The sequence below is a fragment of the Hordeum vulgare genome, chromosome 1H (genome assembly GCF_904849725.1).
Source record: "Hordeum vulgare subsp. vulgare chromosome 1H, MorexV3_pseudomolecules_assembly, whole genome shotgun sequence".
NCBI lineage: Eukaryota > Viridiplantae > Streptophyta > Magnoliopsida > Poales > Poaceae > Hordeum > Hordeum vulgare.
In genome coordinates this window covers 434,922,913-434,995,001 of record NC_058518.1, presented here as the reverse complement: position 1 = coordinate 434,995,001, position 72,089 = coordinate 434,922,913, and the positions used below count along the sequence as shown (strand labels likewise).

General features: G+C 45.2%; 2 protein-coding genes and 1 pseudogene across 3 annotated transcripts; 1 reads left to right on the top strand and 2 right to left on the bottom strand.

The window, feature by feature from the left end:
- Positions 1–60,672: 60,672 nt before the first annotated feature.
- LOC123443058 (dirigent protein 2-like) lies at positions 60,673–61,524 on the top strand. The gene has a single exon (XM_045119300.1). It carries the CDS (start codon positions 60,765–60,767, stop codon positions 61,341–61,343), a length of 579 nt encoding a protein of 192 aa, XP_044975235.1. The 5' UTR covers positions 60,673–60,764; the 3' UTR covers positions 61,344–61,524.
- LOC123443048 (dual specificity protein phosphatase PHS1-like) lies at positions 61,440–67,899 on the bottom strand. 2 transcript variants are annotated; one of them, XM_045119280.1, is made up of 11 exons: positions 67,588–67,899; positions 66,887–66,922; positions 66,592–66,770; positions 65,360–65,573; positions 64,951–65,124; positions 64,701–64,861; positions 63,572–64,601; positions 62,661–62,813; positions 62,349–62,576; positions 62,100–62,257; positions 61,440–61,992 (listed from the first exon to the last, which is right to left on the bottom strand). In XM_045119280.1, the coding sequence occupies exons 1-11, from the start codon at positions 67,657–67,659 to the stop codon at positions 61,623–61,625; spliced, it is 2,775 nt and encodes a 924-aa protein (XP_044975215.1). In that variant the 5' UTR covers positions 67,660–67,899; the 3' UTR covers positions 61,440–61,622. The 2 variants fall into 2 exon arrangements, with proteins under 2 accessions (XP_044975215.1, XP_044975224.1); XM_045119289.1 differs by lacking the exon at positions 66,887–66,922.
- Positions 67,900–71,990: 4,091 nt separating this feature from the next.
- Positions 71,991–72,089, bottom strand: part of LOC123400113 — a 1,151-nt pseudogene continuing 1,052 nt past the window's right edge.

Below are 72,089 nucleotides of genomic sequence, written 5' to 3'. Positions count from 1 at the left end.
ATTCTAGTAAAAATCACGATGAGTGAATGTCTCTCTCTCTCAAAAAGGTGTGCAGCAAGGATGATTGTGACACAACAAAAAGAAAAGACTCCTAAGATACAAGACGCTCCAAGGAAAACACATATCATGTGGTGAATAAAAATATAGCTCCAAGTAATGTTATCGATGGATTGAAGACGAAAGAGGGGATGCCTTCCCGGGGCATCCCCAAGCTTAGGCTTTTTGGTGTCCTTGAATTTGGCTCGGGATGCCCAAGCTTGAGCTCTTTCCACTCCTTATCTCTTTGTCGATGAGAACATCACCCAAAACTTGAAAACTTCACAACACAAAACTTAAACAGAAACTCGTGATAACATTAGCACAAGAAAACAAACTACCACCTCTTTTGGTACTGTAGAAAACTTGAATTCTATCTATATTGTTGTTGGGCTACTGTATTCTCACTTTTCCATGGATAGTACCCCCCCCCCCTGATACTAACCATAGTTTCCGCAAAATAAGCAACCAACTCAACAAAAACAGAATCTGTCAATAACAGACCAGTCTGTAGCAATCTGTATACTTCGTATACTTCTGGTACCTCAAAAAATATGAAGAATTACTAATGCCTGGGAAAAAGGCATATAAACCAGCAGAAAAAAGAATCAACTCAAAATCTCTTTCTGAATAAAAATGAAAAATCATCTCGTGAGCAAAAAGTTTCTGTCTTTTTCCAGCAGGATAAAACAACCATCACCAAGACTGGTCATAAAGGTTTTGCTTGGCTCAAACACAAAAAGAAACACAAAAAACACAATCACAACAGAATTATGATGGTGTGGACGCGACAAAACAGAAAGAAAAAAGATAAATTCATTAGGTTGCCTCCCAACAAGCGATATTGTTTAACGCCCTTAGCTAGGCATTGATAATTCAATGATGCTCACACAAAAGACAAGAATTGAAGCACAACGAGAGCATCATAAAGCATGTGAAGATCACATCTAAGTCTAACATACTTCCTATGCATAGGCATTTTATAGGAAAACAGATTGTCAAGACAACCAATAGTTACCATATGCAAGGAAGAAGAAAGAGACAATAGCAATCTCAACATAACGAGAGGTGATTTAGTGATATGAAAGTTTCTACCACCATATTTTCCTCTCTCATAATAATTACATGTGGGATCATATTCGAATTCAACAATCTAACTATCACATAGGATATTCTTTTCATGATCCACATGCATGCAAAGTTGACGCTCTTCAAAAATAGTGGGATTATCATCAACTAAAGTCATGACTTCTCCAAACCCACTTTCCATAATATTGCAAATATCATATTCATCATGAGGCTTAAACAAATTTTCAAGATCATAAGAAAAATCATCACCCCGCTCATGATCATTGCAACAAGTAGTGGACATAGCAAAACTAGCATCCCCAAGCTTAGGGTTTTGCATATTTTTAGCATGATTGTCACTAATAGAATTTCTAGTGAAACCATTGCAATCATGCTTTTCATCCAAGGAGCCCTCGTGAATCACTTCATAAATTTCTTCCTCACAATTTTCAGATTCACTCATCTCAAGCAAAACTCCATAAAGATAGTCAAGTGCACTCAACTCACTAGCAATTAGATCAACATAAATGGATCTCTTAAAGAGATTAGCAAGTGGATGAGGATCCATATCACTAGATTTTCAGCAAGCGAAGATGCAAGCATATTGAAGGCACATGGCACACAAGAGAACAGAAAGCAAGCGAGAGAAAAGGGCGAAAAAAAGGCAAACAAAAAAAGGCAAACAAAAAAGGCAACTGGCAAACAAAGTAAATGCAAGAGATGAGTTTGCGACACCTACTTGGATGAGTTCTTGACTTGATCTTCCTCCCCGGCAAGGGCGCCAGAAATTCTTCTGCTACGACAACAGACAATAGCGCCAGAAATTGATACGTTGACGGAGACTGGGCTTGCGTTGGTTTTTCCCTTGAAGAGGAAAGGGTGATGCAGCACATGAGCAGTAAGTATTTCCCTCAGTTTGAGAACCAAGGTATCGATCCAGAAGAAGGGTCTCGTCAAGTCCAGAGTACCTGCGCAAACACAAACAAGCTTGCACCCAACGCTTCAAAGGGGTTGTCAACCCCTTCAAGATTGTTTGCAAAGTGAGATCTGAAGGCGGAAAGTGCAACGAAGTAAAAAGTGTAAGGCTGAAAATATGGTGTGGAGTAGACCCGGGGGGCCATAGTGTTCACTAGAGGCTTCTCACAAAATAGCAAATATCACGGCGGTGAACAAATTACTGTCGAGCAATTGATAGAACCGCGCAAAGTCATGACGATATCTAAGGCAATGATCATACATATAGGCATCACGTCCGAGACAAGTAGACCGATACTTTCTGGATCTACAACTATTACTCTACACATCGACCGCTATCCAGCATGCATCTAGTGTATTGAGTTCATGACGAACAGAGTAACGCCTTAAGCAAGATGACATGATGTAGAGGGATAATCTCAAACCAATGATGAAAACCCCATCTTTTTACCCTTGATGGAAACAACACGATGCGTGCCTCGCTACCTCTTCTGTCACTGGGTGAGGTCAGCGCACGGTATGAACCCAAAACCAAGCACTTCTCCCATTGCAAGAATCATAGATCTAGTTGGCCAGACAAAACCCACAACTCGAAGAGAATTACAAGGATATGAAATCATGCATAAGAGAGATCAGAAGAAACTCAAATAAGATTCATAGATAATCTGATCATAAATCCACAATTCATAAGATCTCGACAAACACACCGTAAAAGAAGATTACATCGGATAGATCTCCATGAAGATCATGGAGAACTTTGTATTGAAGATCCAAGAGAGAGAAGAAGCCATCTAGTTACTAGCTAGGGACCCGTAGGTCTATGGTGAACTACTCACGCATCATCGGAGAGGTCATGGTGTTGATGAAGAAACCCTCCGTGTCCGAATCCCCCCTCCGGCAGGGCACCAGAACGTGCCCCAGATGGGATCTTGCAGAGACAGAAGCTTGCGGCGGCGGAAAAGTACTTTCGATGATCTCCTCATTTTTTTGGGATTTTTAGGGAATATATAGGCGCAAAACCTAGGGCAAAGGGGCCTCAGGGAGCCCACAAGCCAGGGGGCCGCGGCCTCCCCCCTGGCCGCACCATGAGGGCTTGTGGGGTCCCTAGGGATCCCCTGCCCTGTCCGGCTCTCCGATCTTTTTCCGTTCCAGAAAAAATCTTTTTGGCAGTTTCCTTCCGTTTGGACTCCGTCCAAAATCCTCCTCTGAAAGGGGTCAAAAACATGGAAAAAACAGGAACTGGCACTTGGCACTGAGTTAATAAGTTAGTCCCAAAAAATATATAAAAGGCATACAAAACATCCAAAGTTTGACAAGATAATAGCATGAGACCGTCGAAAATTATAGATACGTTGGAGACGTATCATCTTCCCGTCCCCGTCTTAACCACCGTCGATCGCCCGCACTGTCCCGTCGCGGGCACCACCTTGATGAGCCTCTTGTTCTTATCCTTTTTATAAATAAATAAAAATTATTTGTATGATTTAGATAGTTTTCTTACTTGTATGATTGTTTGTTATACATAGTGTCGTGGTCTTGATATTAGTCCCCGTCGGCCCTTCCGGGTTATGATTCAAATGTGGTATATTCTCTTCTATAACTATTTGTTGCATTTCGCGTTTGTGACAATTATGCCCATCAAGTTGACATAGATTTTTTTATCTAGGAGGTATGTGAACCGGAAATTGCAACCGACCCGCTTGTCGAGAAGTTAAATTTAGTTGAAAAAGAAAACAAGTATTTGAAAGAAAAATTGAAAATAATTGAAGAAGAGAAGATGAAATTGGAGTTTTATGTTGTCGATATCATCGATGATCACAAGATCAAGATGGATGCAATGCGCTTGAAGATTAGAAAGATTGGTAAATATGCAGTTAATAAAGAGGCTTGGTATCACTATGCTCTTGGATCAATTTTTACCTTAGTTGTGATCTTGATCGCATTTGTTGTTGCATTTAAATGTTTTAGCTAGATACTCTTGTATGTTGTTTTATGGGAATAAGTGTGTATGAACTTGTATTAATTTGGTCTTTTCAGCATTGTGTAATGAAGATGAACTGGCAATCGATGTACGATGACTGACGCTCTCCCAAGTTCATTAATGGCATGTAGAGTTTTCTGTGTGTGGCTGAGGCAAACCAGCGGGATGGTTTTATGTGCTGACCATGTGTTGTCTGTAAGAATGATAACACTTACTCTAAGTCAAGAGTCATTCATGTCCACCTGTTTATGTTTGGTTTCATGTCTAGCTATAATTGTTGGATCAAGCATGGAGAAAGAGGGGTTCTAATGGAAGAGAATGAAGAAGAAGAGGATGATGATAGTTATCCTGTGTTCACTAAATACGATGGTACTACAATGGGGGACGAAGCTGAAGAAGAGGTACTAGATGAGCCCGCTGATGATCTTGGTCAGGCCCTTGTTAATGCAAAGAGAAATTGCGCAAGTGAAAAGGAGAATTTTAAGTTGCAGCGCATGTTAGAGGATCACAAGAAATTGTTGTACCCAAATTGCGAAGATGACAAGAAGAAACTGGGTACCACACTGGAATTGATGCAATGGAAGGCGAAGAATGGTGTATCTAACAAGGGATTTTAAAAATTGCTGAAAATGTTAAAGAAGATGCTTCCAAAGGACAACGAATTGCCCGACATTATGTATGAAGCAAAGAAGGCTATCTGCACTCTAGGATTAGAGGTGAAGAAGATACATGAATTCCCTAATGACTGCATCCTCTACCGAGGTGAGGAATACGAGAATTTGAATGCATGCTAGGTATGCGGTGCGTTGCACTATAAGATTAGCCGCAATGACCCTGGTGATGATGTTGATGCCCAGCGCCACAGTAAGAGGATTCCTACCAAGGTGATGTGGTATGCTCCTATAATACCATGGTTGAAACGTTTGTTCCAAAACAAACAGCATGTCAAGTTGATGTGATGGCACAAAGAAGACTGTAAGAAAGACGGGAAGTTGAGAGTACCCGCCGATGGGTCGAAGTGGAGGAAAATCAATAGAAAGTGGGGGAGACTTTGCAGATGACGCAAGGAACATATGGTTTCGTTTAAGTGCAGATGGCTTTAATACTTTTGTGGAGCAGAGCAGCAATCATAGCACCTGGCTTGTGACTCTATGTATCTATAACCTTCCTCCTTGGTTGTGCAAGAAGAGGAGGTTCATTATGATGCCAGTGCTCATCCAAGGCCCCAAGCAACCCGGCAACGACATTGATGTGTCCTAAGGCCATTAGTTGAAGAACTTCTACAGTTGTGGGATATCAAAGGTGTATGTGTGTGGGATGAGCACAAACAGCAGGAATTTGACCTGCGAGCGTTGTTGTTTGTAACCATTAATGATTGGACTGCTCTTAGTAACCTTTCAGGACAGTCAAACAAGGGATACCATGCATGCACGCACTATTCATATGATACCAAAAGTATATATTTGGATAAATGTAATAAGAATTGTACTTCGGACATCGTCGATTTCTTCCTATCAAGCATCTCTTAAGAAAAGAAGGCAAGCATTTCCAAGGTGAGGCAGATCACCGAAAGAAGCCTGGCCACTACTGGTGATCATATACTTCATATGGTCAAGGATTTAAAAGTAATCCTTGTAAAGGGTCCTGGCGGACAATCTGTTCCGAATGACGCTGATGGACACGCACCCATGTGGAAGAACAAATCTATATTTTGGGGCATGTCCTATTGGAAAGTCCTGGAGGTCTGCTCTGCAATAGCCGTGATGCACGTGATGAAGAATCTTTGTCTGAACCTGCTAGGCTTCTTGGGCGTATATGGGAAGACAAAAGATACATTGGCGGCATGGGAGGAACGGCAACATATGCACGGAAAAGACGACATGCATCCAAAAAAGTATGAAGATCCTGCCGGCTACACTCTTACCAAAGAAGAGAAAGAAATCTTCTTTGAATGTGTTCTCGGTATGAAGGTCCCGTGTGGCTACTCATCGAATATAAAGGGAATAATAAATACAGCAGAGAAAAAAATTCAGAACCTAAAGTCTCATGATTGTCACGTGATTATGACGCAATTGCTTCTAGTTGTATTGAGGGGGCTTCTACCGAAAAACGTCTGATTAGCCATTGTGAAGCTATGTGCATTCCTAAATGCAATCTCTCAGAAGGTAATCGATCCAGAAATCCTACCAAGGTTACGGAATGATTAGGTGCAATGTCTTGTCAGTTTCGAGTTGGTGTTCCCACCATCCTTCTTCAATATCATGACACATGTCCTAGTTCTCCTAGTCGAAGAGATTGCCATTCTCAGCCCTGTATTTCTACAAAATATGTTCTCCTTTGATAGGTTCACGGGAGTCTTAAATAAATATGTTCATAACCGTGCTAGGCCAGAAGGAAGCATCTCCAAGGGCTATGAAACAGAGGAGGTCATTGAGTTTTGTGTTGACTTTATTCCTGATGTTAAGCCGATTGGTGTTCCTGAATCGCGACATTAGGGCAGACTGGGTGGAAAACGCACACTAGGAAAGGATTCAGTAATATGTAGGGACGGGAATTCTTGGACGCAAGCACACTGCACAGTTCTATAAAATTCCACCTTGGCGGCTCCGTATATCGAGGAACACATGGATATTGTACGCTCCAAGAACACGGAGCAGTGTGAGCCCTGGATCAAACGTACACACATGGCATCATTTGGCAGTTGTTTGCAAACACGTCTCATGCATGACGGCGTTGTTGGAGATGAGCTGTACTTGTTGGCCAAGTCACCATCTTCGACTATATTTACTATCAAAGGTTACGAGATAAATGGGAATACATTTTACACGATCGCCCAAGATAAAAAGAGCGCCAACCAAAACAATGGTGCCCGCTTTGATGTAGCAAACACCAATAGGCCAAAGGACACATATTATGGTTACATAAAGGGGATACGGGAACTTGACTATGGAAAAAAGTGAAGGTACCTTTGTTTTGGTGCAAATGGGTCAATCTGAAAGGAGGTCGGGTAAAGGAAGACCCGCGGTACGGAATGAAAACAGTGGATCTCAACAATCTTGGGTACACAGACAAACCATTCGTCCTAGCCAATGATGTGGCGTAGGTTTTATATGTGAAGGACATGTCTACCAAACCGAAAAAAAGAAAATATAAGGAAGCGAATACATCATAGTATCATACGATGAGCCAAAGCGCCACATAGTTCTTTCAGGAAAAAGAAACATTGTGGGAGTGGACGACGAGACAGACATGTCAGAAGATTATGAAAAGTTTCATGAAATTCCTCCCTTCACAGTGAAGGCTGGCCGAAGCATCCTATTAAATGATCAAGATTCTCCATGGTTACGGCGCAAAGGGACACATGCAAAGAAAAAGTTTTATACCCCAAGATCCCACTCTTGGATGTCACCGGCTTCACCATCATCACTTTCTTCTGTAGTGAGTTTCCAGACTTATTTGGAAAGTCCCACCTCGAACAAACCGTAGGGAACCTTTGTGTAAGAGTTAGGGTATATATATGTGTGTGTTTTGGCATTTTAAATGCGTAGAAACATTATGTAGGAGTTAATCAATGCAATTATGTGCAAACAAAATACTTTTCATGCATTTAATGATTTTTTTGACCTCAATGGCCCTCAAATTGAAAAGCACTACAAATGTACTCTGAAAAGGCCGAAACTTGGCATGGTATCATAATTTCACCCACATAGCATGTGCTAAAAATTTGATAGGGTTACGGCAAAAACTAGATGCACTTCGTGTACAAACTCGACAATCTATTTCGAAGTATCACGACTTCGGACCAAAACTCATGTCTTACAAAGGCATTTCATTTTTTTAAACTTATTTTAACTCCAGACTTCTGTGTGTTCAATATGCACCATTCAAAGTCATGTCATCAATTTTCAACCCTTTCTCACTTCATTTTCTATTTTTCATGCATTTAATGTTTTTTTAGCTATAAAACTTAAAGAGCTGAACAAAATCTGTTTTTGATTAAAACACCCATTTAAAATAACCTACAAATTACCAAATTCAATATAATGATAAAATACACTAATATTAAACAACATGAAAAAGAATCAATCAAATATATATTTTTAAAGTAAAGTTATTCACAAACTAGTGATTCACACAAATTTTAAAGAATTCAAATTTAAACTATTCAAATTTGAAAACTACTCGCACTAACAGAAAGTTTATAATTTTTGTGACCTAAAGCAAAAAGATTCACTCAAAAACTCTAAGTATTTGGATGTAAGTAGAAACAAAAGAAAATAAATAAAGCAAAAAAACAAAACAAAAAATGGCAAAAGACCTTTAGTCTCGGTTGCCACCACAAAACGGGACTACAAATTAAAAAATTTAACAAAAAATGCCCACCTACTAGTCCACCACGGCCTGCATAAGACTAGAAACCCAACTACTATTTGGGCCAGGACGCAGGCCCTCGGGGCAAGTAGGCCCAATAGGGCAGAGAGAGGTTCGTTAGGCCCATATGCCCACTTTAGAGAGGAGCTCGCGGTTGCACCCGCAGTGGGGTTTATAAACAGGTGTGACAGCCCGAGACCGACGTTCCAGAAGATTCCCCTTCTATTCCATTTCCGTCGTGTGACTTATTTTATTTGTCGTATCATGCGCATCATCTGCATTGCATCGACATCCCATTGCCGCCGGTTTCCGAAACTTGCATCCGCTATTAGTTACCGGGTCTCTACGTTCTTGTCGTAGTCCGTTCTGAGCCCGACCACACTCGCACGCGCCCGCGGCATCGTCAAAACCCTGTTTTTAAAAGTGCGCAAAACTTTCTCTGATTGAGTTGAAACTTGGTGTGCGGTCTTAATTAGTGGTAGCTAGGCCGCCTGTCAAATTTCGTCGCAATCGGAGTTCGTCTAGTACCCGAACGGTCGACCGTAGCGGCACCATATTCGGTCTAGCGTCGGACGTCTTTCGGTGTTTAAAAAAATCGTTGCCGCGCCGCCCGTTTTCCCTCCCGTCTCCGGTAAACTACTCTACACGGCCACTTACCCGTTCCCGCGTGCGGAATCATCCGATACCGACCGCACGGTTGGATCCGGGACTAAATTTCGCTAAACCTAGCCCCCCCCATTGTCTCTATAAAGACCCCCCCGTGCATTTTAGACAACCTCTCCCTAATCCCTCCTCGTTATCCGCGCACCGAAACCCTAACCCCACTCTCTCTCCCGCAGCCTCTCTCTCCCCAACCGTCATGGGCCCGCCGAGCCCAGATCGGGCCTGGGCAGGCCCATCCACCGCCGCCGGCTGCCCGAGCCAGCCTCCTGAGCGCTGCAGCCTCCCGAGCCCCGCGCCGCCGCCTCGCACGTGCGCCCGTCGCCAGCTGCGTGCGCCGCCGGCCAGCCCGACCGGCCTTCCTCTGCACGTGCCCCGCGCCATCGCCCCGCGGCATCTCGCCGCCCGCCGCCGGCTGTGGCCGTCCCGTGCTCGTCGCCTCGCCGGCCAATCTCCTTGTTCCGTCGCGAGCCTCAATCCGTCCAAATCCGCCAGTTCTGGTGGTCGTCGTCCCGTTCCCGGCCGGCCTCGCCCCATCCCCACCGTCTCCCGCACGCTGGTCTGCCATCACCCACTGGAGGTCCCCACCATGGTTCCTGCTCGGGAGGAGGACGAGCAGTTCCCCGACCGAGCCAGGCCGGATCTCCTCAACTGTTCGGCCCAAGCGCCAGGCCGAGGCCCCGCCGGCCCAGCTCCCCTTCCCACCAGGCCGGCCCCGAGGCCGAGGTGAGATCCCCTATCCTTCGCCCTGGGCTGCATTTTTTCTATGTTGCACCCAGTTCGGCCCATTAGTTAATTTAGATTATTTTCGGAATTATTTAAATTCCAGAAAAATAGACGATATTAATATGCCCGTATCTTTTTAACCGTAAATAGGTTCGAAACGTGTATTATATGTAAATTGTGTAGTTTTGCGCATAGATTACAAATTTATAACTTGCATAATTGTTTGATGTAGTTTGACGTGCCAAATGCATAGTTTTACGTGCTGTCCCAATAGGATTCGTCCCGTATTTATTTTCTCGTGTGTGTCTAGTTTGCTCGAGTGTCGTAGATAAATGTTCATGTTTTAGGAACCCTATTGCCATGTATTTTAGTGTGGTTGTTTGTATTTTTGCATGTAGGGTTTAGCCGCTAGTTTATTTTCTGCGTTTAGGACATAATCCCGCATATACGTGTGGCGTTGTTCTCATGTTGCAACCCCTCATGTTATATATGTTTTCGGGGAAGAAAAATCCATGGGATTTAATTGTGTATTTAGTTTTAGCTTTTGAGCAAGTTAGTGTGCGTGATATTTTGCCATGTTGCCCTCTTGTCTATTTTGTGGGATTTAATCCGTGCTTCGTTTGAGTTAGTTGTCAACTAGAGATTTGCCCTTGGATATGTATGCTAGCCTCCGGTGATTTTGGTTGCAATAGAAATCCATGTCTAGGTGTGGTTTGGTTGTTCTTTACTTGCTAGGAAATAGTGTTGTTTTAGAGATGCTGAAATATTTCAAAGTCTGGAATCTGTTATATTTAGTTGTTGTCTTTGCATGAGCTTATCTTGTGATCTGTAGCTCTTTTGAGGTTGGTGCAATGGAGTTAATTGTAGACTTTGGGATTCTCTAGCATATGCTGTGAACTTTCATGCCATTTGGAGTCCTGTAGCTATTGGTTTTGCTGCTGTCAATATGCCTTCAGATCGAAAACTGCAGTTTCTTAAACTGTTATTTTCACTAAGTCTGAAAGTGTGTGTGAGAAGCCATTTTGTGACTTCTTTTCCTAGTGCTCCATGCTTCCATGCTAGGTGTTGTTAGTTGTATGTTGTAGTGCTTATTTCCCTCTATCGTCTCATGCCTTGGTTGAGCATATTGGGATTTTGTAGCCCGTACTTGTGGGGTGTAGAAAATGCTATGTGGCTGATTTTGGCAGATTGTAGTGATTTCTTGTTTTGCTCGTAGTTGTTGATCCGTAGCTTCGTTTGATCGTGTCCTATATGAAACTTGCTTAGAATCTCGTGTAGTTTCATTTTGTCTTGCTGGTTGTGTGTTTTGAGATGTAGTGGATACCATTTGCACACATCTTGCATTCATGCCATCATATCTTGTGGTGCTTGTATCTTTTGATCCGTAGCTCCGTTGGAGATGTTCTCTATGTGTAAATTGCTTGTAACAACGCGTAGAATCACGTGAACCTATTTGTTTTGTTGTTTAACAACTAATTAAATGTGTTAGTTCAGATCTGGACAGAATTGTAAATTAACATGTGAGGTCATCTCGGAGATGCTATATGTCATTTCCGACCTCATTTAAAATGCCTAGATAGGTAGATTAATTGCGCTTCACCTCTTGCCATGTTTAATAACATTTAATATTGTCGTGTACCTATTTGGGATAGAACTAAATAACTCGTATGTGGAGTTTCGTCAATATGCAACTCGTTGCATATTGAACTTCACTTAATGTGTAGTATTTGGTTGTTGTGGTTTGTCATGCTGTGACTTGCATGTGTTCAATTGCTCATGCATCATATGTGTTGCGCATCGTGTGGTGAATATCATGTGATGATTCTTGTTTCCGGTTTCCTTCGTCTCGATAAAGTTCCGCAAGCGTGTCAGAAGTGAGGACTCGTTCGACTACATCGGTTTGTCTGCTTCACGGAGTCATTCTTCTTCCAGGCGGGATCTCAGGCAAGATGACCATATCCCCAGATACCATTACTATCATTGCCATGCTAGTTATTTAGATGCTATCGATTATGTCGCATTGCCTACCACATGTTAATCATCAGCCTCTCAACAATGCCATGGAAACCTTCAACCTGTTCGACCTAGCAAACCACTGATTGGCTATGTTACCGCTTGCTTATCCATGTGTTAGCGTTGCTAGTTGCATGTGCAGTTGATTTTATGTGCTAACATGGGTTCCTTGTTATATCACCCTATAAAATGCTATTTAATTTAATGCACCTATGTACTTGGTAAAAGGTGGAAGGCTTGGCCTTTCTAGCCTCGTGTTTTGTTCCACCTTTGCCCCCTTAGTTTCGGCTACCGGTGTTATGTTCCATAATTGAGCGCTCCTAACACGATCGGGGTTGTTACGGGGGACCCCTTGATAATTCGTTTTAGATTAAAGCTGGTCTGGCAAGGCCCAACATTGGTACTACATTTGCCCAACATAATAATTCTGTTAATACTGAAATGCATAGGGAGTTAGCGCTACCCGAGTAGTAATTCTACATAATACAGGGGGCAGTGCTGATGGTGCTGGTCCAAAACAGAGCACTGTGCGGGGCCAACCCAGGGAAACTTGGGTGATTTCTATCAAGCCACCGTACGCGTCGCTCATCTTTCGTGTCCTGAGAACGAGATACGCAGCTCCTATCGGGATCGTCGACACGCCGGGTGGCCTTGCTGGATTAGTTTTACCTTTGATGAGATATCTTGTGCATCGGGATTCCGGTGATGCTTTGGGTAATCTCAGAGTTGAGGTTTTCCACTAAGGAATCCGACGAGATCGCGAGTCTCGTGATCGAGGATTTCTATGCGGCTTGTGGTAATTTGTGATGGACTAGTTGGAGCACCCCTGCAGGGTTAAATCTTTTCGGAAAGACGTGCCCGCGGTTATGTGGCAACGTGGAAACTTTGTTTAACACTGGTTCTAGATAACTTGAAGTAACTTAATTAAAATATGCCAACCGTGTGCGTAACCGTGACTGTCTCTTTCGTGAGTTCCTTCTCCGATCGAGGACACGGTGGGGTTATGTCTAACGTAGGTAGGTGTTCAGGATCATTCATTTGATCTTCAGTAGTCACGTCCGTCGTGCGTAGATCTTCCCCCCTCTTATTCCTTGTACTCGTAAGTTTAGCCACCAAATATATGCTTAGCCGCTGCCGCAACCTCACCACTTAATCTTACCTCACCCACTAAGCTTTGCTGGTCTTGATACCTTTGGAAATAAGATTGCTGAGTCTCCTGTGGCTCACAGATTACTACAACACTAGTTGGAGGTACAATTAAAGGTTACTTGACGCGAGCGTGTTGATTGTTAATTTGGAGTTGCTTCTTCTTCTTCTTCTTCTTCTTCTTCTTCTTCTTCTTCTTCGATCTAGGATGGGTTCCAGGCCGGTAGCCTGGGATAGCAAGGATGGACGTCGTTTTCTTTTCTTGTTTGTTTTCGTCCGTAGTCGGACCCTGCTCTTCTTCATTATGTTTATGTATTGTACTGATGTGGCTCTGATGTAGCTTGTGGCGAGTGTAAGCCAATTCTATATATCTCTTCTTTGCAGTACATGTACTTGTAACGATATCCATTCTTGCGAAACGACGAGATGCGCTTCTGTTGGGGATATACCCCCACGGTGTAACTAGGCTAAAAGTATGACCCGCCAAGGACTTGGCGACTCACTGGCGACTCAGCAGTGACCTGGCAGGCGGGTCATACATGACCCGGCAGGCGACTCACTCAAACGACAAAGGCCCAAGGCTCAGCGTGCACCCTGGCATAAGGCGACTCATAGAGAGGCCAGGAGGGCCGACTCACAAGAGAAGGCCCAAGAAGAGGAAAGACTCCCGTAAGAAGGAAACAAGACCCGGATTAGGATTCAAGAGAGACTAGTCCTATTCCTACTGCTAGTAGGACTCTACATGTAAACCTACCCCTTCCATCTATATAAGGAGGGGTAAGGCGTCCCAAGAGGGAGAAGCAAGATAGACAACTTAGGTCTAGACAAGACAAATCTTGAGATAGACAGATTAGACACCCACGAGATTAGAGGTGGCGAGTCTGCACCCTTGTAATCGAGATCATCGTCTTCATCAATGAAACACAAGCAGGATGTAGGCTTTTACCTCCATCGGAGGGGCCGAACCTGGGTAAACTCACGTCTCTCGATTCCGACCAACCCCTTCAAGCCTCCACATGGTTGCGATGGCCTCACACCTAAGTTCTCTCACGAGAACATCTGTCGTGACAAAACCACGACAGTTGACGCCCACCGTGGGACTGATCGTATGGTGGAAATTTTGTTTTTGGAGGGATCTCTACTGGGGATCGAGAAGTACGGTGGAGATTTGACAGATAAAGAAGAACCGGCGTAATGGATCTACGTCATCTCCAGGACGAGCGATCAAAATAACCAAATTTGAGATCAAGAGAACAATTAGGATGGCGGTTATTCACGTTTTTGTCGAGCGATTCGTCAAATTGTAATTTCCGCTGAAATCGCCGAGACTGACTGGATTTCCGTCGGGTGTACCACCGTGTCTGAGATCGACACAAGGAAGGCGTACCGAGCGCTTCGCGTCGCCGTCAAAATCAAGTCGCTGCTACAGCCGCGCTTCTCCAAAACCTATTCCACTCCAAAGTTGTTTTACAAACGTGCAACTGTTGTTGCCGAGTCTTTTGCTGCTGCATACAGATCAAGTCCCAGGACAGTTGTCCGATCCGTCATGTCGTCGTTGAGTGCAGAAGACATCTTCAAAGATGATAACAGAAGCAGACTCGGACTCCACCTCCAACGGCGTTGGTTCGCCTCCGCCACTGCGGCCTCGTCCCGCCGGGTCGATCTCAGCCGCTTCCCATCCGATCCACCAAGGCCCGCCGGCGCGCTTCCTCGCCACTCCGTTTCTGAGCCTCTCCCGTCGCTGAGGCCGCCGTCGCCTTGCCGGTGCACCTCTGCCTCCGCGGTTCGCCACCACCACTGCATCCGCTCGTCCACGCCCACTATGAGCCGGCCTCGCCCCGTCGCGTCTACCTCTCCATGCTCCGAGTCGTCCTCGCCTCGCTGGTGCGCCTCTGCCTCCGTGGCTCACCACCACCACTGCCTCGCCTCGACCAACCTTACCTTGACCCGGCCTCGCTTTGCTGCACCTTGAGTCGTCGTCCCGCCTCGAACCGCCACGGCACCAGCCGTCGCCGCGCTTTGAGCCGTCACCGCGCTTGGAGCCGCCCGCGCCCGCCGTACCTCGCCTCGCCGCCAGCGGCAGCCGTTTCGCATGACGGGCGGCCGTTTCACATGACGGTTGATGTATAAGTAACCCAGATATTATTGTGGCTGTCAGAAGTTGGGGCGAAGGGATACGATAAGGGAGTGCTCTGATGTGCTCTCGCTACTTTTGGTGTTCATGCTAGAGCTGATCCACGGCAAGATAGACAAAGAAGAGTTTTTGTGGCATGGAGAAAGAAAATAGAGATGGAAAGACAAGGTTAGATGCTGGTGTGGGCTGGCTGTTGGAGATGCTCCATGCATGCCGATATGGACAAAGACATCAGTGTTGTTTCAGATTGGTTGTGTGTCTTCATTTCGAAAAAAAAAAGAGAGAGAACATCACAGGAGGTTAACATGGCTCAACGGCCACAGCCTGGGGGTGTCACGAGCGAGCTCGTGTGCAGGCATTAAAGTTGTGGTATACTAGTTCTATGCAGTCTGATCATCTGTGGTATACCAAATTTAAAATCATAGATGGAGAAATAGACTATGGATACTACCAGGAGTCTAGTCCAATTACTACTCTGAGTCCAGCCACATCCCAGAAGAAAAGATAAAAGGAGATCAGGTGGTGGCCGATGGATCAATTATCCTGCAACCACGTCTGCATCTATCCCACGAAAAGATCACGTGTCATCCACCCTATTTATTTATCTATCAGTATTTTTAGATACTATTTTGTCCTATGATATTTTGTATACGCAGGACAATACCTCATTACAAAAGCGATGTCATATAGCGAGTACGAAGCTGGTGTCAATCAACGTCACGGGCGACTCACTATCCGCGTCAGCCTACAAATGTCATGGGCGACTCACTGTCCGCGCCGGCTTACAACAACGTGACCAACTCTCACGTCCGCGCAACCAAGACGGCTTACAATGACGCGGCCAACTCTTACGTCCGCGCAACCAAGGCGACATACAATGACGCTGCCAACTCTCACGATCGCGCGATCAAGACGACTTACAATGACGCGGCCAACTTTCATGTCCGCGCGACTAAGACAACTTACGAGACATCGCCTTCGCGGTACGGACGACATCAATCCGCCGGTGCAGTGTACGCAAGTGCGAGCCGACCAACATACGCACCGGAACCGCCGCCTCCGCTGCATGGTTTATATAAAATGTCAGAAGATTTTCTAACATTCATCCGTGAAAAATACATCGGGTGCTATTCATCTTATCTACCTTTTAGTACATGTTATTTGTCCAAGAACAATTACTCTGTCCAGCGATATTTTTATGCAGGGCAATTATCCATTATCAAAGATGGCATTATATCTCACAGATGGAGTACACGCCAGCATCATTCTATAATGGTGTCCGCCTGGGCTGCTCAAAGGACTCGCGCACCGGCTTACAACGTTGTGATCAACTCATCATCAACGCTGGCTTAAAATGACACGGCCAACTTTCATGACCGTGCGACCAAGACAGCTTACAAGGTCGTAATCAACCCACCAATCATACCGGCTTACAACGCCTCGATTGACTCGTCGTCCCTACTCGCTACAACGCCTTGACCAACTTCCTATCCACGCTGGTTTCAAACGCGACCATGGTCTGGTTTGCATCAACCCGCCGGTACAGTGCTCGCATGTACGAGCCGCCAAATAGACGGATGCAAGACGCCGCCCTCGCGGTCCAGACGACATCAACCCGTCGGTGCAGTGCTCGCCTGTACGAGCCCCAAACAAACGGATGCAAGACACCACCCTCGCGGTCCGGGCGACATCAACATAACGTGCAGTGCTCACTTATAAAAGCCACGCAACAGACATGTGCAAGCCGCCGTCCCTACGGTCAAATTTACATCAACACATCAGATGGAGCGGGTACCATCATTTTTCTCCACCGGTTTACGCCGCAGTCAAGTATGGAGACTCTCAAGCCGCCTCCTTGAGTCGACTTAAGACTCGGGGGCTATTCAGACATGGCTCGCCAAATCCAACGAGGCTGAATAATTCAAGAACATCGGGTCATTACAGGCAAGATAACCCGGCTCCGAGGGTTGCTGCTTCATTGGCGGGCATTTTAAAGTCACCCAAGAGGACGAGTCGCCACGATGCGCACTTCAACATGGTGCCCGGCTTAATGGCAAGAATTCATGGTTAAATCTGCCTGTCTGCGTGATGCTACTCTGAATCCCGTGTACTCCGTTTCATGATAAGTCAATCCATATGGACCCTGAACTTATCCGGGTTAAAACATCGATTGGTCGTGAGTGCCGGCTTACAAAAAGCGAGGATACTCCATTTGCCATTAAGCCACCTTCTTGGTCAAACCTGCCTGTCTGCCTGATGCTACTCCGAATCCCGTGTACTCTCGATATGTCAATCCAGTTGGACCCTGAACTATCGAGGTTAAAACATCGATTGGTCGCGAGTGCCGGCTTACAGAAAGCGAGGATATTCCATGGGCTATTAAGTCGCCTTCTTTGAAACTTGGCTAAACCTGCCTGTCTGCATGATGCTACTCCGAATCCCGTGTACTCTCGATATGTCAATCCAGTTGGACCCTGAACTATCGAGGTTAAAACATCGATTGGTCGCGAGTGTCGGCTTACAGAGAGCGAGGATAAACCAGTGGCTAACAAGCTAGTTTCATTGAAGTAAGATTCAAGTCTCATATACCAGCACTATTCTGTCATATACATGCATCATCTTGCATTGTATCATGCATCATACATACATATCATGCCGGTCTTCAAACCGGGTCAAAGCATAAGTTATTACACGTGCAAATTAATCTTTGAATAGCCAATTTGGCTGGATTTTTATCATGGTTTATCATAACCAGTGTTAAATGATTGGGGTTTTTAAGCCAGCTCGGAAGAATTGACTATTGTCGAAGAGCCGCCCTATCACATATAATGCCGAGTCATCTAATTGACCGGCCCTTGGATTTCTTCAACTTGTGCTCTGTAGTAAACTACAACACTTATGGATTTCTTGAACATATGGATTTCTCAAGGATATATTTGCCAGGTTACATTGCAACCACGGTCAAGGATTTCTTTTATCACAAAGACATCATCAGCTCACAGAATGGATATGATTTTATTCTACAATGGAAGGAATAGCCCCGAGTCGCTGCAGGCACACAACCCGACACTTGGGGGCTACATTATTCAAATCAAGATTACATCAAAGTATGCAAGTCCCATGTCGCTGCAAGCATGCACCATGACACTTGGGGGCTAATGCAAACTGCTCTTTCAAATCATCACATCATCAATAGACCCGACTATTTCAAGGAGATAAGCCAGCCCTAGGGGGCTACAGGTCGCTCTTTATACAAGTATGGATTCAAGGAAGAACTGGCTCATCATTTTTGTAATGACCCGGCCCTTGGGGGCTACACATTGCCACTCAAGTTTACATAGTCAGATCTACAAAGTCCCTGCTCAATATTACATAATGACCCAGCCCTTGGGGGCTACATCATATGATGTTTTATTTTCAAAGGAGAAGAACGTGGAAATCCCGAGTCACCGCAAGTAATCGACTCGTCACTCGGGGGCTACACTATTCAGATCATAATTTCTAAAGTCCCAGGTTGTCGCAGGCAAGACAACCCGACACTTGGGGACTACAACACTAAGTTGTTTCACTCATCATGAGGGTCAAATTGAAGACCCGGCCCATCACACACTGATGACCCGACCCTTGGGGGCTACAGGTAATATGGATATATCAAAAAAATGAAGAGCACATTTCATTTTGTCATGGAGGTGAAGTATTGCAAGACCGGTTCAACATATTTTTATCTAGTTGAAGCATTGAAAGACCGGCTCAACATCACACGGATTTCTTTATCCCCAATAATTCGATATAGTCAATTGGAGTTCAGTTGTTTGACGGGGCACTACCAATAATCATGGCCCACCATTAGCAATCATGACCCGCCATTGTCAATCATATCCCGTCGAAGCAAGAGAAGCTGGTTCAACATTGTGTGGATTTATTATTCCCCATCAAGGCAAAGCATTGGAGGCCGACTCAATGGCATATATATATTTTATTGCAAAAGACACGTACCTACGAGATGATTGAAGGCGGCTCGAAGAAACCCGGATTTTAAAAGGAGCCACTTCAATAAATCAAGCCGGCCAATGGAGCAAGTTGGTCCCTTGACATATTTATTATTCTGATTTCAGGAGCTTACCTTGAATAAATTCAACCTAACCTGGGGGGTAATGTTGGGGATATACCCCCACGGTGTAACTCGGCTAAAAGTATGACCCGCCAAGGACTTGGCGACTCACTGGCGACTCAGCAGTGACCTAGCGGGCGGGTCATACATGACCCGGCAGGCGACTCACACAAACGACAAAGTCCCAAGGCCCAGCGTGCACCCTGGCATAAGGCGACTCATAGAGAGGCCACGAGGGCCGACTCACAAGAGAAGGCCCAAGAAGAGGAAAGACTCCCGCAAGAAGGAAACAAGACCCGGATTAGGATTCAAGAGATACTAGTCCTATTCCTACTTCTAGTAGGACTCTACATGTAAACCTACCCCTTCCACCTATATAAGGAGGGGTAAGGCGCCCCAAGAGGGAGAAGCAAGATAGACAACTTAGGTCTAGACAAGACAAATCATGAGATAGATAGATTAGACACCCACGAGATTAGAGGTGGCGAGTCTGCACCCTTGTAATCGAGATCATCGTCTTCATCAATGAAACACAAGCAGGACGTAGGATTTTACCTCCATCGGAGGGGCCGAACCTGGGTAAACTCACGTCTCTCGATTCCGACCAACCCCTTCAAGCCGCCACATGGTTGCAATGGCCTCACACCTAAGTTCTCTTCTCCCTAATCCCTCCTTGTTTTCCATGCACCGAAACCCTAACTCCACTCTCTCTCCCACAGCTTCTCTCTCCCCAGCCGCCGAGCCTAGATCGGGCCCGGGCAGGCCCATCCACCGCCGTCGGCTGCCCGAGCCAGCCTCCCGACCACTTCACCCTCCCGAGCCCCGCGCCGCCGCCTCGCACCTGCGCCCGTCTCCAGCTGCGTCCACCGCCGGCCAGCCCGACCGGCCTTCCTCTGCCCGTGCCCTGCGCCATCGCCCCGCTGCATCTCGCCGCCTGCCACCGGCTGTGGCCGTCCCGTGCTCGTCGCCCCGCCAGCCGATCTCCTTGTCCCGTCGCGAGCCTCGATCCGGCCAGATCCGCCGGTTCTGGTGGTCGCCGTCCCGTTCCCGGTCGGCCTCGCCCCATCCCCGCCGTCTCCCGCACACCGGCCTGCCAGCACCCACCGGAGGTCGCCGCCATGGTTCCTGCTCGGCAGGAGGACGAGCAGTTCCCCGACCGAGCCAGGCCGGATCTCCTCCCGTGTTCGGCCCAAGCGCCAGGCCGAGGCCCCGCCGGCCCAGCTGCCCTTCCCACCAGGGCGGCCCCGAGGCCGAGGTGAGATCCCCCTATCCTTCGCCCTGGGCGGCGTTTTTTCTATGTTGCGCCCAGTTCGCCCCGTTAGTTAATTTAGATTATTTTTGGAATTATTTAAATTCCATAAAAATAGATGATATTAATATGCCCGTATCTTTTTAACCGTAAGTCGGTTCGAAAAGTGTAGTATATGTAAATTGTGTAGTTTTGCGCATAGATTACGAATTTATAACTTGCATAATTGTTCGACGTAGTTTGCCGTGCAAAATGCATAGTTTTACGTGTTGTCCCAATAGGATTCTCTCGTATTTATTTTCTCGTGCGTGTCCGGTTTGCTCGAGTGGCGTAGATAAATGTTTATGTTTTAGGAACCCTATTTCCATGTATTTTAGTGTGGTTGTTTGTATTTTTGCATGTAGAGTTTAGCCGCTAGTTTATTTTCCGCGTTTAGGACATAATCTTGCATATACGTGTGGCGTTGTTCTCATGTTGCAACCCCTCGTGTTATATATGTTTTCGGGGAAGAAAATCAATGGGATTTAACTGTGTATTTTTTTTAGCTTTTGAGCAAGTTAGTGCCCGTGTTATTTTGCCAGGTTGCCCTCTTGTCTATTTTGTGGGATTTAATCCGTGCTTCGTTTGAGTTAGTTGTCAAGTAGACATTTGCCCTTGGATATGTATGCTAGCCTCCGGTGATTTTGGTTGCAATAGAAATCCATGTTTAGGTGTGGTTTGGTTGTTCTTTACTTGCTAGGAAATAGTGTTGTTTTAGAGATGCTGAAATATTTCCAAATGGCATGAAATATTTCTAAGTCTGAAATATTTTGTTGTTGTATTTGCATGAGCTTATCTTGTGATATGTAGCTCTTTTGAGGTTGGTGCAATGGAGTTAGTTGTAGACTTTGGGATTCTCTAGTATGTGGTGAATTTTCATGCCATTTGGAGTCCTGTAGCTATTGGATTTGCTGCTGTCAATATGCCTTTAGATCGAAAACTGCAGTTTCTTAAACTGTTATTTTCACTAAGTCTGAAAGTGTGTGTGAGAAGCCATTTTGTGACTTCTTTTCCTAGTGCTCCATGCTTCCATGCTAGGTGTTGTTAGTTGTATGTTGTAGTGCTTATTTCCCTCTATCGTCTCATGCCTTGGTTGAGCATATTGGGATTTTGTAGCCCGTACTTGTGGGGTGTAGAAAATGCTATGTGGCTGATTTTGGCAGATTGTAGTGATTTCTTGTTTTGCTCGTAGTTGTTGATCCGTAGCTTCGTTTGATCGTGTCCTATATGAAACTTGCTTAGAATCTCGTGTAGTTTCATTTTGTCTTGCTGGTTGTGTGTTTTGAGATGTAGTGGATACCATTTGCACACATATTGCATTCATGCCATCATATCTTGTGGTGCTTGTATCTTTTGATCCATAGCTTCGTTAGAGATGTTCTCTATGTGTAAATTGATTGTAACGATGCGTAGAATCACGTGAACCTATTTGTTTTTCTGTTTAACAACTAATTAAGTGTGTTAGTTCAGATCTGGACAGAATTTTAAATTAACATGCGAGGTCATCTAGGAGATGTTATATGTCATTTCCGACCTCATTTAAAATGCCTAGATAGGTAGATTAATTGTGCTTCACCTCTTTCCATGTTTAATAACATTTAATATTGTCGTGTACCTATTCGTTATAGAACTAAATAACTCGTATGTGGAGTCTCGTCAATACGCAACTCGTTGCATATTGAACTTCACTTAATGTGTAGTATTTGGTTCTTGTGCTTTGTCATGCCGTGACTTGTATGTGTTTAGCTGCTCATGCATCATATGTGTTGCGCATCGTGTGATGAATATCGTGTGTTGATTCTTGTTTCCGGTTTCCTTTGTCTCGATAGAGTTCCACAAGCGTGTCGGAAGTGAGGACCCATTCGACTACATCGGTTTGTCTGCTTCACGGAGTCATTCTTCTTCCAGGCGGGATCTCAGGCAAGATGACCATATCCCCAGATACCATTACTATCATTGCCATGCTAGTTATTTAGATGCTATCAATTATGTCGCATTGCCTACCACATGTTAATCATCAGCCTCTCAACAATGCCATGGAAACCTTCAACCTGTTCGACCTAGCAAACCACTGATTGGCTATGTTACCGCTTGCTTATCCATGTGTTAGCGTTGCTAGTTGCATGTGCAGTTGATTTTATGTGCTAACATGGGTTCCTTGTTATATCACCCTATAAAATGCTATTTAATTTAATGCACCTATGTACTTGGTAAAAGGTGGAAGGCTTGGCCTTTCTAGCCTCGTGTTTTGTTCCACCTTTGCCCCCTTAGTTTCGGCTACCGGTGTTATGTTCCATAATTGAGCGCTCCTAACACGATCGGGGTTGTTACGGGGGACCCCTTGATAATTCGTTTTAGATTAAAGCTGGTCTGGCAAGGCCCAACATTGGTACTACATTTGCCCAACATAATTATTCTGTTAATACTGAAATGCATAGGGAGTTAGTGCTCTGTTAACATTTGCCCAACACAATACACGGGGGGCAGTGCTGATGGTGCTCGTCCAAAACAAAGCACTGTGCGGGGCCAACCCAGGGAAACTTGGGTCATTTCTATCAGGTCGCCATACGCGTCGCTCATCCGCCGTGTCCTACGAACGAGATACGCGGCTCTTGTCGGGATCGTCGACATGCCGGGTGGCCTTGCTGGATTAGTTTTACCTTTGACGAGATATCTTGTGCATCGGGATTCCGGTGATGCTTTAGGTAATCTCAGAGTTGAGGTTTTCCACTAAGGAAACCGACGAGATCGCGAGTGTCGTGATCGAGGATTTCTATGCGGCTTGTGGTAATTTGTGATGGACTAGTTGGAGCACCCCTGCAGGGTTAAATCTTTTCGGAAAGACGTGCCCGCGGTTATGTGGCAACGTGGAAACTTTGTTTAACACTGGTTCTAGATAACTTGAAGTAACTTAATTAAAATATGCCAACCGTGTGCGTAACCGTGACTGTCTCTTTCGTGAGTTCCTTCTCCGATCGAGGACACGGTGGGGTTATGTATGACGTAGGTAGGTGTTCACGATCATTCATTTGATCATGAGTAGTCACGTCTGCTATGCGTAGATCTTCCCCCTCTTATTCCTTGTACTCGTAAGTTTAGCCACCAAATATATGCTTAGCCGCAGCCGCAACCTCACCACTTAACCTTACCTCACCCACTAAGCTTTGCTAGTCTTGATACCTTTGGAAATGAGATTGCTGAGTCCCATGTGGCTCATAGATTACTACAACACCAGTTGCAGGTACATGTACAGGTTACTTGATGCGAACGCGTTGATTGTTCATTTGGAGTTGCTTCTTCTTCTTCTTCTTCTTCTTCTTCGATCTAGGATGGGTTCCAGGCCGGCAGCGTGGGATAGCAAGGATGGACGTCGTTTTCTTTTCTCGTTTGTTTTCGTCCGTAGTCGGACCCTGCTCTTCTTCATGATGTTTATGTATTGTACTGATGTGACTCTGATGTAGCTTGTGGCGAGTGTAAGCCAATTCTATATATATCTCTTCTTTTCAGTACATGTACTTGTAACGATGTCCATTCTTGCAAAATGACGAGATGTTCTTCTATCCCTAACGAGGCCCTCGTGCCAAATTGAGGATCGGGTCGCATCTTGTGCGTGACAACAGGTCTAGGCGCCCTTCATTTTGCAAGGTGGGACTAAACATCCACCGCACCTCGTCGTGCCAACACGAGGCCTTTAGTACCGGTTGGTGGCTCCAACCGGGACTAAAGGACCCCCCTTTAGTCCCGTGCGAGCCACCAACTAGGGCTAAAAGCCTAGGTTGTCCGCCCTTTGGACTGGTGAAATTCACCTTTAATCCCGGTTGGTGGCTCAGACCGGGACTAAAGGTGGCGTTTAGTCCCGGTTGGAGCCACCAACCAGGACTAAAGGGTAGGGTATATAACCTCTGCGGCCCTCCCCACCAATCTTCCTCTCCGTTCTCTCGATTGACGCCGAACCCACACACGACGCCGCGAGGCTGCGAGAGGACATCACCACCATATCCAGTCCCTCCCCCCTCCCCGACCCCGACACCGCCGTCGCCACTCCTCTTGTCTCCGACCCTGACGCTATTGTCGCCGCTCCTTTCCCCCGACCCTGCCACTCTACATCGACCCGGACGCCACCGGCCACCTCCATGGACTCCACCGCCTCCTCCCACGGTGATCCTCTGCCTCCCCCCTCTATTTTCGCCCCCTCGCCGTTCCCGTGGATGCCCGAGCACGGCGCAATTCCTTTCTTTGTGCCACTGTAACAGGAAAAGGATGAGTTGTCGGCAAACTGCGGTAGGAGGTAAGTTGCGCCGACGAGCATGCGCATGCTATTGAGGGACGAGATCCATAGGTTAGCGGCGGGGGAGGCCAGTGTCTCTCCCATCGAGCGCAAACCACGAGTCCTCGCCGCCCGTGAGAAAGGCACTGCAAGCTTCTCCCCTCTTTGCCCCTCTGCTCAGCTCCTTCGCGTCTTCTCCGCTGGCTTAGATTGTGTCGTTGTGCGCTCTCATCGCAAACCCCCTCAGGGTCATTGACATTCCAATGCAGTGTCCCCTCCATGCCTAGCTATGTGGCTCTAATGCCGGATTCAGTCGCTATGTGATTTTTATCCAGGGAAATCGGATTTTAGGTTCAATGTTCTTCAATTTCAGATTTTTTGTATTTTAGGTTCAGTTTCATTTTCAATCTCATTCAGTGCATGTTTCTTTCACTCATTTAGAGTTTTATTCAGTTATCATTTCATACTTTATTTCTATAGTATTTCAGTGTTTTATTCAGTACTAGATATCCATATCCATAGTTATTCGGTTATCATTTTTCAGTTTAGTAGTTATCTTAAGTCTTATTTAGTTCTCATTATCTCATTTTCAATCTTCTCCATTCCTCATTATGTGATTTTCATTCTCAGCCATCTTTAGTGCATGTTCCTTTCAATCATTTAGAGTTGTATTCAGATGTCATTTCATACTTTATTTCTTCAGTCTTTCAGAGTTTTCTTCAGATAGATATTCATGTACATAGTTATTCAGTTATCACTTTTCAGTGTAGTAGTTATCTACAGTCTTATTTGTTTCTCATTATCTCATTTTCAATCTTCTCTATCCCATTATGAGATTTTCATTCTAAGTCATCTTCAGTGCATGTTTCATGTAAATTTCATATAATTTAGTTTCTTCAAGGTCATTTTTCATGTAAATTTTTCCTCATGGTCATTATTCAATTATCGATTACCATTCTAGTAGTTATTTTCAGTCTTAGTTGTTTCACATTATCTTAGTTTTAGTCTTATGTATTCCTCATTCTTTCATTTTCTGTTTCAATCATCTTAATTGCATGCTTAAGTGAATATTTTTCTAAACTTGCTAACTAAAGTGAATACAAAATTGTTTTGTCTTTCTTCTCGTTTAGTTAAGCTATGGATGCTACCGGCAGAGACGACCATGAATGTCACACCCAAGATGCGACCCTATCCTCAATTTGGCACGAGGGCCTCGTCAGGGATAGAAGCGCATCTCGTCGTGTCGCAAGAATGGATATCGTTACAAGTACATGTACTGAAGAGAAGAGTTATATAAAGAGTTGGCTTACACTCGCCACAAGCTACATCAGAATCACATCAGTACATTACATATTCATCAAGAGTAAGAACAGGGTTCGACTACGGACGAAAACAAACGACAAAAGAAGAACGACGTCCATCCTTGCTATCCCAGGCTGCCGGCCTGGAACCCATCCTAGATCGATGAAGAAGAAGAAGAAGAAGAAGCAACTCCAAATGAACAAACATCGCGCTCGCGTCAAGTAACCTTTACCTGTACCTGCAACTGGTGTTGTAGCAATCTGTGAGCCACAGGGGACTCAGCAATCTCATTTCCAAAGGTATCAAGACTAGCAAAGCTTTATGGGTGAGGTAAGGTTAAGTGGTGAGGTTGCAGCAGCGGCTAAGCATATATTTGGTGGCTAACTTACGAGTACAAGAAGTAAGAGGGGGAAGATCTACGCATAGCGGACGTGGTCTACAGATGATCAAATGAATGATACTAAACACCTACCTACGTCAGACATAACCCCACCGTGTCCTCGATCGGAGAAAGAACTCACGAAAGAGACAGTCATGGTTACGCACACAGTTGGCATGTTTTAATTAAGTTAACTTAAAGTTATCTAGAACCAGTGTTAAACAAAGCTTCCACGTTGCCACATAACCGCGGGCACGGCTTTCCGAAAGATTTAACCCTGCAGGGGTGCTCCAACTAGTCCATCACAAATTACCACAAGCCGCATAGAAATCCTCAATCACGAAGCTCGCGATCTCGTCGGATTCCCTAGTGGAAAACCTCAACTCTAAGATTACCCAAAGCATCACCGGAATCCCGATGCACAAGATATCTCGTCAAAGGTAAAACTAATCCAGCAAGGCCGCCCGACGTGTCGACGATCCCGATAGGAATCGCGTACCTCGTTCTCTGGACACGACGGATGGGTCACACTAGGAGTACCAAACCTCGGGTTGCCCCGCGGTGGCTCCGTAGTCTGCCAATTTGGACCAACACTCATGAGGAGCACTGGCCCGGGGGGTTGATTAAATTAGTCCGCGGGTGCCGGCGGGTCCCTATGCAATTTTATTAGGTGTTTAGGCAAATGTAGTACCAAAGTTGGGCCTTGCCAGACCAGTCTTAATCTAAAACGAATTATCAAGGGGGTCCCCATAACAACCCCGATCGTGTTAGGAGCGCTCATTTATGGAACATAACACCGGTAGCCGGTACCTAAAAGGGGGCAAAGGTGGAACAGAACACCAGGCTAGAAAGGCCGAGCCTTCCACCTTTTACCAAGTATATAGGTGCATTAAGATAAATAGCATTAATATGGTGATAACAAGGAACCCATGTTTCACATGGAAGCATCTGCACCTGCAACTAGCAACGCTACACAGGGTTAAGCAAGCAGTGACATAGCCAATCAGTGGTTTGCTAGGGTGAACAGGTTGATGGTTTCATGGCCTTGTAGAGAGGCTGATATTTAACAGGTGGTAGGCAACGAGACGTAAACGATAGCAATGGTAAAACTAGCATGGCAATGATAGTAATGGTATCTGGGGAAATGATCATCTTGCCTGAGATCCCGCTTGGAAGAAGAATGCCTCCGTGAAGCAGACGAAACGACGTAGTCGAACGGGTCCTCACAATCCGGCACGCTTGCGGAACTCTATCGAGGCGGGGGAAAACGGAAACAAGCATCAACACACGGATTTCACCACACGATGCACAACACATATGATGCATGAGCTACAGAATACATGCAAGTCACGGCATGACAAATCACAACAAACAAACACTACACATTAAGTGAAGTTCGATATGCACGAGTTGCATATTGACGAAACTCCACGGTAATTATTTAGTTCACTCCCGGTTATTTACACGGCACTATTAAATGTGGTTAAAACATGCAAGAGGTGAAACGGGAATTAAACTACCTATCTAGGCATTTTAAATGAGGTCGGAAACGACATATAGCACCTCCGAAACGACCCCACATGGTAATTTACAATTCTGTCCAGATCTGAATTTCCACCTTTAATTGGTTGTTAAACAGCAAAACAAATAGGTTCATGTGATTCTACGCGTCAAGGCAAGCAACCTACACGTAAAGATCATCTCCAACGGAGCTACGGTTCAAAAGTTACAAGCATCGCAAGATATGATGGCATGAATGCAATATGTGTGCAACGACGGCTACGAGCACTTCAAATCATACAAACAGAAAGAGAAAAAGAATCTACACGAGATTCTAAGTAAGTTTCATGTAGGACACAATCAAAACGGAGCTACGGTTTGTAAACTACGAGCTAAACAAGAAATGACTACAAACTGCCAAAATCAGCCTCATAGCGATTTCTACACCTCACAACTACGGATACACAACTCCGATAAGCTCAAGCAAGGCATGGCATGAAAGAGGGCAAGACGCACTACTACAAACAACTAACAACAACTAGCATGGCAACAGGGAGCACTAGGAAAAGAAGACACAAAACGGAATCACACACACTATTTCAGACTTAGCGAAAATAACACCTCCTGAGAGTGCAGTTTTCAGCCTGAAGCTATATTGACAGCAGCAAAAACCTAAGCTACAGGTCTCCAAATGGCATGAAACTTCACAGCATGCTAGAGAAACATACGGGGAACTACTAACTCCATTGGACCAACCCCAAAAGAGCTACAGATCACAAGATGCAAGCAAGACAAGACAGCAACAAAATATAACAGATTCCAGACTTAGAAATATTTCAGCTCCTCTAAAACAGCACTATTCAAGCAACTTGAGGGCAGTCAAACAACACCTAAACATGCATTTCTATTGCAACTAAAATTACCAGGGGCTAAACAAAACACCCAAGATCAACTCCCTAGATGACAACTAATTCGAACGGGGCTCGGAATAAATCCTACGAATTAAACAAAAGGGCTTCACGACAAAATATCACGCGAACTAACTTCCTCAAAAGCTAAAACTAATTGCACAGAAAAATCCAATGGATTTTTCTACCCCGGAAACATATATAACATGTGGGGTTTGCAACACAAATAACGCCACACAATAATGCGGGAGAAATAGACCTAGACACGACAAATAATCTAACGGGCAATCCCTACACGCAAAAATACGAGTGACCGCGCTAAAATACATGGAGAATAGCTCCCTAGAGCATGGACATTTACTCTACGACGTACGAGCAAAACAAACACGCGAGGAAAATAAATGCGTGCACCTACTTATGGAGACAGCACGCAAATCCATGCATTAGGCACTCTAATCGGCGTTAAACAAATATACAAGTCGGATAATCGTGTTCTACTCGCGAAGCTACCCCAAAACGATATAAAAATCACCACAATCAGACTTACGGGTAAAAAGATACGGTCGTTTGAAAAACGTCTAATTCTCTGAAATAGATTTAAATTCTAAAACCCTGGGGGCTCTCGGGCCGCTGGTGGAGCTGGGCCAGGCGGCGCTGCTGCGGCCGGGGCGAGGCCGAGCCGGCCTGGGGGAGAGTTGGGCCGAGGCCCAACTGGCGCCTGCGAGGGGACGGGGCACTCCCGTCGGGCTCCTCCCGAGCGGGAGCCGAGGGTGGCGGCGGCGCCGGTTGCTAGCGACGGCGGCCGGCGTCGGCTCGGGTCGCGGGGGCCAGGGGACCCCAGCCCGGCCTGGATCGGGCCGGCGGCGGGCGGCAGCGCACGCGGCGCCGGCGGCAGCTGCAGGGCGGCGGAGCGACGGGATCGGACGCGGGGGCTCCCGGGGCGGCCGGCGAGCTTCGGACCGGCGGCGGCCGGCGTGGAGGAGCGGGGAGGCGGCGAGCGGCGCGAGGACTCCAGTGGCGGCGGCGGGGCTGCGCGCGGCGGCCGGCGTGGAGGAGCGGGGAGGCGCGGGGTGCTCGGGAGGCGGCGGCTGGCGGCGCGCCGGATGGGCCTGCCCGGGCCCGATCTGGGCTCGGCGGGCCCGCGGCGGCTGGGGGAGGAGAGAGGCTGTGGGGGCGGCTAGGGTTAGGGTTTGGTAGGTGGGGCGCGGAAAACGAGGCAGGGAAGAGGGGCTGTCCAAAAATTAAGGAGGAGGGGGTATTTATAAGGAAAAAGGGGGCTCGGCTAACCGGAATCGCGATCCGGATCCAACCGCGGGGTCGGATTCGGACGATTCCGAACGCGGGGCGTGCTACGTGGCCGTGTTGTGTAGACATCCGGAGACGAGAGGGAGAACGGGTGGCGCGGCAACGCGATTTAAAACACTGACACACGTCCGACGGTATACCGAATACGGTGCCGCTACGGGCGACCGTTCGGGAACAAGACGGTCTCCGATCGCGATTAAATTCAACGGGCGGCCTTGCTATAACTAATCACGACCGCACGTCGAATCTCAACCCGATCAGAGAAAGTTTTAAACGCACTTTAAAAACAGGGTTTCGACGGTGCCGCGGGCGCGTGCGTGAGCGGTCGGGCTCAGAACGGACGACGACGAGAACCGGCAACTACTAACGAATGCAAGTTTTGAAAACGGGCGGCAACGGAGATGCCGATGCAATGCAGATGATGCGCATGATGCGATGATGATGCGACAAATAAAATAAATCACATGACGAAAACGGAAAGAGAGGGGAATCTTATGGAACGTCGGCATTGGGGTGTCACAACACTCCTACACAACAAGAGGATCTCGCCCCGAGATCCAAGAATGACAGGGGGAGAGGATGAGAAAGCAAGAGGTAAAATTTAGTCGCTTCTTGACAAACGAGTGAAACCAACGATCCTTGAAGGTTGCAAAGGGAAGAGGACTGATATGAGAAGGAAGCAAGAATTCACGGAAAATTTCGGCAGCACTTCGGTAGGAAAATGGGACAAAAATTCGAAAAGGTGGAAGAAATAGACAATATTCATAACAAACAACTAAATATAACAAGGGAACACCATGACCTTGGTAGAACAACATAATAGACCCAAAAGAGCAACATCACAAAGCCTCCGGAACAATAGAATAGGAACTAACTCATAGGGAAGAAAAGAATGACAACTACTAACTCCAATGAACTTCACAAGCATCCTTGCAAGAAGAATTGCACGAAGTTGTTGGAAAAACAACAATGAAAAGAACAAGACAGTAGTGGGCTTATGGAAATCATCACAACATTTATGAGGTGACAACCAACCACTAAAAGAAACAAGGATTGATTGGGAGAAACAAGATATGAACAATCTCTTACACCAAGAGGATACATTGAGAACTGGGATTAATGACAGCACCATGATAGCAACATCCATAGGGAAAGCTTCAGGTGAAAACTAAGCCAAGCTAGCTCAATGAAGAAATCACGGGTTGAAATATCTCATGATCATAGAATTGGTGGATTTAATTATCTCATTCTTGAGAGGAAAACTCTTCAAGTCTCCTACACTAACAAGAAGGCTATAATACCACCTCAAAAAATAAAGGAAGAACAAATGCACTTAGAAATGCAAGAGAACGGATACTTAAGGTTCTGCAACAAGAATCTTGAAGAACACTTTGAGAATGAATTGAAACCTTGATGAACCACCAAGAAGGACCTCCGTATACGAATGAATGATGCAAAGATATCAAGGTAGAAAAGAATAAGATTATGACCTTTCCATGATTTAGATGAAGCTTCACGGAGAGAAACTTGATAGAACTTAGAACTCCGGAAAAGAAAGATAAGAACACTAGAGAAAAGGAATTGATATCAAGAGCCGCTCCGGAACAAGAATTGAAATCTCTTGGAAGGAGGAAGAACAAGAATAAGAATTACGTTATGCTCATCCTTCATCAAGTTGAATTGATGACAAGCAACGGATTTAGCATACAACTTATTCCCCTTGAAAGAATCTTGAAGAGATAGAGAGATAAGCACCACTTGATGCATAATTGAAGGAAGCACCGGTAAGAATTCACAATTGAATGGAAACACCATGAATCAATGGAGATACATGAGAATGAAGAGATCATGAGCCACCTGAGAGAAAACTAGAACAAGGCACCGGATAATCGAGAGACGAATGAAGAGACAACAATTGAGAAGATTTGAGGATGAAAGCTGAAAGCTGAGAACGAAAAAGTCTTCTAAAATGATGGCCTTCGGAGGAACGAGAAATAAAAACAACTCAGAAATGCACCGGGTAGCAAGAAAGGGATACTCATGATTGGGAATAATTCAAGGCGATGCCAGAAGGCTAAAACGAAGAATCATGAAGATAATGGACAAAGATTAAGAAAAACACCCCTTCGGATAGCAAGCTGAGAATGAGGAGGAGAACCCACCAAGAATTACTAAGACACTCCGGAATAGAGAAGAATGAAAGGTGAGCCAAAGAATGAATTAATTGAAATAGATCTTGGAGAAGGGATATGACTGATGAAAATGATACTTACGTCATAGTTGAAAAGAATTAAAGATCTCCGGAGATGATTAAAAGAGCCAGATAAGATCCTGGGAAAGAACCTGTGGGTTATGGGCCCACTCAAAGCAAATCACCGTTGAAAGGATTGCTAGCAAGAGGAATATTGCACCGGTAGAAATGAAAACTTGATGAGGATAGCACCTCGAAATAATTAAAGAATTGAAAACAAGAAACTTCTGAGGTAACTTCAACGCTCCGGATAGAATAGCGAGAAACGACAACAAGAAGATAGACTAATAAAAATTTCCAACCTAGGAAAGAATTACAAGTATGAAAAGGACATGATGAACACGGACAACTGAATTAAATTCACCAGAAAAGATGACAAGATTGAACAAATATGACACGAAGCTCCTGAGAATCTTCGCAATGAATCACCGGATAAGAGAGAAAAGAACAAGCAGCGGAAGCACAAAGAAGAGAAAACTCTTGGATGAAAATTGAATCACTGAAGAAAAAGGGCGGGAGGGCGGGGAAAAACAAAGACAACATGGGCCAGATGAGAGAACTCTGGAAAGAATTGAGGGAATGATCTGCAAAAATTAGAGAGGATTGAATCCACTTGGAGAGAAACACGCCGGTTGAAAAGAATAGATATAACAACTCCGGTTGGCAAGAATTGATATGACAGTGGAACGAACCAAAGAATTAATACTCTCATATGAATATGAGCACACCTCTTAGAAAAGATCTGGAATCACCACTTGACATCGAAGCAACTGAATTACCATATTTCAACAAACCAAAGAGTGAGGCTTATGAAACAAGCCATAACAAACTCATGAGAAAGATTTCCGTTCGATATTTTTGTGGACAGGATCGCACGGGCACGATTTACAGAAGCCATCAAGTGCAAGGAAGTGCACCTGACATACGAAGCGTCCCCGAGTCGTAGCAAGCTACAAGGACTCTTTAAGACACAACGTGTACCGTTGTAAGTCGACCGTGAACAAACGAATCCACTAGATGTCGAACCCCAACCTAACATCATGCATTTGTTGGAAGAATGTCCTATAAGCAATTACTTGAATTCCCACCAATGAATTCCCGAAATATCTGGTCATGCAATCTGGTACACGGATACAAGGAGTAATATCACACAACTCCTATACTAAACCGTCACTTGTATCACATCCGTCAACACACGACCAGAATCTCGGACTTTCATCTACAACAGACCCTCGTGATCACAATGATACAAAGTATGGCAGTACTCCCGAACAATCTGCACCAGTACTGGGGACATTGGGGTTATCTCGCCACTACTAGTATTGAAGCAATTACGAACATCCTTCGTTCTGAGATACTAAGAAATCTGAATGATAACGATGTGCTCAAGAATCCCCTGGAGCTCAACTCCCCGAAAGAAGATCAAGTCAGACAGGAGGCACCAAGGCAGAACTCCGTCACATCGGCATCATATAGATTCCAAGAATATCCGCGTGACCCTAAAAAAAAATTTGAGTGAGAAGAGGAGTAGAGTAAATTATTACGTCAAGATTCCTCACCAGAGCATAGAAGAGGATAAAAAAGAATCCTACTCTCCGATATATAACTAAGACTCAAATTAGTTTTCACTAGACTCGACTCGGCCAAGTTCAATCAATCAAGGGGGATCCTAGGTCGGTCCTTGCTCTGATACCAACTTGTCACGCCCAAGATGCGACCCTATCCTCAATTTGGCACGAGGGCCTCGTCAGGGATAGAAGCGCATCTCGTCGTGTCGCAAGAATGGATATCGTTAAAAGTACATGTACTGAAGAGAAGAGTTATATAAAGAGTTGGCTTACACTCGCCACAAGCTACATCAGAATCACATCAGTACATTACATATTCATCAAGAGTAAGAACAGGGTTCGACTACGGATGAAAACAAACGACAAAAGAAGAACGACGTCCATCCTTGCTATCCCAGGCTGCCGGCCTGGAACCCATCCTAGATCGATGAAGAAGAAGAAGAAGCAACTCCAAATGAACAAACATCGCGCTCGCGTCAAGTAACCTTTACCTGTACCTGCAACTGGTGTTGTAGCAATCTGTGAGCCACAGGGGACTCAGCAATCTCATTTCCAAAGGTATCAAGACTAGCAAAGCTTTATGGGTGAGGTAAGGTTAAGTGGTGAGGTTGCAGCAGCGGCTAAGCATATATTTGGTGGCTAACTTACGAGTACAAGAAGTAAGAGGGGGAAGATCTACGCATAGCGGACGTGATCTACAGATGATCAAATGAATGACACTAAACACCTACCTACGTCAGACATAACCCCACCGTGTCCTCGATCGGAGAAAGAACTCACGAAAGAGACAGTCACGGTTACGCAAACAGTTGGCATGTTTTAATTAAGTTAACTTCAAGTTATCTAGAACCAGTGTTAAACAAAGCTTCCACGTTGCCACATAACCGCGGGCACGGCTTTCCGAAAGATTTAACCCTGCAGGAGTGCTCCAACTAGTCCGTCACAAATTACCACAAGCCGCATAGAAATCCTCAATCACGAAGCTCGTGATCTCGTCGGATTCCCTAGTGGAAAACCTCAACTCTGAGATTACCCAAAGCATCACCGGAATCCCGATGCACAAGATATCTCGTCAAAGGTAAAACTAATCCAGCAAGGCCGCCCGACGTGTCGACGATCCCGATAGGAGTCGCGTACCTCGTTCTCAGGACACGACGGATGGGTCACACTAGGAGTACCAAACCTCGGGTTGCCCCGCGGTGGCCCCGTAGTCTGCCAATTTGGACCAACACTCATGAGGAGCACTGGCCCGGGGGTTGATTAAATTAGTCCGCGGGTGCCGGCGGGTCCCTATGCAATTTTATTAGGTGTTTAGGCAAATGTAGTACCAAAGTTGGGCCTTGCCAGACCAGTCTTAATCTAAAACGAATTATCAAGGGGGTCCCCATAACAACCCCGATCGTGTTAGGAGCGCTCATTTATGGAACATAACACCGGTAGCCGGTAACTAAAAGGGGGCAAAGGTGGAACAAAACACCAGGCTAGAAAGGCCGAGCCTTGCACCTTTTACCAAGTATATAGGTGCATTAAGATAAATAGCATTAATATGGTGATAACAAGGAACCCATGTTTCACATGGAAGCATCTGCACCTGCAACTAGCAACGCTACACAGGGTTAAGCAAGCAGTGACATAGCCAATCAGTGGTTTGCTAGGGTGAACAGGTTGATGGTTTCATGGCCTTGTAGAGAGGCTGATATTTAACAGGTGGTAGGCAACGAGACGTAAACGATAGCAACGGTAAAACTAGCATGGCAATGATAGTAATGGTATCTGGGGAAATGATCATCTTGCCTGAGATCCCGCTTGGAAGAAGAATGCCTCCGTGAAGCAGACGAAACGACATAGTCGAACGGGTCCTCACAATCCGGCACGCTTGCGGAACTCTATCGAGGCGGGGGAAAACGGAAACAAGCATCAACACACGGATTTCACCACACGATGCACAACACATATGATGCATGAGCTACAGAATACATGCAAGTCACGGCATGACAAATCACAACAAACAAACACTACACATTAAGTGAAGTTCGATATGCACGAGTTGCATATTGACGAAACTCCACGGTAATTATTTAGTTCACTCCCGGTTATTTACACGACACTATTAAATGTGGTTAAAACATGCAAGAGGTGAAACGGGAATTAAACTACCTATCTAGGCATTTTAAATGAGGTCGGAAACGACATATAGCACCTCCGAAACGACCCCACATGGTAATTTACAATTCTGTCCAGATCTGAATTTCCACCTTTAATTGGTTGTTAAACAGCAAAACAAATAGGTTCATGTGATTCTACGCGTCAAGGCAAGCAACCTACACGTAAAGATCATCTCCAACGGAGCTACGGTTCAAAAGTTACAAGCATCGCAAGATATGATGGCATGAATGCAATATGTGTGCAACGACGGCTACGAGCACTTCAAATCATACAAACAGAAAGAGAAAAATAATCTACACGAGATTCTAAGTAAGTTTCATGTAGGACACAATCAAAACGGAGCTACGGTTTGTAAACTACGAGCTAAACAAGAAATGACTACAAACTGCCAAAATCAGCCTCATAGCGATTTCTACACCTCACAACTACGGATACACAACTCCGATAAGCTCAAGCAAGGCATGGCATGAAAGAGGGCAAGACGCACTACTACAAACAACTAACAACAACTAGCATGGCAACAGGGAGCACTAGGAAAAGAAGACACAAAACGGAATCACACACACTATTTCAGACTTAGCGAAAATAACACCTCCTGAGAGTGCAGTTTTCAGCCTGAAGCTATATTGACAGCAGCAAAAACCTAAGCTACAGGTCTCCAAATGGCATGAAACTTCACAGCATGCTAGAGAAACATACGGGGAACTACTAACTCCATTGGACCAACCCCAAAAGAGCTACAGATCACAAGATGCAAGCAAGACAAGACAGCAACAAAATATAACAGATTCCAGACTTAGAAATATTTCAGCTCCTCTAAAACAGCACTATTCAAGCAACTTGAGGGCAGTCAAACAACACCTAAACATGCATTTCTATTGCAACTAAAATTACCAGGGGCTAAACAAAACACCCAAGATCAACTCCCTAGATGACAACTAATTCGAACGGGGCTCGGAATAAATCCTACGAATTAAACAAAAGGGCTTCACGACAAAATATCACGCGAACTAACTTCCTCAAAAGCTAAAACTAATTGCACAGAAAAATCCAATGGATTTTTCTACCCCGGAAACATATATAACATGTGGGGTTTGCAACACAAATAACGCCACACAATAATGCGGGAGAAATAGACCTAGACACGACAAATAATCTAACGGGCAATCCCTACACGCAAAAATACGAGTGACCGCGCTAAAATACATGGAGAATAGCTCCCTAGAGCATGGACATTTACTCTACGACGTACGAGCAAAACAAACACGCGAGGAAAATAAATGCGGGAACCTACTTATGGAGACAGCACGCAAATCCATGCATTAGGCACTCTAATCGGCGTTAAACAAATATACAAGTCGGATAATCGTGTTCTACTCGCGAAGCTACCCCAAAACGATATAAAAATCACCACAATCAGACTTACGGGTAAAAAGATACGGTCGTTTGAAAAACGTCTAATTCTCTGAAATAGATTTAAATTCTAAAACCCTGGGGGCTCTCGGGCCGCTGGTGGAGCTAGGCCAGGCGGCGCTGCTGCGGCCCACACGGCCGGGGCGAGGCCGAGCCGGCCTGGGGGAGAGTTGGGCCGAGGCCCAACTGGCGCCTGCGAGGGGACGGGGCTCTCCCGTCGGGCTCCTCCCGAGCGGGAGCCGAGGGTGGCGGCGGCGCCGGTTGCTAGCGACGGCGGCCGGCGTCGGCTCGGGTCGCGGGGGCCAGGGGACCCCAGCCCGGCCTGGATCGGGCCGGCGGCGGGCGGCAGCGCACGCGGCGCCGGCGGCAGCTGCAGGGCGGCGGAGCGACGGGATAGGACGCGGGGGCTCCCGGGGCGGCCGACGAGCTTCGGACCGGCGGCGGCCGGCGTGGAGGAGCGGGGAGGCGGCGAGCGGCGCGAGCACTCCGGTGGCGGCGGCGGGGCTGCGCGCGGCGGCCGGCGTGGAGGAGCGGGGAGGCGCGGGGTGCTCGGGAGGCAGCGGCTGGCGGCGCGCCGGATGGGCCTGCCCGGGCCCGATCTGGGCTCTGCGGGCCCGCGGCGGCTGGGGGAGGAGAGAGGCTGTGGGGGCGGCTAGGGTTAGGGTTTGGTAGGTGGGGCGCGGAAAACGAGGCAGGGAAGAGGGGTTGTCCAAAAATTAAGGAGGAGGGGGTATTTATAAGGAAAAAGGGGGCTCGGCTAACCGGAATCGCGATCCGGATCCAACCGCGGGGTCGGATTCGGACCATTCCGAACGCGGGGCGTGCTACGTGGCCGTGTTGTGTAGACATCCGGAGACGAGAGGGAGAACGGGCGGCGCGGCAACGCGATTTAAAACACTGACACACGTCCGACGGTATACCGAATACGGTGCCGCTACGGGCGACCGTTCGGGAACCAGACGGTCTCCGATCGTGACGAAATTCAACGGGCGGCCTTGCTATAACTAATCACGACCGCACGTCGAATCTCAACCCGATCAGAGAAAGTTTTAAACGCACTTTAAAAACAGGGTTTCGACGGTGCCGCGGGCGCGTGCGTGAGCGGTCGGACTCAGAATGGACGACGACGAGAACCGACAACTACTAACGAATGCAAGTTTTGAAAACGGGCGGCAACGGAGATGCCGATGCAATGCAGATGATGCGCATGATGCGATGATGATGCGACAAATAAAATAAATCACATGACGAAAACGGAAAGAGAGGGGAATCTTGTGGAACGTCGGCATCGGGGTGTCACAATGAAGGTCAAGAGAATATCATGTTCGACATCATCCGGAACACAAAGAATAAACTTGTAGATGACGACTCACAATATGTGAATGATTCTGGTGAGTGAATAATTGAGGAAGAACCAAACGAAGGGCACACAAACAATGATGGCCTTCAATTAACAAAGACCGGCAAGGTATATATATAAGGCCTCTCATGATCATCATTACATTAACGAATATTTCTTCTTTTAGCCCTCCGGATTGAGAAAATATTCTACAAGCACGACAGTACGAGGCCCGGCCAAAAAGTTGCCCGAGGGCATAAAGTACAACATCGACGAGATCACACCAGGTGGCAAACCGATTGCTCCCAAGAAGAATGCGGACAAATTTGTATCTCAATGCAGAGTTATTGCCAGGGGCCAAATCCTGATCTCCGTTCAAGAAAGGCATAGGCCAAAGAAAGATCAAGTTACTTTTGTGGACGAAGGAGAAAAAAATCTGCTTTGGGATACGCTCATGTCACATTTCACCCTACCAGAGCATTTCTCACATGCACAACGGGAGAAAGTCAAGAAGTGTGCTCTTAGGAAGATGGCCACACAATTCTGCAACTCGAAAAAAAGGTTATGGGCCGACTTCGACAAACAAGACAAGTCTCCAGAATTCACTGGACCATATGAGAAGGTAAAAGATCACTCAGACTTATTTGTGGAGTTCAAGCAATCAGAAACAGCTAAGGATCGGGCGAGGATAAACAAGCTAAATTCTCATAAAAAAGAGTGCACCATTCTCTAGGGGGCAGGTGGCTACCAGAGTGGCATGCCTAAGTGGGATGAATCTGAGCAAAAGATGATTGATGCAAGGGTCACTCCAAAAACATTGGATTGGCCCGAGAAGTGCAGGGCTTGGTTTTATGCGCATGGGGGAAAGTTGGACCCAAAGACAGGGGAGATTCTGGAGCAGGCAAGTCTTAAAGATGCCTCTCACGCGTTACTTGCTGCAATACAAGATGCTCGAACGGGGGTGTTCCAGCCCGACAAAGAGAACGAGGAGCTTGCACGCGCCCTCAAGAATCCTGAACACCCGAGATGAACACAAGGCAAAGGCATTGTTTCGTGGGTTGAGGGGTTTAAGGACTAGAACGACTCTTACATAAGTCGTTTGAGAAAGAAGAATCAGGAGGCAACCAAGAAGAAGCAGGATGCTGACCGTCTTGAAATGGTCCAATCAAATAACACGGAGTTGGAACACGCTTTCTTGCGGCAGCAGGAGCAGATCGACACACTTATCCAGCAAAGAGCGTCTCAGCGGCTAGAGAAACTAGATCCAGCATTGGATAATACCATCCCATCGATGCTGAAAAGCAGCATGGGTTCCACGGGGGTCCTGGTCGACAATGCACTCCTGGCTCGCTACCCCATGGATGAAATCACAAGGACGAAAAGTTGTGAGCTACACATGAAACTCAAGTATATATCCATGAAGGTAGCCGTCGGTATAGCTTTAGAAAATCCCCCTGATGCAACCTTCCATTGCAATCCAATTCCAGTTGGCTATGCTCGTGTTTAGGTGGATGAAGTGATGCCGGCATATGAGTCACTAGAGCTCGACATTCCTGGAGGTGAAGGGCAGTAGACACTGCGAGAAGTCTTACCTGGTCTGTGCTTATGGAGAAAGGACTCCATCGTCTTTCCAAATCCATCGACTCCTCCTCCAAGTCCATCACGTCAGGTGACTCCACCCCACCCAGACACGAAGCGCAGCGCTAGTCCGCCACCGCGTCAGCCAACTCCATCCCACCTCGACACGAAGCCCAACGCGAGTCTGCCACCACATTAGCCGACTCCACCCCGCCACCCCGAGATGGAGCCAAGCGTGAGTCCGCTGCCATTTCGACTTCTGGAGCGTCAGCAGACTCGAAAGCGGAAGAGAACACCAAGAAGAAACCCTCCTCTCCTGCCAAAAATAAGTTGGCTTACGAGATGACCACACGCGAAACCAACGCCCAAGTGGCTTCCGAATTGAATGCCCATTTTGGACTGAAACCGCCCCCGCTGCCAAACAAGATAGTACCTCTGAAAATCGTACAACGCATTCTGGACAATCTTGCTAAACCACTTCCGGAGAGAAGGCGATCAGACTATGAACGCTCTATTAGCAAGTCATATCATGCAAAGCAAAAGAAGGAGTCGAGCGATAGTAAGAAAAGCGGGAAAACCGTTCCCCAGTTGGGAGAACACGTAGTGCAATCGATCCCTCTTCTCAAGGTGAGTACCGAGGTAACCGACGTTGTTAGAGAGATGGCTAGAGAGGCTGGTGTCACTCTTAAAAAACTCCTAGGCGCCGAGGAAATGCCCAGGGTGGAAGAGGAGGCACTAGCATGGAAATATGTTGCCGGGGAACCTCTGGTCAGGCCCGAGTTGGTCCTGCTTCTATCAACGCAAATGTACAGATTGCATAACTGGTACCTGAGGGAAATAAAAGTCGGGCGGCAAAGCCTCATGGTGAAAGTCAAGCCAGAGCATTTCTTGCATGAAAAAGATTTGTGGATTGAGTTTCGAGAATTGTTTTAGTTATTCAATCAAGACGCACTCAACAAATCTCTCGCCACGTTCTATTGTCTATAAGTGATTTGTTTCTGTAATTTAAGTCTCTAGCTCATCAGCTCATTCATTGCGTATAATTATCCTTACAGTATTCTTTTGTGTGGTGTTATGCAGAATGAAGATGTTTGAATTGAAAAGAGATGGGGTCTTTGGCATTAGCTTCATTGACCCAAATACCATTAATGAAAATATGTTAATAGAGTACAAAGATGAAACAGAGAAGAACTTGTATATGTTTTTGAAGGTACTAAATACCCAATCAGAAATAGTATTTCCTTACAACTTCAGGTGAGTGTTACTCTCTTGTACTATAAACTCTATTTTGTTTACCCGATGTTAAGTGTACGTAGTACTTGATGAGTTATGCATGCCCGCTTATACAACACATGTTTCACTGGATCCTGATAATCATTAGTGTTGACGAGGGAAAAGTTGAAGTACTGGACTCACTAACTAAATACCTTGAAGAGTAGAGGAACTTGAAGTTGATGCTCGACAGGTAATTTCAATCATTATCGCACTATGTCGGCCTCTTTAGTTCATTCCCTCGTATCAAGTAATCAATGACTCCTTTATTCTTTTTCTTTGCCGGGAAGGATTTGGACACGGCTCATCCACGAGATTGTCGGTAAATGGAAAGAGGAGAAGACATGGAAACGGACCAGGGTAATTAAGTAGTACTTGCTACGTTTGCGCATCTTTTTAGTTCTAGTTTCAATATCATTATCATGTTTGATTATTATGTCACTGAATTCTATTCTCGTAAAGGGGTGCATGAAGTAGAAACAGGGGACTACTCATCACCCAGGGTGTAGAATGAGTTATTCTTCACCTGAGGTAATATTACGATTGTTTCATAAATAAATTTAGTTTTGTATACAAATAGGTACATGCATATTGGTTGATTATATAAAATTTGGAATAAGAAAATTTATAGTTCATAAGACAAGAAAAATTACATTTTATGTATATTTTACACTGTGTTTTTATGTTTATAACTTTACATAGCATAAGTTATTTTTACAGTGATTTAATATTCTCTTACCTTCTCCTTTTAGGTATGAAGTAAGAAAAAAATTACGGGCCATAAATATATGGTGCGCTGATGGGAAGAATAGAGGGGGTGAAGAATAATTATTCGTCACCCTGGGTGACGAATAGTTATTCTTCACCCCCCCCCTCTATTTTAACATCAATGCACCATAATTTTACGTTTCATAAATTTTGCCTTATTTTATATGTAAAAAAAGACCGTAAAAAATATAATCAACATAAAAATATTTTATGTCACGTAAAATTACGAACATACAAAAATAGTGCAAAAGTACAATAAATTCAATTTTTCTGATCTTATGACCTATATTATTGTTTTTCTCTTGTCAAATTTTACGTAGTGATTCAATATAAATGTAACTATTTGTATTTAAAATGTAATTTATTTGTAAATTGATCGTAAGATTATCTCGGGTGAAGAATAAACTATTCTACACCCTAGGTGATAAATAAAGTTTCTCTCTCTCTCTCTCTCTCTCTATATATATATATATATATATAAACTCTATTCATCACCTAGGATGCAGAATAAATTATTCCTCACTCGAGGTAATTTTACGACCATTTCATAAACAAATTAAATTTGAAATGCAAATAGATACATTTATATTGATTAACTACGGAAAAATTGCCATAAGGAAACAAAAATATAGATCATAAGACCAGAAAAATCGCATTTTATGTATAATTTACACTATGTTTTTATGTTTGTAATTTTACGTGACATAAAATATTTTTTTACGATGACTATGTAATTTTTACGGTCTCTTTTTACGTATGAGATGAGGTTAAAATTTAGAAAGCGTAAAATTACGGTGTATTAATGTGAAAATAGAGGGGGGGTGAAGAATAAATATTCCTCACCCAGGGTGACGAATAGCGCGACCATATATATATATATATATATATATATATATATATATATATATATATATATATATGATGAAAATAGGGTTTCCCCCGCTTTATAAATCCTCGACCACAACATACAAGACACCACACGATTCAGCACAACACATGCACACGAGGTTCAAAACACACACAAGCCGGCTGGCAGCCGGCTAGTGGCAGAGTACAACTCAAACTAAAACGTCATGCTGGGGGCACACAACATGGAACCCCAAATAAAGAAACAAAGTAGCGTAGTGATACGTCCATTTTGCATCATGCTTTCATGTTGATATTTATTGCTTTTGGGGCTCTTATATTACTTGTGGTACCATATTTATGCCTTTTCTCTTTTATTTTGCAAGGTTTATTTGAAGAGGGAAAATTCAGGCAGCTGGAATACTAGACTGGAAGAGGAGCAAATCCTAGTCCACTATTCTGCACATCTCCAAATGCCCTTAAAATTTACGTGGATTTTTTCTGAAATATATTAAAAATACTGGGCGAAAGAACTACCGGAGGGGGGCCACCAGGGCCCCACAAGCCCCCACTCCGCCACCACCCCTCCTGATGGCGGTGGGCAAGCTTGTGGGCTGCCTGGAGGCCCACTATCCCCCCCTCTTTTGCTATATGAAGCGTCCTGGTCTGGAAAAAATCAGGGGGGAGCTTTTTCGTGGTTTCGCCGCCGCCACGAGGCGGGACTTGAGCAGCTCCAATCTAGAGCTCCGGCAGGACGATCCTGCCGGGGAAACTTCCCTCCCGGAGGGGGGAATCGTCGCCATCGTCATCACCAACACTCCTCTTGTCAGAGGGGAAGCATCTTCATCAGCACCATCTCCTCTCCAATCCCTAGTTCATCTCTTGTAACCAATCTTCGTCTCGCGACTCCGATTGGTACTTGTAAGGTTGCTAGTACTATTGATTACTCTTTGTAGTTGATGCTAGTTGGATTACTTGGTGGAAGAGTTTATGTTCAGATCCTTGATGCTATTCATTACACCTCTGATCATGATTACGATTATGTCTTGTGAGTAGTTACTTTTGTTCCTGAGGACATGGGATAAGTCATGTTAATAATAGTCATGTGAATTTGATATTCGTTCGGTATTTTGATATGATGTATGTTGTTTTTCCTCTAGTGGTGTTATGTGAACGCCGACTACATAACACTTCACCATATTTGGGCCTAGAGGAAGGCATTGGGAAGTAGTAAGTAGATGATGGGTTGCTGGAGTGATAGAAGCTTAAACCCCAGTCTATGTGTTGCTTCGTGAGGGGCTGATTTGGATCCACTAGTTTAATGTTATGGTTAGACTTTGTCTTAATTCTTCTTTTGTAGTTGCGGATGCTTGCGAGAGAGGTTAATCATAAGTGGGATGCTTGTCCAAGTAAGGGCAGTACCCAAGCGCCGGTCCATCCACATATCAAACTATCAAAGTAACGAACGTGAATCATATGAACATGATGAAACTAGCATGACAGAAATTCCCGTGTGTCCTCGGGAGCGTTTTCCCCCCTATAAGACTTTGTTCAGGCTTGTCCCTTGCTACAAAAGGGATTGGGCCACTTGCTTCACCGTTGCTACTACTTGTTACCTGTTACTTTTTGCTCGCTACGTTTCACCTCACTACACCATCACTTGTTACCGCTACTTTCAGTGCTTGCAGTTATTACCTTGCTGAAATCCGTTTATCGGAGCCTTCTGCTCCTCGTTGGGTTCGACACTCTTACTTATCGAAAGGACTACGATTGATCCCCTATACTTGTGGGTCATCAAGACTCTTTTCTGGCGCCATTGCCGGGGAGTGAAGCGCCTTTGGTAAGTGGAAATTGGTAAGCGAACATTTATATAGTGTGCTGAAATTTATTGCCACTTGTCACTATGGAAACTCTTCCTTTGAGGAGTTTGTTTGGGGTATGTTCACCACGAACGGAAGCACGAGGAGTTGCTCCTCAACCTAAGGTACCTACTTAAATATCTTTTATGAAATTACTTTGGGTATGCTTGAGAAATTGCTGGCTAATCCTTTTACAGGAGATGGATCTTCACATCCAGACTTTCATCTAATCTATGTAGATGAAGTTTGTGGTTTATTTAAGCTTGCAGGTTTGCCCGAGGATGAGGTAAATAAGAAAGTCTTTCCTTTATCTTTGAAGGATAAGGCGTTGACATGGTATAGGCTATGTGATGATGCTGGATCATGGGGCTACAATCGGTTGAAATTGGAATTTCATCAAAAGTTCTATCCTATGCATTTAGTATATCGTGATCGGAACTTTATTTATAACTTTTGGCCTCGTGACAGGGAAAGCATAGCTCAAGCTTGGGGGAGGCTTAAATCAATGCTATAGTCATGCCCCAATCATGAGCTCTCGAGGAAAGCATAGCTCAAGCTTGGGAGCTGGAGGAAGGTAAGGAGTCAGGTATGAATTTCCAGTTTGATTGCGTTAACTCTTTTGTTGAGACAAACACTTCTAGAGATTTTAGCGCTAAGTATGGACTTGACTCTGAGATAGTAGCTTCTCTATGTGAATCTTTTTCTGCTCATGTTGATCTTCCCAAAGAGAAGTGGTTTAAATATCATCCTCCTATAGAAAGCAACATAGCCAAAACCAATCTAGTTGAGGAGAAAATCATAGCTTTTAGTGATCCTGTTGTTCCTTGTGCTTACACTGAGAAACCACCATACCCTGCTAGGATAAAGGATTATTCTAAAGCTCCAACTGTGATACGTAGGGGTTACATTAGACCACTTGCACCCCCTGAGGAGATTAGAGTTGAACCTAGTGTTGCTATTATCAAAGATCTCTTAGCCGAAGACATAGACGGGCATGTTATCAAATTCTGTGAGGACTCCGCTAGAATTGCTAAACCTCACGTGAAAGACAAACACGGACCTGTAGTTGGCCTGCCCGTTGTTTCTGTTAATATAGGAGATCACTGTTACCATGGTTTATGTGATATGGGAGCTAGTGTTAGTGCAATACCCCGTTCTCTATATGATGAAATCAAAGATGAGATTGCACCCGCTGAGTTAGAACCCATTGATGTCACTATTACGCTAGCTAATAGAGACACTACCTGCCCTCTGGGAATTGTGAGAGACGTAGAAGTCATGTGTGGTAAGACGAAGTATCCTACAGATTTCCTCGTCCTTGGTACTGCACAAGATAGCTTTTGTCCCATCATATTTGGTAGACCCTTTCTCAACACTGTCAATGCTCACATTGATTGCATTAAGCAAACTTTCACAGTAAGTTTCGAGGGTGTGTCTCATGAATTTAACTTCTCCAAGTTTGGAAGACAACCCCATGAAAGAGAGTCGCCTGGTAGAGATGAAATCATTGCTCTTGCCTCTATTGCCGTACCTCCTATGGATCCTTTAGAGCAATATCTGCTTGAGCATGAAAATGATATGCATATGGAGGAGAGAGATGAGATAGATAGAATTGTCTTAGAACAATATCCTATTCTCAAGAATAATCTGCCTGTTGAACTGCTTGGGGATCCTCCCCCACCAAAGGGTGATCCTGTGTTCGAGCTTAAACAGTTGCCTGATACTCTTAATTATGCCTATCTTGATGAGAAGGAGATATATCCTGTCATTATTAGTGCTCTCCTCTCAGAGCGCGAATAGAAGAAGTTACTAAAAACTCTGAGGAAGAACCGCGCTGCTATTGGATATACTCTTGATGATCTTAAGGGTATTAGTCCTACTCTATGTCAGCACAAGATTAAAACCGATCCTGACTTTAAACCAGTTGTTGATCATCAAAGGAGATTAAATCCTAAGATGAAAGAGGTCGTTAGAAAAGAAATAGTAAAGCTTCTGGAAGCAGGAATCATTTATCTTGTTGCTCATAGTGATTGGGTAAGTCTAGTACATTGCGTACCTAACAAGGAAGGTATCACCGTCGTTCCTAATGATAAGGATGAACTAATCCCACAAAGGATTATTACCGGCTATAGAATGGTGATAGACTTCCGAAAACTGAACAAGGCAACCAGGAAAGATCATTATCCTTTGCCGTTTATCGACCAAATGCTAGAAAGGCTATCAAAACACACACACTTCTGCTTTCTAGACGGTTATTCAGGTTTCTCGCAAATACCTGTTGCACAATCTGATCAAGAGAAAACCACTTTCACCTGCCCTTTCGGTACCTTTGCCTATAGACGTATGCCTTTTGGCTTATGTAATGCACCTTCCACCTTCCAAAGATGTATGATGGCTATATTCTCTGACTTTTGTGAAAAGATTGTCGAGGTTTTCATGGATGACTTCTCCATTTACGGGTCTTCCTTTGATGATTGCCTCAGCAACCTTGATCGAGTCTTACAGAGATGCGAAGAAACCAACCTCGTCTAGAATTGGGAGAAGTGCCACTTATGGTTAATGAAGGTATCGTCTTAGGACACAAAATCTCTGAGAGAGGCATTGAAGTTGATAAGGCTAAGGTTAATGCAATTGAGAAAATGCCTTGCCCCACAGATATCAGAGGTATACGAAGTTTCTGAGGTCATGCTGGTTTCTATAGAAGGTTCATTAAAGACTTCTCTAAGATTTCTAGGCCTCTTACCAACCTCTTGCAGAAGGATGTTCCTTTTGTTTTTGATGAGGATTGTGAGGAAGCCTTTGAAATACTTAAGAAGGCTTTGATAACCGCACCTATTGTTCAACCACCTGACTGGAACTTGCCCTTTGAAATCATGTGTGACGCTAGTGATTATGCTGTTGGTGTTGTTCTAGGACAAAGAATTGATAAGAAGTTTAATGTCATTCACTACGCTAGTAAAACTCTAGACAGTGCCCAAAGAAACTATGCCACTACAGAGAAGGAATTTTTAGCAGTCGTGTTTGCATGTGAAAAGTTCAAATCTTACATAGTTGACTCCAAAGTCACTATTCACTCTGATCATGCTGCTATTAAGTACCTCATGCAGAAGAAGGACGCTAAGCCTAGGTTGATCAGATGGGTTCTCCTGTTACAGGAATTTGATTTGCACGTCATTGACCGAAAGGGTGTTGATAACCCTGTAGCAGATAACTTGTCTAGGTTAGAGAATGTCCTTGATGACCCACTACCTATTGATGACAGCTTTCCTGATGAGCAATTAAATGTCATCCGCACTTCACATAGTGCATCGTGGTATGCCGATTATGCAAACTATATCGTAGCCAAATACATACCACCCAGTTTCACCTATCAACAAAAGAAGAAATTCTTCTTTGATTTGAGACACTACTTTTGGGATGATCCTCACCTTTATAAGGAAGGAGTAGATGGTGTTATTAGACGTTGTGTGCCTGAACATGAACAGGGACAATCCTGCAGAAGTGTCATTCCGAAGCCTACGGAGGACACCATGCTGGAGATAGAACTGCCCATAAGGTATTGCAATCAGATTTCTATTGGCCCACTCTCTTCAAGGATGCCCGTAAGTTTGTCTTGTCTTGTGACGAATGCCAAAGGATAGGGAACATCAGTAAGCGTCAGGAAATGCCTATGAACTATTCACTTGTCATTGAACCATTTGATGTATGGGGCTTTGATTATATGGGACCCTTCCCGAGTTCCAATGGGTACACTCACATCTTAGTTGTTGTCGATTACGTTACTAAGTGGGTAGAAGCTATCCCCACTAAAAATGTTGATCACCACACCTCTATTAAGATACTTAAAGAAGTCATATTCCCAAGATTTGGAGTCCCTAGATACTTGATGACTGATGGCGGTTCACACTTCATTCATGGTGTTTTCCGCAAGATGCTCGCTAAGTATGATGTCAACCATAGAGTTGCATCTCCTTATCATCCTCTGTCTAGTGGTCAAGTGGAGTTGAGTAATAGGGAGATCAAGTTAATCCTACAAAAGACCGTCAATAGATCTCGAAAGAACTGGTCTAGCAAACTTGACGATGCACTATGGACTTATAGGACTGCTTATAAGAATCCCATGTGCATGTCATCGTATAAAATGGTTTACGGTAAGGCCTATCATTTACCTCTTGAGCTGGAACACAAAGCTTATTGGGCAATCAAAGAGCTCAACTTTGATTTCAAACTTGCCAGTGAGAAGCAGTTGTTTGATATCAGCTCGTTAGATGAATGGAGAGCCCAGGCATATGAGAATTCCAAGTTGTTCAAGGAAAAGGTTAAGAGATGGCACGACAAACGAATACAGAAACGAGAGTTCAATGTAGGTGATTATGTCTTGCTATACAATTCTCGTTTGAGATTCTTTGCAGGCAAGCTTCTCTCTAAATGGGAAGGTCCCTATGTTGTCGAGGATGTATATCGTTCCGGTGCCATCATAATCAATAACACGGAAGGAAATTTTCCTAGAGTGGTAAATGGGCAAAGAATCAAGCATTACATCTCTGGTACTCCCATAAATGTTGAGACCAATATCATCAATGTCATAACTCCAGAGGAGTACATAAGGGATGTTTATCAGCCTGTTTCAGACCTTGAAAACGAAGATGTATTTTATTCGGTAAGAAATTGGACTCCGATACTTTTCCAATAGGAAATTTCTTCCGTTTTGGAATTTTTGGAAAATTAGAAAAATAAAAAAGCAGTCCGGAGAGCGAACGAGGCAGCCACAAGGGCCCACTCCGCCACCACCCCCTGGTGGCGGTGGGCAAGCTTGTGGGCACCTTGTGTGCCTCCCGGACTCCGTTTTCTTGCGGAGGACTCCATCTGACCCAGAAAAAATCAATATATAGTCGACCGAAGGTTTCAACACTGGGCACCTTGAGCAAAAGATATAAAGGCAATACGATACCAGGGCAACTCCCCAAGCTTGGCAGAAGCCAAGGGGATTGCCCATACCAATGCTTAGTTGTCTTCCTTCGGTGTTGTTGTTGTTGCAAAATTAGACAAGCTCAAGACTGCTCCAACAACAACACCACCATCACCACTGAAGGAAGACAACTAAGCATTGGTATGGGCAATCCCCTTGGCTTCTGCCAAGCTTGGGGGAGTTGCCCTGGTATCGTATTGCCTTTATATCTTTTGCTTTTACCTTTGTTTTAGTTCTTTCCTTTTTAGTTTTTATTTCTTCTCTTAGAGGAATAAGTCTTTAGTTTTTAGTTTGAGTCTTTTGCTTTTGTCTCTCCCCCGATGTATTCGAGCTTACGAGCTATATAATAAAGAGTTTCTTAGTCAAGGGCTTTGCTTTGTGCCATGATCAAAAGTATGAAAAAAACGATAGCATGAAAGATCATGAGACGATCTTATGGGAAGTGATAACTTCACTTATGACACGTATGATGATTGAAACTTGTTGAGAATAAATCAACATAGACCTCAGTCATTGTTGCAATTAATAAGAAGTAATAAGGAAAGAGAGGTTCACATATAAATATATCATCTTAGACACTTTTTACAATTGTGAGCACTCACCAAACTATTACATGCCTAGGAGTAGATGTTGGGCAAGGAAGACAACATAATGAATTGTGTTTGCTTGGTTCCAAACAATGTTATATGATTAGAGATCCCTTAGCATATGACGATTGCTTCCACCTCATATTAGCCAAAACTCCCGCACCAAGTAGAGATACTACTTGTGCATCCATAAACCTCCAACCAGTTTTGCCATGAGAGTCCACCATACCTACCTATGGATTGAATAAGATCCTTCAAGTAAGTTGTCATCGGTGCAAGCAATAAAAATTGCTCTCTAATATGTATGATCTATTAGTGTGTGGAAAATAAGCTTTGTACGAACCTGTGATGAGGAAGACATAAAAGCGACAGACTGCATAATAAAGTTCTTTGTCACAGAAGGCAATATAAAGTGACGTTCCTCCGCACTAAGAGGACACGCATTCAAACCTCAAAAGCGCATGACAACCTCTGCTTCCCTCTGCGAAGGGCCTATCTTGTACCTTTACTTTTTACCCTTGTAAGAGTCATGGTGATCTTCACCAATTCCCTTTTTTTTGCCTTTGTCTTGGCTACTGTCACATGCTTGGGAAAGATCTATATTCATATATCAACTTGTAGTTGAGTACTCATGCTTTATTGTTGTTGACTTTACCCTTGAGGTAAACCGTTGGGAGGCAAAACAATAAGCCCCTATCTTCCTCTGTGTCCAGCTGAAACTTTGACACCATGAGTACCACGTGAGTTGTAACAATTGTGGAAAACAAAAGACATGATTGAGTATGTGGGTTTGCCTTACAAGCTCTTATTTGACTCTTTCTGATGTTGTGATAAATTGCAATTGCTTCAATGACTATGGACTATTGTTGGTTACTTCTCGGTAAGGTTTTTGCTTCATGCTTTGCTTTGTGAAGGAATTGTTACTTTCCCATAAGAATCTTTATGATGTATTGTTGTTCTGTGTGTGATCATGATGCCCTCATGTCCGTATTATGTTTTATCGACACCTTCGTCCCCAAACATGTGGACATGTTTATGGAACTTGGTTCTCGCTTGAGGACAAGCAAGGTCTAAGCTTCGGGGAGTTGATACATCCATTTTGCATCATGCTTTCATGTTGATATTTATTGCTTTTTGGGCTGTTATATTACTTATGGTACCATATTTATGCCTTTTCTCTCTTATTTTGCAAGGTTTATTTGAAGAGGGAAAATTCAGGCAGCTAGAATTCTGGACTAGAAGAGGAGCAAATCCTAGTCCATTATTCTGCACATCTCCAAATGCCCTGAAAATTTACGTGGATTTTTTCTGGAATATATTAAAAATACTGGGCGAAAGAACTACCGGAGGGGGGGCACCAGGGCCCCACAAGCCTCCACTCCGCCACCACCCCCCCTGGTGGCGGTGGGCAAGCTTGTGGGCTTCCTGAAGGCCCACTAGCCCCCCTCTTTTGCTATATGAAGCGTCCTGGTCTGGAAAAAATCAGGGGGGAGCTTTTTCGTAGTTTCGCCGCCGCCACGAGGCGGAACTTGAGCAGATCCAATCTAGAGCTCCGGCGGGACGATTCTGCCGGGGAAACTTCCCTCCCGGAGGGGGGAATCGTCGCCATCGTCATCACCAACACTCCTCTCGTCAGAGGGGAAGCATCTTCATCAACATCTTCATCAGCACCATCTCCTCTCCAATCCCTAGTTCATCTCTTGTAACCAATCTTCGTCTCGCGACCCCGATTGGTACTTGTAAGGTTGCTAGTAGTGTTGATTACTCTTTGTAGTTTATGCTAGTTGGATTACTTGGTGGAAGAGTTTATGTTCAGATCCTTGATGCTATTCATTACACCTCTGGTCATGATTATGATTATGTCTCGTGAGTAGTTACTTTTGTTCCTGAGGACATGGGATAAGTCATGTTAATAATAGTCATGTGAATTTGATATTCGTTCGGTATTTTGATATGATGTATGTTGTTTTTCCTCTAGTGGTGTTATGTGAACGTCGACTACATAACACTTCACCATATTTGGGCCTAGAGGAAGGCATTTCGAAGTAGTAAGTAGATGATGGGTTGCTGGAGTGACAGAAACTTAAACCCGAGTCTATGCGTTACTTCGTGAGGGGCTGATTTGGATCCACTAGTTTAATGCTATGGTTAGACTTTGTCTTAATTCTTCTTTTCTAGTTGCGGATGCTTGCGAGAGAGGTTAATCATAAGTGGGATGCTTGTCCAAGTAAGGGCAGTACCCAAGCGCCGGTCCACCCACATATCAAACTATCAAAGTAAAGAACGCGAATCATATGAACATGATGAAACTAGCATGACAGAAATTCCCGTATGTCATCGGGAGCGTTTTCCCTCCTATAAGACTTTGTTCAGGCTTGTCCCTTGCTACAAAAGGAATTGGGCCACTTGTTGCACCGTTGCTACTACTTGTTACTTGTTACTTTTTGCTCGCTACGTTTCACCTCACTACACCATCGCTTGTTACCGCTACTTTCAGTGCTTGCAGTTATTACCTTGCTGAAATCCGTTTATCAGAGCCTTCTGCTCCTCGTTGGGTTCGACACTCTTACTTATCGAAAGGACTACGATTGATCCCCTATACTTGTGGGTCATCACGAAGCTAATCCGACTCCGGAGGTGGCAGTGGAAGTGGCGTCGGAGGGGATGTCAGGCGAGTGGCGACCGCTATCAATGCAGCGGATGTGATATCGATGGAGTCCCGGTCGTTGCGCCGACTAAGCGACCGCCAAATCTGGATGAAACCACATAATTTGAAGATTGCATCAGCCACACATAAAGGGATAACATGCTCTATCACAAGCTTATTCCTTATATTCCACAGGGTCCATAGAAGGGCACCGATGATAACCCACATGGTCGGTCTCACAGCCGCACTGTCAGTCCCTAGGACCTCGGCAAGCAGCTCGGGGAGGTTGTCGTGGCACCAACTGCTGCCAACCGCCTCCCGTAGACTGCACCACATGAACCTCGCCGCCGGGCACACGAAGAAAATGTGATTGCGGTCCTCTGGGACCCACCACAGAGGACACAATCCATTGGAGGGGTCGTGTCATTTCAACACCTCCATCCCGGACGGCACCCGGCCGCGCACCAGTTGCCAGAGGAAAATCTTGATCTTCAATGGCACCTTTATTTCCCACAGAATATTCAGTTCAGTCGGTCCTGGGGTCGGTAAAATCGCTGGGTATAGCGATTTGGTTGAGAACCGTCCACTAGGCTCCAAGTCCCAATGGATTACATCCTCCTCTATGGACGAAGGGTGTAGAGCCACACACTGAAGAAGCTCATCACATAGGTCCCGCTCAGCGGGACCGAAAGACCTTCTGAAGGCTATACCCGCTAGATCGGGTAGCGCGTCCTCCACTGAGATGAGCTGATGGACGCAAATGCAAAAAAAGAGGCTGGAATCAAGAAGCAAAGGCATGTTGACCGCAACATCGGTCAAGCCAGAATAAGGTGGAGTTTCCTCTTCCCACATCGATGGAAGAGCCCAACCGGAGAACTGGCATGAGTTGGACGATGGACTGCTAGAACTGGGAGCCCCCAGATCTGGTTGCAAAAGCTAAGGGTTGTCCCCGAAGGTATTTGGCCCAGATAATATCTAGCCAAAGACCATGTTCGCCTGCTGCTATTCTCCATAACCATTTGGACAGGAGTGCAATATTCATCCTCTTGGATGAGATAATTCCAAGACCCCCCTGGTCCTTGGGTTTGCATATCTCCGAACGTTTGACCATGTGATATTTCTGTTTATCGCCTTTCCCAGCCCAGAAAAACCATGATTGGTACTTGGCAATCTCATGATGAAGGGATTCATTTAGGCTATAGAACCCCATCATATACATCAATAAACTCATCATCGACGAGTTGATAAGCACCACCCGAGCCGCTTTGGATAGCCAACGTCCTTGCCACTGCTCCACACGATGTTGTACCTTGGACATCGTGGGTCTCAGATCCTTCTCCAGGATGCGAGAGTTGCTGATGGGCAAGCCAAGGTAATTGGTCGGGAAGGTCCCCAGACTGCAGTTAAGACTGTTTGCAATCCAGAACTTATCCTCGTCTGAGTAGCCCGGGGCCATGACTTCGCTTTTGGCAAAGTTAATGGTTAGGTTGGACATCTCCTCGAAGCACAGGAGGAGGAACTTAAGGTGGGCAATGTCCTGAGACGATCCTTCTACCATCAGGATCGTGTCATTGGCATATTGGAGATGGATGATGCCCCCAGCCCCAAGAAGGTGGTGGCACAGGACCGTGAGGTGGCCGGCCCCTTTGTCCTTGTCCAGGATAGCGGCCAAGGCATCAACCACGAGGTTGAATAAGAAGGGGGAGAATGGGTCTCCCTGCCTTACTCCTGGGCCAGTCGGAAAGTAAGGGTCAACCTCGCAGTTGATTTTAACGGCCGTCCTACCGCTCATCACCATTTGCATAACCCTAGTAATCCAGACAGGGTCGAAACCTTTTCCGGTCATTACTTCCCGTAGAAAGGACCAATGAACCGTATCGTAGGCCATGTGGAAGTTGATCTTAAAGAAGATCGCGCGAAGTCGCTTGGCCTTGATTTCATGAATGACTTCGTGAAGGACCAGAATCCCACCGAGGATTAGACGACCTTTGACAAAGGCCGTCTGGTTGGGATGGGTAATCCGAGGCGCTAAAAGGGCCGCCCTACTCGCGTACCCTTTAGCTAAAATCCTCAAGATTACATTGGTGACAGTCATTGGCCGGAACTGCCTAATATCTGAGGCACCGGGCACCTTCGGGATGAGGGAGATTATCCCAAAATTCAGTCGCGAGAGGTCGGAAACACCATGTTCAAACTCGCGAAAGAGCGTCATGATATCTCCCTTGATGGAATGCCAGAATGTTTGGAAAAAACCCTGACCGGCGGGCCATCAGGTCCCGGAGCCGAGGATGGATTCATCCCTTTGATGATCGTGGCCACCTCGTCCTCCTCGAAAGGGACGAGGAGGCCCTATTCTCAGCGGTCGTGACCCGTTGGCCCCTCTCCCAAATGGAGTCAGCCAGTGCAATACCCGACCTCGGTCGGGCCGCTAAGGGCTCCTTATAGAAGTCGTCCACGTGCATATGAATCTCTCCGGGCTCTTGCACCAGCCGATCACCATCCCAAAGGAGTGGGATGGTGCATCTTCGTCTACAGCCATTAGAGATAGCATGGAAGTATGCAGTGTTGGCGTCACCAAAGAGCACCCACTTGCAGGCTCCCCGCTGTCGTCAGTAAGCCTCTTCCTTGCGGTAGATCTCTAAAAGCTCGTCCTCCAGGCTGTAACGTAGTGCCCACTCGTCGGCAGCCAGACCGAACGAGCCCGCACGCATGTCGATACCTTGTATCTCGAGGATGAGCACTCCCTTACAAAGTTTAAGGTCCCGCCCCACGTTGGCCCCCAACCTTTCATGAATTGTCTGGAGCGTTTGGCCAAGAAGTGTCACTCGTCCACCGCAGACATGATTCGATGAAGTTCACCGCGTGCCGCCATCCAGTGGACCCGCACAGCCTCGGCAAAGCCTGGCTGCCTAAGCTAAGAGGTCTCAAAGCGGAACCTAGGGGGAGGCCACGGTCTCCCATCCGCAGATGAGAGCAGGATGGGTACATGGTCAGACCCAATTCGCGTGATGGCCTGTAGAGACACTAGGGGGAACCGTGCTTCCTAGTACGGGGACATGAACACTCGGTCAAGGACACTCTGCGTGGGGTTGATTTGTCGGTTGGTCCAGGTGAACCTTGCCCCAACCCGGCAAGCTCTCGTATACTGAGATCAGCGATCCAATCATTGAAACGCTGCATACCTGGGACATCCACCCGGGCATTATTTTTATCCAAAGGAGACCGTAAGAGGTTAAAGTCTCCCCTTGTAATCAAGGGGAGGGTGGCCGCCTCAATCTTACAGTGCAATTCATCTAAGAAGACCTGAGATCGTGTGTGCTCGGTCGGACCATACACCACTATGACTTCCCATTTGAAGTTGGCATCTCGTTCCCACACTTCCATGCTAACAAAGAACTCTCCCCAATCCATGGACCCAACATCAAATGTGGTACCCTTCACCCCTAGGAGGATACCACCCGAGTGGCCAACTACCCCTAAGGAGGGTAGCCAGTGCCAGGTAAACAAGTGCCTGCTAAGGCACTCTAGTTCGGGTAGCGAAAAATCAGTTCGCATGGTTTCAGAGATGGCAACGATGTCAATGGCTTCGTCCCGCATATAGTCGACGAGCTGCCTGTGGCGGCCATCATTCCCAAAGCCGCGCAGGTTCCAAAGTAGTGCACGCATCTATCCGTCTAGGGGGTCCACCCTAGACCCTGGAGTAGCAGAGGCATTGTTGGTGTGGCGGAGCAGCAAAGGTGCGGGCACGAGTGCGGCCGCGTTTCTCCGCCGGGGCCAGAGGGCCAACCTCCCCACGCGCCAACGGCCGTGAGGTATTCGTGCCCTCGGCTATAACCCGAGCCCGCGCAGCCAACAGGCATCCATCAAGGATTTCCTTTGCCTGAATATATATATATATATATATATATATATATATATATATATATATATATAGGATGGCCGTTTGGGGCACCTAGATGCCCACGCGCCTTGCCTAGATGCCGTTAGATCGAATCGTATGACTGTTGTTATTATGTGTAGATGAGATACCGGGTTTGACCCGTTAACAAATAGGCTAATTCTGCAATCAAATACCTTCCATAGCATGTGCATGGCGTGGGATGCAAAAGGTATAAATATGCCAATCAAGCACCTTCCAAAGATGTGTTGTCCATTATGTACCTTCCTAAGACGTGGCTCTTCATGAAATGGTCCATCGTTGGAACCAGAATGATTTTCCATCATATACCTTCCAAAAGAAATTTGCATGGCATATCCATTATGGAAATGGTATAACTATCCAATTAAATACCTTCCAAAAAATGTGCATCTAATTAATGGTTTGTATTTAAACAATTCCATACGTACTGTCATGTATGATAGCGCAATTTAAAATATAATGATTTTTGTGAGGACGAATTTATGTAGAAAATAGCAATGATAGTTGTATGTTGTGTGCTTATTAGTCTGGGCCATGTGGGTATGTATGTACAATTAAAAAATAATTCTGAATTAAGACTATCAAAGTAAGTCGAGTATGACGCAATTAGGAAAATGTTGAATCCGAGTAATAGTTTTGCGTAAAACACAAGGACAAGTGTGTGCACCATACTTAGGTATGTAAAAATACGCATATAATGCCAAGGGATGTAGTAACACAACCACTGTTTAGTGTCATGCAAAAAAATAAAATGAGTGGGAAATCATACATATATTGGTGGCACTAATATCATTAAGGACGAACCGTGCATGTTTCAATAAGATTAAGGAAATTTTGAAAAAAAAACTAATACATTCGGACTGAAACATATCATCAGGTATGTAAAGGAAGATCGCCACATGTGGAAGTGTTATGGCCAGGTAGGTGGCACTTCTTGCATACTTTATTAATTTTGGACCTTGTCAAATTCTCTGGGTTTTCGGAACACCCAGTTCTGTAGTGTCCTTTCTTATTGGAGAAAGAACATTTCCGTTTTGTACGTGAAACACCTTCAGCAGCATATTTCATTCTTGTTGCCCTCGGACGACCTCGCTTCTTGCGTCGGTTAGGTGGAAGCACATCGTCATGCAATTCAGCTTCCAAGTTGGCCTCGTCTTCCATTTCATTGGCACACTCATCATCTGACCTCATCCAAATGTGTATACCTTGTGTGGACTTGAGGTATACACGTGCCATCTTCTTGGGTTGGCAGCAAACGGATCGCCTGTAAAGCTTCAGTAATTTTCCTCATTGCAACATGGTACGCATCAACTGATGCATCACCTTTGGATGATAGGCCCATGCAAGCTTCAAATAACAGGGTATGACGGTGAGCCCTCGAAGCAGCTACAACCATGTCGAAGTTGCCTTTATTTCCTTCTCGGGCATTGCAAGACAAACTAAGGAGAGGTCAAATCGACAGGGAGAAGACAAAGCTGAACGATGGTGCGCTTTTGACCTGGCTGGTGCTTGTGAAGAAGACAAACTAAGGAGAGGTCAAATCAGCAGGGAGAGCTCGTGTAGACAATGAACCAGCCATATTGGATCACGTATAGGCATGTAAAAAATGCATGGCCCTTTGATTTAGTCCTGCATTAACTCCCCGGGCAAACTGTCAATTGCATGGCCTTTTTTGGTAAGCAATCAAATTAGAGGGCAGCTTTTATTTTTAGAAACAATCCAATAAAACAGCAACAGTACACTTGGAAGGTTGGATTCGTGGCTAACTATTAGGACGTGGATGGGCAGCAACAATGGTATACTTGAAAGGTGTGAATGGTGGCTGGTTATTAGGACGTGGCTGGGTAATAAATACCTATTTCTAACGGGTTGAGCAATTGTAAACCCGATATTGCTCTAGGTGCCCAGGCACCTAGGACCCCCAAACACTTTACCTATATATACACACACACATATAGAAACTCTATTCATCACCCAGGGCGTAAAATAAAAAAATTCCTCACACGAGATAATTTTACGTCCATTTCATAAATAAATTAAATTTGAAATACAAGTGGATACATTTATATTGATCAACTACGAAAAATTTGCCATAAGAAAACAAAAATATAGATCATAAGATCAGAAAAATCGCATTTTATGTATAGTTTACACTATGTTTTTATGTTTGTAATTTTACGTGACAGAAAATATTTTTTACAGTGACTATGTATTTTTTTACGGTCTCTTTTACGTATGAGATAAGATTAAAATTTAAGAAACGTAAAATTACGGTGTATTAATGTAAAAATAGAGGGGGTGAAGAATAACTATTCCTCACCCAGGGTGACGAATAACGCGACCCCCCCCCCCCCCACACACACACACACATATATATATATATATATATATATATATATATATATATATATCACCTATATATGTGTATAATGTTTGGGGCACCTAGGTGCATGGACACCTAGCATTTAATTGCTTGCATGTTAGCCCATTTGCATTTATTGATTTGAAAGTAATTAAAACATATTAATTCATGGACAGAAAATAAAAGAATAAAAGAAAATAAATAAATATTTAAAATTCATAAAGTATGGTCATTGCATGTAATCCCTTTTCAAACACGTTGATAAGGTTGCATCATAAATTGTTATGTACATACGCGGGTATACACTTACCTACTAAGGAAAATTTGAACACGTTGATGTCTGCGGGCCGAAACCTGAGAGCGTGGCTGGAAACTCGTTCGCCCCTAAGGTAAAAATAAAATCGGCGCAACGCCAAAAACGCTATTACCGGGGTACACTCGGAGCCAAACGGCTGGAGATGCTCTTACAGTTTGGAGGAGACAGTTAATGGAATGCATGGTGTTCCATGTTGCCTTGTTGGTGTTATGAAAGATTGCACGATGACTCTCTCTTTTTTGAACAATTGACTTCCACTTTTCAACGGACTGCAAGTTGTTACTTACTCCTATTTGTTTTAGGATTGGTAACTGGATGCATTGGAATGCAAGGGAATTTGATGGCCTTACAGCTTGGAGCGGCCTAGTTGTTGGTGCCACAAAGGATTGCACGTTGGCTCCCATTTTCCTTTCGTTCTGAACAGCTGACATCCATTTTTAAATTTTCAACACATAATAATTCAAGTTGTTGCTCGGAATTGAAGCTGCAACTACAAGGTGTTTCCGAGATAATACTATTTTTTGTTTTGCAAAACAGTTATAAATTACTGGTAGTTGGTGTCACGATGGGATTTTGAACATTGACTTTCATTTTTATTTTCCTTTCCGACGGTTGACTCTCATTTAGACAATCATCCAAGCTGTTGTTCATTTCCTACAAGTTACAAGAACACACACCATGGATGCATCCAGCAACCCGGCTTTATCACCACATCTCTACTTGTCAATTTGCTCATGGCGGCGCCTCATCGTGCAAGCCCAGCCCAGCCGCTACCATTTCTGGCGCCGCTCGTCGCCCTACTCTTCCTCGCGGCGGCGACCACCACGGCAGCCGCGGCCGCAGACGGTGTCCCCGCCAGCAACGGCGGCATGACGCACCTCCACTTCTACTTCCACGAGATATACACCGCCGGGCCGAACGGCACGACGGCGGCGGTGGCGTCCCCGCCGGCGGGCGCCGGCGGCTCGTCCTTCGGGTTCGGCTCCGTGAGCGTGGTCGACGACATGCTCCGCGAGGGCGCCGACCCGGCGTCCCGCCTCATCGGCCGCGCGCAGGGGCTCACCGCCGCGGCCTCGCTCTCGGAGGGCGCCATCACGACGCTGCTCAACTTCGTCTTCACGGACGGGCCGTACAACGGCAGCACGCTGGCGCTGTTCGGCCGCGCGGTGCTGGGCTCGGTCATGGAGCGGCCGATCGTCGGCGGCACCGGCGCGTTCCGGATGGCGCGCGGGTACACGCACAGCCGGATGGTCAAGTCCGCGGACCCCGACAACCTGCTCGTCCTCGAGTACGACGCCTACGTCCTCCACTAGGCGCCTTCATTTGCTCCGTCGCCTTTGATTCTTACGCCGTGTTATTCTGGTTTTAATTCAAGACTCCTTCCTTTGCACTTGAAAGACGCGTATCGCAAAGTAGAAACAATATTTGTATGCATTGGGCCGAATCCCCAATATTTGTACTTGAAAACATGAGCATTTCTTGTTTGATATATTACACCTGAGTCTCACTCTCTGTGTCCTAAAGTTGGGTTGTATTCACTACAGTACAAGTGTGCCAACCTGTGTACGTACATACAAGGAAAGAAAATCGGATCAGAAGCTGAGCTCGTTGGCGAACGCCTTGGCCAGCTTCTGGGAAGGGCTGAGGCTCCCGCCGCGGCTGATCCGGAGCGACTCGATCGACTTCTGGATCTCCATGGTCATGGCGCTGTCCACGCTGCCCTGCGACAGCCGCCTGTGCGCCTTCTGCAGGTGAAGCTTCAGCGAGCTGGTGCTCAGCCCCACGTTCTTGCCGCATATCGGGCACACCTTCATCTCAGGCCGCTTCTGCTGCCAGTCCATCGACGCCTTGCCGTGCAGCTTCCTGTCTAGAGCTAGCAGGGCCTTGGCGAAACCGTCGTTCGGTTGCGCGCGACGGTGTACTTTCTTCAGTAAGTTCCAGGCCTTCGCAAGCGTGAAGCCCCTGAACAAAGTGTCATCTCAGTTTTTGTCTTGGAAATGGAAACTGTACGAGGCATCAATGATAATCTAATTCAACCAAATGTGGATGTGGCTAGCTAAGATTCTTACTTTCTGAGCATCAAGTAGGCAAGGACGACCGTGGCGCTCCGACTTTTCCCTTCAAAGCAATGAATGAGGATCTTACCCCCGACACGGTCCACCTGGTCGATAAAATCTGATGCTTCTTCGAAAAGATCGCTGATGTTCGCATCATCATCATCACTAATCTGCACGAGATAGCACGGTTGGTTTTCCATCAATATGAAGAAGATCAGAAATATATAACAGAGCACTAAAACCAGAGGTTGACGCTCTTACTGAAAAGTTCTTGTACTGAAAAAGATCGGGAAATTGAGTATCAGATTGACCGATCTCGTTCGAACACAAACATAGTATATGGGTAATGCCCAAATGCTGGAGGGTGTATTTAGACCTTGCAGCGAGAGCCCCACCTATAAATAAGTTGTTGACCACGAGAGACGGTCGCTCAGTATTTGCAGCATCAGAGACCAGCGATGTCCTTTCAATGATGTGTTCAAGGCGCACCTGCAAGTTATTCATCATCAGACTCACTAGTTGCTTGAGAAAAGAGCTTCATATATGTCCTAATTCAGATATTTAGGCACCCACCTTTAACTCGTAGGCATCTGCCGCCATGTTGTTCTCAGTTCCATCAAAGAATCCAGAATGAAAATTGTTCTCCTGACAAAATCTGATCACGTCGGTCTTAAACACTTCATTCCATTGTTCTATCTCCTTGAGCAATTCAGGACCGACATCGACCTATTGCATCACAACAGAAATTCCTAACTTAAGTTCAGCATTATTTTATTGCCAAACAAAAGTCAACCTCATACACATAAACAAGTCGGTGCTGGTCAGCTACGTAACTTTAATTTTCACTTGAAGGGCAACCTTTCGGCAAAATGTGAGGTTGAATATCAATTCTAGTTGTATGAATTTAGAGAAGACAGCCCCAAAGTGTAATGTGCTCTATACTGAAAAAATCAACTTGACTACGCAACACAACCAGGTAAGTAATCTTTATTGCCAACGCTGGTACCAGAGCTGCAACTTTTTTTTGGGGGGGGGAGCATCAAATGCATGATTGAAAAAATTGCACTGAGTTGGAGAAAATAAAATTGCATTGTTTCTGGGTTTTTACATGAACTTTTACTTGTATGGGATGGTTTTGCCAAGTGGCGGGCTTAGTTGACCCGGCAGCTTCAATGTGACAACGCCATCGTTTAGGGTGTTTCGAACACAACTTGATCCTCACTTTTTAGTTAGACACCTCAAACTCTTATGGCTTCCCCGATTCGCAAGATTCTAAAAACACAAGAATAGGAATAACATAATATTGTAATTTGTAATGTCATGCTTAGTCCAATTCTACAGGCTTTTATTTGCAACTACGTTTGTTTGATCACTACCGCAGGAAAAGAAGATTCCTTATAAGAGTTTTGAGTGGATGAAAAAATTCCTATGGAATGTAATGCAAAGGAATCCTTAGAAAATTTTAAATCAAAAGAAGCGCTTACCTTCGGAGTCTTGTAAAAATCACGAAGTCTCATTGTCATTCTACTTCGGGGAGCATCTGCAGTCCCCTTCAAGTGTTTACCGCTCCAACTGTCCCTGGACATAGGAGAATCTGAGCTTCCACGGGATCCCGCAGAAGATGTCTTTGTGGCACTTTTTTGCGTTCCAGAGTCACTATGAGGCTCACTGTTCACGTGCCTATTAGGTGGACAAGGAGTACTGTAGCTGGATCCAGGAGATGGGAAATCAGAAATTCCAATATCATTATGGTCAGATTCCTCGGAGCTTTTAGTAATAATGGACGAGAAAACTCGCAGAACACCATCCAATTTTTGGTATAGCTGGAGAAGAAATAGATGAAAACCCTCCAGATCCCTAAGAGCTGCACGAAATGCCACTCGGAATTCGTGAATCGCAGCAGCATTGTCTTCATCAGAAAGAGAGCAACAAGAATCACTGGAAGTGATTGCCTCAATAGGTCCAGGAATCCCAAGCTTACCACCGGAAATTTCATATAAGATATTCGAGGAGTGTTCCGAGTTATTCAAAATGAGCTCTACAACTTTGGGATACCGTTCATGATCTTTGACACGTCTCCCTGCAGGTGGGCGACGGGGCACCCCGGTGTCAATTGCTACAATGTGGAAAGTCCCGCTCATACTTTCAGCATTTTCTTGTACACTTTTCAATGCCTCTGCTTTTTGTGACATGAGGTCCATCTCCAGAGAATCTAATCTTCCATTTGCAGAGTGGAACCGTTTTTCTTTTTGGAAAATATTAGAAAGCAGTGGATTGGAGCTTCCCGTCTTAGACTCCTCAAATATGTCCATACTGGGCAATGATGACCTATCTGAAATCATCAAGTTCGCCGGATTGCCACGCCAACCAAGCTGGCGGCATGGGAGCCTATCCTCATTCCTGAGTATCAGATCTAGCATCAAGACCCTTCCAAGGGATGAAGAAGTAACACACGCAGCTTGCCGTGAACTGAATGCCTTTGGACTCTCTAGCAGGGGTGAGCCATGAATATAACTGGCAAACAAGGTGACAATTAACATCTTATATGCAGTTCAGAGTGAGAAAATGCAGGCATCATCATAGTTTTACTAAGGGGCTAAGGGCTAGCAGTACCTCATTAGAAGAAGACATCGGCTTAGCTCAAGAGCTTCCAACAACTCTGAGCAAGTCATCTCACCAATCTCATCATTATTTGAAACCGCTATTTCTCGTGCTTTTTCTGCAGCATGTTTTATCTCCTGCCACTCCAGGCTAGAATTATGCACTACCCTAGCCTGCAGTTTTAGAGGAAGCTGAATAAGAAATCCATAATAATTGTTGACATAAAATAAGTTTAAAGTATTCACTGCGTGTTCGCGTATACTTGTGGTGTCTGGACTCCAAGCAACCGTGCAAATTCATATCCCAAAAGTTCTGCCTGTGTTGCCATCTTTGATGCTGCAAACTTTATAACAGCTGCTTCTTCTTTTTGTAAGCCATTGTTACCTAAAGCACTAAATAGAGCAAAGAACACAACGCCACCGGAGTTCACAGTCATCTATAAAGGGAGGAAGAAGAAAGCAGCATGTCAATTGAACAAGTACACAAATATGAAACTACACAAAGATAATATGATTTAGGCCTAATCTAAGAAATGCTAATCCATGTTGGAGCCCTGCCAACTGACTTGAAAGTTGATCTCGGATGTGGAAAACAGAGTATAAACTAAACTTATTTTTCTCACTAGCAACTAGGAAGAGTAAAAAACGGCATGACAACAGACAGCAACAAACCTCAAGAGCTTTAGTCATTTCATCTTCAGAGTGTTCTGAACTACTACTGTGTTCTGTATGGTGCAGAGATGACAGCAGATTCCATGAAAAGCCAGATGACTCAATGTCCAATGCAGAAGCATTCCCAAGCCTCTCCCACAAGCTTATTTCAGGAGGCTGATCAAATGTAGGATTCTTTTCTCTGCTCGCTGCTTCTGCTTTAACCACTTCCTCCCTATAGTGAGCAGAGCACAATAGCAAAACAATGATAGCATTAGCGCAACGAGCATAGAACACTGATTTGCAAGCTTATGATCATGTATGTGGCATAAGGAAACAAATCCCTACATACTACAACTAAAACAAATCAAAAGGTAACTTCTAGATTTCTATTTACACAAATCTATATATAGTGTAGGCACGCTAAACAAATAAAAATGTAGAAGATGCCATCGTGAGTAGTTGGTTTTCTGCAAGCTGTAGGCATATTATTCTTCTACTAACGGAGTCTTGCCTGTGCTGCCATTGTTCTTTTATATAAAAATGTTTCTTTGTTGGAGAATATCAATATAATGGAGATGAACACATAGCATATGTATACTGCATGCTGCCATAAGGTTAGAAACTTAGAACTAAATAGTAATCAATATGTACCATAATATCTAGTTAGATTTTAAGGGATGAGTGTTGAATTAATCATGGGTCGAAATAGAATCTGGCAAACTAAGATGGCTCTGAAGACTTTAGCAAAGTTATACGTGTGTGTAATGTATTATCTTACTAAAGCAGAGTTAGAGTATTTTTGTGGAGAGAAAAATTGGAGAATGTGCAGTTAAAATGTTAAATATACAATCTAACCTAACATTACATGCAAATAAAGCCAAGGTATCAATGTGCTGGTATGTGATAACATGTTCTCTAGCTAACTCTGGAAAGCAGACAAACTGAAAAGAGGATTCAATCTTTTTTTTTTTTTTTTGAGAAAGGATTCAGTCTTGTTCCAACGGTGAGTGGTATTCAAGTAAGGTTCCATAACCTATTTGCACCAGAAGGTTCTTTGGATAAATAACCATAATATTTCTACAGTAGCTTTATCCAATAAGTAGATTAAGGTCACTTGTTTAATTTAATGACACCAGATAATTGATTATTCCCCCCGTTCGGAAATAAGTGACACTGTTTTAGTACAAATTAAAACAGTATCACTTATTCCCGAACGGCATGACTAGGATATGTAGATGAATTTAAGCAACCTTAAGTCTGCGCTGCCAAAAAGTGAGAAGCTTCCACTTGGCATCACTTCAATCCTTGAATTGCGACGTGGGAACCCAGATGGGCGAAATGTCCCGCTCCGCAAACGTACCAGTGACACCCATTTCTCGAATGACTGTGCTGTTGTTGAGATATCACCGCCAAAGAACAAAGAAACCACCTATACACAGAAGTAGAAATTAGAAAATCCAAAGGAATGTGGTCTTCAGGTTTTCTCAGTAAGGAAAACCAAGAAAATGGAAATAACAATCGAATGCTGCAAACGGAAGCACGTACACGTGAGGGTAGCTTCAGATCTCTCTCCACGTTTTCCTACAAGAAATGTTAGGTTTGTTATGTTTAACTAGTTTTTGTGGAGGGGAAACAAATATTTAAAGCTCTTTGGTAGCATATAGTTCACCAGCATGCTATGTATGATTGATGATAGCATTGCGATACGGAAAGATAGATGAGAAACATAAACAAGGTGGATTCTTTCTAAAATGAAGCGGCTAAAATTGGAATTCACAAGTACAAACAAGCAGAGTGGTGCAAGAGGGTAGGCCTAACAACGCTCGCAAATTGCAATCATTTTTTATAATTCTGGCCTGGAGGGGATAGTCAAATGCTCAAATTAAGGTCTCTGTTGTCCCGATGTTGCACTAAAAGTTTCCGAATTTCGGGCACTTTTAAAACCTAAGTTCAACTTTGCAGAGTATGAAAAGCTATAGACCAACAGAGACTAATTAAAGAAAAAAACCAAATAGTCACAATTTCTGCCTAGATTCGATCAGGAGGTGCCGACACGGACTAACCTACGATTAACGAAGGCGCATTTGGGGGTTTTTTTGGGCGGTTCAACCCAAGCCCCGGAGCACATTCCCCTTTTCCCCCAGGCGGCCACGAATCCCAAGCCAAGAACCACCCATAACGCGCCGGATCCGTCTCGGACGGCGGCGCGCGAGCAAGAAACGAGGGGGGGAAGCGAGCGAGCTCACCCTGGGGAAAGGGACCGGCGGCGCCTCCCGCTCCGCGTGTGCCTCGTCTTGCCGCGCTGCCCCCTGTTCCATGGGAGGGGCGGGCGCGGGGTAGCCGTTGACGGCCAAGGAGCCTGGCGTGATATATACTCGTATAACCGCGCCCGCTACGGCGCGTACGAACGGCTGGCTGCCGGGGGAATGCGGGCCGTCAAATCCGCCGGAAAGAGTGAGGATCTTGCGCTGGTTTCCGTGCCTTTCCGTCTATGGTGTCGGCTTTTTCTTCCCGTAATGGAGCAGAGAGAGAGAGAGAGGGGGGGGGCAGACGAAAGTAGAGAGCGCGGAGTGAGGTGGGTGATCAGTGGAGAGAGACGCCTCCGATGTGGAGACGTGGAGTGTTTACCGGAAAGGCGGAAACCGCTTTCGCTTTTCGGGAACGGATTCCACGAAGCGAGACACGCGGGCCCTTTCCTGTGATTTGAGAGTAAAATAGACGGGAGGTCGGCTGACCTGGAGAATTTAATTTGATAACTCGATTTGAAGAGAATTTCAACAAATATCATCAAAGGTCTGCCCGACTACTTCCTCTGTACCTAAATAATTATAGTTAAAAAAAACTAGTCTAGAGTTTTTTCCAACTATAATTATTTAGATACAAAGGAAGTAGTTCGGACTTTGGACATATTCACAAAGTACGGAGCGGTATCGGTCATCCAACTGTAGACATTAAATATACGAGACATTTAATAGGCCGCCGGCAAAATTCATGCTAAACAAGCACAATCAATTGGACGAAATTTAACAAGTTCAAACTAATTTAAACCAACTAACTAAACTCGGCGAGGTATCGAAAAGTGACATTATAAGCAAGGCCTCCTTGGCCATGGAGACCTTGATCGTCGTTCATATCGTGTCGCCGGTAGCGAAAGGCCCACTAGGTTTTACGACACCCTGCACAGTCACTTTAGTGTGCTCGCGCTTGAGACGCTCTGCTGCACCCTTCGTCGTTTTGAGCCGTTTGTCTTCGACGGCGGCGCACTCGGACTCCGCTAGCCCAACTCCAAGGAGTTGGTCTTGAGTCGGCACCGACGGTGGTCTTGGATCGGTTGGGTGGTCTTGGATCGGTTGGCATCCCCGCCCTCTGCGAGCACCAAGCCGGATCGACCAGGCTCTTCACGAACGCTGCATTGCAACGCTCCCGGTGTGCCGCCTCCACCCCGGTCTTCCTCCTAGACGACAAGTCGTCGGCGCATTTGAGGTTGTAATGAAGGCACAACACGCGACAGGGCAAGGACGCGAGCTCCTCCTTGGCAACTAGAAGGCTCGAAAGGCATGGCACGCGACGCGACGGGGTGGCAGACCCCCTTCACAGGGGAGCTGAATTAGATGACACGTTTTGGTAGCGACAATGATGGCTCGTCATTCACACATTGTTCGATATGGGCATTGCATTGAGCGGAGGGACGACGACATGGGTTTGCGGTCGATCAAAGACCGATGTAGCACAATCTCCATCTATCATGCGAATTCCTCGCCCATCGTGACCGCCTCCTCCAGGAGAGATGTCTTCTGCCCCTCTGAGGAGATCGGCTACACCTTGGCGGTGGGAGAAGAGAGGAGGGGATGATGACAAGGTTTGCCTCTGGGCTCGAGAAGCTTCAATGCAGCGAAGTAGACTTATCGATTGTCGCGCCAATGTGAATGTCGGGTAGGTGGACGACTAATCAGCCATAATGTGAGTAGGTGGACAACCGGTCAACCGGAATATGTAAAGGTGATCATCCAGTCACATCTGCTCTGACCAGCATGAATGCAACGAAGGTTCCGAAGCAAACAAACGTGGGAGAGGAGTTTTTGGTGGGTTCAGGGCGTCATAGTCCGACGTCGCGAATGTTCATACCCCCCCCCCCCCCCCCCCCCGCCGCCGTCTCGTGCGGTTTGCGGTGTTTTGGATGTCTAGTTAGGACAATTTGGGTGACCACCGTTGGATGGTTAAAAATGCTCGGGCCGTCCAGTCTAGATATTTTTGATCGATTTGGTGATATGTGTTTGAGTTGCCCTAAGGTGTTCTTAGGGGAGATGCATCAAACCGACGTCTTCAAATTTCCAGGAATCCTTAGATAGTTGCGGATAGTCGGGCGGGCATCGGCCATTACAGGCAATCCCTTAAAGTTCCATTTCAAATTCAAGCTCTAAATTTAGACTATCTCGATATACTACGTGCAAATTTGTCAAATATAACCAATTTGATGACCATGTCCACGTTGAAGAAAATTCGATCATGGAGATCACTCGAAGATACATGCAAACGTGATTTAGATCTATGAACCGAAGTACTTGAAGGCACCCGATGATGAAGACATCTAGAGACTCTCGGGTTTGAGTGAAGAACGAGGATGGCCAGATTCTTGTATCAATTCAATGCACTTGACATGGAAGAAGTGTCTCCTAGGAAGGTTGGTGCAAAGACCACACGAAAGATCCAACCATCATTCTTGAGGCAATTGCATCATAGGATCTATGAATTTAGCATTCATTTTTTGGATTGTTTGGCTCGTATGATGACATGAATATGCTTTCGAGACCACCATTGTTCGCAAGGCTTGTTTATCAAGATCCTTCTCCTTGCTCTATGTTGTCAATGGTCGTGAGTACACGCCGGTTTACTATCTAACAGACGACATCTACCTTCCATGCAGGGGTCACATTTGTGAAGACAATCTCGCGTCCTTAAGGTAACAAGAGATTCCACTTTGCAATTTGTCAAGAGTCGACAAGAAAGGTTGTTAAGAGAGCTTTCGTTGTGATTCAAAAGCACCTTGTTGTTGTTCCGGTGCACGACATGATTATATGGCAAATAATGGCATATGATCACCTTACACGACATAGTCGTTAAGGATGATAGAGGCAATGCCGATGAACTTGTGGTACATCACCAGTGGGATCTTGTCAAGTCGGAACACGATGAAAACAGGATACAAAGATTTCTCATAGTGCATCAAGTATCGAGAAAACCGAGAAGTTCATACCCCAACTCCAAAATGATCTTGTTAAGCACTTGTGGCTTGTGGGAACTTCATAACACTAGATTTCTTTACTTATATCATGATTTTTATTTACTTTATCTAGACCCTTTTCATGTGTTTGAATTTGGATAATTGGATTTTTAAATTTTGAATTTGTAATGTTCGTGAATTGTGTGAACCTTGATTATCAAGTTTGGATTTAATATGTGCGCAAACGCGTAGTTAGAATGAAGTATGTAAACCAAAACTTAGAAGAACTGAAAATAAAATAGTGGGTTAACTTTTCGGAGTCTGGCTAGGAACCATTTTTATTCAAATCCTCCAAATAAACTCCAGGAACCATTTTTATTCAACTCCTTAAGCTTCGAGGGGCTAAATTTCAGAGGATCGGCTAGAGTTGCTCTTACCAATGAATCGGCCCTCCCAGTTTCGAGCAACCACAACTACAGAACTCCTGTTCTGATTCTTCACGACGGCTACATCAACCAACCTGCATACTCGTCTTCGGTCCTCTTCTTCAACTCCATTGCTTAGATACCCTCCAAGTACTCCATTCGTTTTTAAATATAAGTCTTTTCAGACATTTAATTAAAGACTACTACATATGAATGTATATACATATATTTTTAAACATAGATCCATTCATTTGCTTCGTATGTAGTCCATAATAAAATCTTTTTAAGAGCAACTCCAATGGGCCGATCCAAACGAAAGGTGCTTTTGTCCACTTTTTGTCCGTTTGGATCGGCCGACCGCCCAGCGTCCGTCTTGTTTTAGATTTGGATCGGTAGTGCATCCAACGCGCCGACCCATTTCATGTCTGCACATAATTTTTAATAAAGCCATAGATCATGCGAGCGGCCATGTCTCATGCCGGTATCATGCCAGTGCCGACATACAATCACCACACAGTTCATGTTGGCGCACTCGCCAGCGGCCGACACACATGCCAGCACACAAAAATAGGGGGTGGGACTTGAGTTCGACCATGCCATCACGGCCCCGTGGTCATGCGAGCGCATCTACCGGCATACAAAAAAAAGCACGCGGCCATAGATCACTCCTCGTCGAACTTGAACATGTTGGCCTGCATCTTCTCGAACCATGACCTCTTTCTTGGCGACACGGTGTTGAGATACACCTTCATGATCTCCACCCCGGTCATCATGCTTGTGAGAGCCACTTCTTTCGCCTTGGTCTTGGCGTTGGCGGCCTCGATCTCTAGCATCTTGGCTTGTTTCTCCGCCTCCATCTCAAGCATCTTGGCTTGCTTCTCTGCCTGCATCTCAAGCCTCCTCCTTTGGATCTCCATGAAGGGGTTCATTTGCTCTTGTTTGTAGCACCGGCGCTCCTCCTCCCTTGAGTCCTTCTTGCTCATCATGCCCTCCACGCTTGCGATCAAGGCGTTCGACATCGCATCCCGCTTGTCCTCCTTGGAGTTGGTCTTCCCCTGCGATTGTGTGCTCTCGCCGTCCTCAACCTCCTCCACGGCTTGCC

Coding starts and splice junctions, on each gene's coding strand:
- LOC123443058 (XM_045119300.1), top strand. CDS start 60,765: ATGGCGGCGCCTCATCGTGCAAGCCCAGCCCAGCCGCTACCATTTCTG.
- LOC123443048 (XM_045119280.1), bottom strand. CDS start 67,659: ATGGAACAGGGGGCAGCGCGGCAAGACGAGGCACACGCGGAGCGGGAG. Junction 64,602..64,700: donor CGATGTCTTCTTCTAATGAG/GTACTGCTAGCC, acceptor CTTGTTTGCCAG/TTATATTCATGGCTCACCCC. Junction 61,993..62,099: donor GCCTACTTGATGCTCAGAAA/GTAAGAATCTTA, acceptor CACTTTGTTCAG/GGGCTTCACGCTTGCGAAGG.